This window comes from Lissotriton helveticus, chromosome 5_1, assembly GCF_964261635.1.
Source record: "Lissotriton helveticus chromosome 5_1, aLisHel1.1, whole genome shotgun sequence".
Classification (NCBI taxonomy): Eukaryota; Metazoa; Chordata; class Amphibia; order Caudata; family Salamandridae; genus Lissotriton; species Lissotriton helveticus.
Genome location: NC_136065.1, coordinates 1,921,500,923 through 1,921,573,011, shown reverse-complemented (window position 1 = coordinate 1,921,573,011; position 72,089 = coordinate 1,921,500,923). Strand labels below are relative to the sequence as shown.

At 44.6% G+C, this 72,089-nt stretch overlaps 10 non-coding genes across 10 annotated transcripts; all 10 read right to left on the bottom strand.

Moving 5' to 3' along the window:
* Positions 1–18,688: 18,688 nt before the first annotated feature.
* On the bottom strand, positions 18,689–18,775 carry TRNASTOP-UCA (transfer RNA opal suppressor (anticodon UCA)). The gene has a single exon. It is a non-coding gene; the product is annotated as a tRNA-Sec (tRNA).
* A 13,520-nt stretch (positions 18,776–32,295) lies between these two features.
* Positions 32,296–32,382, bottom strand: TRNASTOP-UCA (transfer RNA opal suppressor (anticodon UCA)). The gene has a single exon. It is a non-coding gene; the product is annotated as a tRNA-Sec (tRNA).
* A 3,159-nt stretch (positions 32,383–35,541) lies between these two features.
* On the bottom strand, positions 35,542–35,628 carry TRNASTOP-UCA (transfer RNA opal suppressor (anticodon UCA)). Its single transcript has one exon. It is a non-coding gene; the product is annotated as a tRNA-Sec (tRNA).
* Positions 35,629–38,715: 3,087 nt separating this feature from the next.
* Positions 38,716–38,802, bottom strand: TRNASTOP-UCA (transfer RNA opal suppressor (anticodon UCA)). The gene has a single exon. It is a non-coding gene; the product is annotated as a tRNA-Sec (tRNA).
* Positions 38,803–41,959: 3,157 nt separating this feature from the next.
* TRNASTOP-UCA (transfer RNA opal suppressor (anticodon UCA)) lies at positions 41,960–42,046 on the bottom strand. The gene has a single exon. It is a non-coding gene; the product is annotated as a tRNA-Sec (tRNA).
* Positions 42,047–45,135: 3,089 nt separating this feature from the next.
* TRNASTOP-UCA (transfer RNA opal suppressor (anticodon UCA)) lies at positions 45,136–45,222 on the bottom strand. The gene has a single exon. It is a non-coding gene; the product is annotated as a tRNA-Sec (tRNA).
* An 8,246-nt stretch (positions 45,223–53,468) lies between these two features.
* TRNASTOP-UCA (transfer RNA opal suppressor (anticodon UCA)) lies at positions 53,469–53,555 on the bottom strand. Its single transcript has one exon. It is a non-coding gene; the product is annotated as a tRNA-Sec (tRNA).
* An 8,542-nt stretch (positions 53,556–62,097) lies between these two features.
* On the bottom strand, positions 62,098–62,184 carry TRNASTOP-UCA (transfer RNA opal suppressor (anticodon UCA)). Its single transcript has one exon. It is a non-coding gene; the product is annotated as a tRNA-Sec (tRNA).
* A 2,872-nt stretch (positions 62,185–65,056) lies between these two features.
* On the bottom strand, positions 65,057–65,143 carry TRNASTOP-UCA (transfer RNA opal suppressor (anticodon UCA)). Its single transcript has one exon. It is a non-coding gene; the product is annotated as a tRNA-Sec (tRNA).
* Positions 65,144–68,015: 2,872 nt separating this feature from the next.
* TRNASTOP-UCA (transfer RNA opal suppressor (anticodon UCA)) lies at positions 68,016–68,102 on the bottom strand. The gene has a single exon. It is a non-coding gene; the product is annotated as a tRNA-Sec (tRNA).
* Between the last annotated feature and the right edge of the window lie 3,987 nt (positions 68,103–72,089).

The following is a 72,089-nucleotide window of genomic DNA, read 5'->3' as shown; positions in this document are numbered from 1 at the left end:
CCTGGTTCGGACGACGGGTGTTTATTGGCACAGTTCTACTGCTCATTTATTTGTTTCAGCGAACTTTTTTGGACTTCGGGGTCCAGAGCTACAGACTGTCGCAGTTTTCTGGCCTGCTCCATGGTGACGCCCCGCGCTATCTTGTCTCGCTTGCCGTCCAGTAAGTGAACAACAACGGACTGCCAGACTTGCGTGGGCTGGCGACCGCTTTCGGTTTCGGTTCCTGTCCGGAGCTCAACCTGACTTTGTCGGCTCCGTGGACGGCCGGACGCTCCTACACCCTTGGTCTCTCCGCTCCTACTGCCGATCTGTAGCGGCTTCCAGATCTGAGACTGGCACCACCTTCGCCCTTTTGGTCCTACATTTGCCACCGCAGTCACCATTTTTACCCGTCAACAGGCGACCCGTACGGGTCCAGGATCCAAGATGGCCACCAAGCCTGAGGGTGGGAAGCGCGGGCCTAAACCGGGTGTTCGAGGGAGTGCTCTGCAAACGAACATTATGGACCGGTACACTCTAGCTAAGGGATCGCCGGGAGCAGCAGCTAAACCCTCGACGACAATGCCGGAGGACTCATCGATTGAGGACGAGCCCTCGCTGCGAGATCTCATGGGCGCCATCACCGGTATGAAGGCCAAATTGGGGCAACAATATGAGGCCTTGACTCTCAAACTGGATACGGTGTCGATTGATGTCAATCTGGTCAGGGCGGACTTGGCGAAGACAAACGAAAAGGTCAAATCCCTGGATCTTAAGACCTCTAGCCTGGTCACAGACGTCTCTGACTTACAGGCTGAAGTCGGGAATCTGAGGAAAGCCAATGATTATTACTCTGGGCGCCTAGAGGACTATGAAAGCCGTGCCAGGCGCAATAACATCCGCCTGATTGGGGTCCCGGAATCATCGACTGCTGCCTCGACGGACCTATTGGTGGAAGACCTGGTGCTGAATCACTTGGCGCCCAAGGGTCTCAGCAAGTTTTTCGCTGTCGAACGTGCACATAGGATCCCCGGCGGCACACCTAAATCGGGTGCTAACCCTCGACCCATCATTGCGAGGATCTTTCATTTCCGGGACAGAGACGCTATCCTGCAGGCTTCGCCGCAGTCTGGTCCCATTGCCTTTGAGAACTCTACTGTCAGCTTCTATCCGGACTTTACACAACAGGTCCAGAAACAGAGGCTGGGGTTTCAAGGGGTCAAGAAGAGACTCCGGGAAAGGTCTATGAAGTATGCCATGCTCTTTCCGGCCCGTTTGCGGGTGGTACATAGGGATCGTACTTTTTTCTTTGACCATCCTGGGGTCGTGAGTGACTGGCTTGACACGCTGCCTACGGATCATGAACCTTTTGAGGACTCTGGCAAGTCGGATCGGGCGGAAGGTGGCCCGACGGAGCAGGAGTAGCTGTTGACTTTGACCCCGTACCCTTCCCGTTGGCTTTGAACTGTGCTATGCTGTGTTCTTAATGTTTGCAAGTAATAGTCTTTTTGGGGGTGGGTGGGGGGGTGAACGGGTCCTTTCTCCTCCTGGGTTTTCTTTTCGTAGATTAGTTGGGTGGTTGGGCGACAGGCACACTGCAAGTTTATGGGGCTCTTTGGTCTTCAGCAGGGGTGCGGGGTGGGGGGTATAGTCGTTTTGACATTGTTGGGGGAACTGGGTTGTTTGTTTGAATTTTATTGTTACTTGCAAGGCGAAGGAAAGGCACACTCCTGTTTTTTGCAGTTGCTCTGGGTGTGGGGCGGGGAAGGGGCTGAACACGGGGATGGGGGGTAGGGGACTTCGGTTATTGTGTTGGAACGTGAACGGGTTGGGGGATGGGATTAAGAGGAGGGTGGTGTTGCAATTGCTGAAACGTTTGACTCCAGATGTTGTCTTACTACAGGAGACTCATTTGCTCGGCAACAAGTGCTACGCTTTGAATAGGCGTGGTTATCGCCTTGTGGCGCACTCGGGTTTCACTTCGGGCTCTAGGGGGGCGGGCATTCTGGTTCGGACCTCCCTCCCCATGGCCATTGATGATGTCATACTGGATGATAAGGGACGATACGCCGCCATTGTGGGGCGCTGGGAGGGGAAGGTTCTTATTCTGATTTCTGTGTACGTGCCCCCGGGCCTCCAGGCCACCACATTTGCTGATCTGAGTGGACTTATCCTGGGTCTCCCCGAGGGTCTGCTTTTGGTTGGGGGTGACTTTAATGCGGTGGTCTCGGGGATGCGTGATCGTCACCCTCCCAGGGAACTGCCGAAGGCCCAGACTTGGTTGAGTGACTTCCTGGAGACGCTGGGGCTCACTGATTGCTGGCGGTTGCTTCACCCGGGACAGTTGCAATATACCTATCATTCTGGTGCTCATGGTAGTCTCTCGAGGTTAGATCACGAATTACTGCCCTCGGCCCATGCATCCCTCATACGGGAAGTTAAACATCTGGCACGGGGTATCTCGGACCATTCTCCGCTTTGGCTGGTGGTTGATGCACGGCAGGGTTCGGCGGGCCGAGTGGCTCCGATCAACCCCTGGTATTTGAAGGACCCCAGGGTCAGGGATGAGCTGGTTAAAGCACACGATTGTTATTTTGAGGAAAATGTGGGCTCTGTTTCCTCCCCTAGTTTACTTTGGGAAGCTTACAAGACGGTCATTCGTGGCCAGGCCCTCTCATTGATTGGTAGCGTGAAGTTGGCCAACCGTGCTGAGATGGTTCGACTTGAGGGGGATGTCACGGCCCTGGAGGAGTGCTTGGAATCTGGGGTTACCGCTGAGGGGTTACATCTACTGGAGTTGAAACAACATGAATACAGAGCTCTGGTCACTGAAGCTGCTAAGGAAATTGGAAGGGAACAGCAGGGACGCCTGTATGATGTGGGTGATAAGGTTGGGAAACTGCTTGCTTGGTTGGATAAGAGGGAGAATGCAAGTCGTGTCGTCCCTGTGATTGTTGCGGAGAATGGAGAGTGTTGTACTGTAGTGTAGCTCCTATTTTCCCAATAGGCTCTGCGCATTGGAATAGTACCTACAGCAGTAAAGGCCTAGACCAGACGTTAACTAGGTCTACTACTGTCGATACTAGACTTAATTTTTGGGTTTGCCAGCTAAGCTCAGAGTTCGCTAGAAACTTTCTCGAATGTTCAAGGAAGGAATTAACTCCCCTGATTAGACAAGAAGGGATTTAGTTTCCGACAACCATAGAACATGACAACTTTGCTCTCCCCTAATCAAGAGTCAATCTCAAGAGTCGTGTGAGCACAAGGCAATTATTTTACTCAGTCAGTACGTGCATTCTTAGTCTCATCAGAATGTAGAGAAAAGGAAGAGACGGGCGTGTTCAATAAAAAGGTGTTATTTATTGATCAGTCTCTTTTCTCGTACAAGAGAAATGGATCGATATTATTGCAATACTTATAGTTAAGTAAAGTGCATACATTAGAAGCAATAGTATAAAATAATACTGTAAAAACATTGATATGGTTTCTGAGCCATATGATGTTTTAAAATGATTAAAATATATTTACATACACATATACATTTGACTAAACGTACTCAACTGGTGTTTCTAAATACGCCTACCCCGTGTACCTGACCTAAGTCTAATGCGTGGGCGGGAATAGAAAGTTACAGTTTAAGTTAAGTTTGTTTTTGCCAAGTGAATAACTAAAGAATTCTCTAGGAGGGGTTATTCAGTTCTGTACCTGGAATTTAGGATGGATGAGGAATGGTATCTCTTTCTCTGCTCTCGATATTCCAGGCTGCCTGCGAGGGCTGCCCAGAAGCGCCGGTGCTGGGTCTCTCGGTTTGAGATAGCAGCGCGTCTCTCAGCGCGTCAGGAAGGCGGGGCTGCTGCCTGCGGGGTCTGCTTCTGCTCTCGGCTTCGGCAAGTATGGCTGCTCCGTCTTGTCACCACGCGTGTGTTTGCATAGGGCAAGGTCGGCAATATTTATACCTTAAAGGTGCCGAGATTGACGTAAGGATGGACATAGGTACGTCAATAAAGATGTCATACGACTTGCTCGTTAGCACATTCTTTACTAAAGTTCTCTGTGAAATCAAAACAATGGCCGCACGGATTTTCCAGGTTGTCATAGGTTTGATTTGTTATGAGAACGTCGTATGCCTTATCAGGGGCTGGAGGAATGTCGCTTGTCTAATTAGATCTCAAGCGTTATGACCTAATCAGATAACACGTTCCTGTGCCGTAGTGTGACTGCGTCAGATAACGGTATCTGCATCATGGGGGTTTTCTTGCCTCATGGGCTGACTGTTAGTTAACTTGATAGTTAGTTTAACCAGAATAGGGTCAGGAATAGGGGGACTGATTCAGAACCTATAGAAATACACGACACCCACTCCACGGTAACTATGGTCATATCTACTAATCTATGCATAGTATAACATAGTACAACATACTATAGAGTATAGTGTATACCTTACCACCCCAAAATACATAAATGCATTTCGAAATTTTCAAATATACTGAAAAATTGCAGTCATATATATTGTATGCACTTAAGCTATGAATTAAATGCAAAAGTAAACACGCATTGTTATGCATTATTGCTTTTTGGTATATGAGAAATACACATGAAATGGCTCTTAATATAGCTATACAGAAAGGAAAGTCGAGACCATTTCATCACATAATAAAATTCTTGTGAACATACCAGCGGGCAGCTAAAGTCTATATAAAGTATCTAAAAATAGAAATCTTAGTTCTCTAGGAATAGTTTCTTACTTTAAGCAGAAGATCAGTGTCCCGGGAAAAAATATGTAGAAAAATATTTTAAGGGGCTTGCTGAAAAAAATTGCTGTCCGTGAACTGGATGGTAATTGTTCATGTGACTTTATTTTTAAAGTTGAAGGCCGAATTCAGGGAACGCCGTGTGCGAGTTTACTCAAAAGTCTCTATTTCTGTTCTGGAGAGAACATCATATCATTCAGGCTTTCGAAAAAACTGTCAACAGCTTCATGGGAAAGTTCCACTAAGTCGGAAATAGGGGTAACCATGCATTCATGCGCATGATTGTCTCCATTGACATTCTGATTTGCATTGCTGACAGAAGGTCTTACCTGTTCGATGCTGCTTTCATCTTGAACTTCACTACTCTTCAATCGTAGTGGTGAAGATTCCAGGAATGCCGTCATCAGAATTGGCAGCCTTTGAGGGCAGCACAGTGCGTGAACCTTGGTAGGAACCAACAGTGTATCTGCATCCACCGGCGCATCCGATTGTAGCGTCAGACAGGTGTCTAACACGCATTCTTCTCCGCATAGCAGACACCTTAGTACAGGTAAAACACACCTTTGCCACATTGGTCGAAATGATAGAAACCAAGTCATGTTTAGGTCTCTAAGCCGGGAGAGTCCCAGGATTTTTGATATCCGGTCCCGGTATCCAATGGCTAGGATCGTATCTTCCATTGTCGCGAGAGTTTGATCTGTGACATGGGTTGCCATAACGAAAAATTAGGACTAGGAATAGGATTCCTGCAATTAGTCCCAGGATCAGGGGAAGTCCGCCAAAAATCGAATGGACGAAATCTGGAAAAATACCCAGTATGGCTTTGAATGGTGTTAATGCCATCGAAAATACTGTCTTAAATACCTTTGAGACCCCAGTGGTATCAGAAATATTTAAGATTTCGCTCAGGATTTCCGCGAAATGTACGGGGGAATTGGTTGATAGTAATGTATGTCCTTGCGACTTGTAGATCATACGTTTCTTTTGATGACGTGAGCCTTGTAGGCGTCTGAAGAAGCACTGTTTTCATTCTGCTTAAAGTATCTATTCGAATAGAAGTAATTTTCAAACCGGGCCATGCCCTTGCCTCCCTGTCTGGAAAGGAGCTGGGGAACAAAGAACGTCCACAGCACTTGACCTTCGCCGTTGTAGTGACTAGATAAGGAGTCCCGGGCATAAGACTACAACATCTGCGGTCTACAATAAGAATGTAACTCCCATTATAGAGTCTTTGAAAGAATGGTTCTATTTCAGTTGCAGGTGCGCCTTGCTGGTGACATGAAAGGTTGTATGAATTCCCTTCACAGGCTCCATGCAAACTAATTCCGTTACACAGAAGCGTGCCGCTTAGTGACATAGCACAATTGTTGCCACTAAGAAACACTTTCTGTCCTTTATTACTGACACATGCATGTGAATAGGGCAGGTTCCAAGTTGTTTTAAGGTACCCCTTTCCCAATTTCTCGTACATGCCAGCCTGTATATATTTTTGGCAGTATTGAAACCTGAAGGTTGAGATTGGAATATTTATGATTCCGTGTATTATCCATTCACTGACAGGTCGTTCTGACATTGTCATTGGTAATCTTTCTAGTTTTTCAATGCTCAAGATTGTATAATCAGCACCCTTCTGCGCCATACCGATTTGTCTATCAGTAAGGTTAAAGATTTGGAATAGTGACGTTGTGTTGATTAAACGCCAAGGCACATAGCCTGAACGCAGATTTTGTAACGTCCAGCCAAGCTGTACAATAGAGCGCAATTGTGACTGACCATGTTGTAATAACAGTAAGTCTTGCGATAATATATCGATTGCTGAAGACACAATGCTGTCCAATGAAAATATTCTGGAGGACAGAGTCATTAACCCATTGTCCACTACAGAAAGTGATTTTTCCAAATTAATACGGTCAATTTCCCGTATTCTCTCTGCTGTTTCAATTTGAGTAACCTTCCAGGCCTCATTGTATGCTGCATATACAGAGGCTGCTATGAAACGCTTTTGACGCTGTTTGCGTGGTCCCAGTATGAAATCACGCAAGTCAGCACCATCAGTAAGTAAAGTTAGGTGTTGCTTAATTTCAGGCAGTGTGGAAGTTTGTAGCCATTGAAGGCATAATTTGCCCACACTGTAGGTTGTTATTATCCCTGGGTGATGTCTTTGAGGATATCTAGGGTCTGGCCTAGTCATTTTGAAACCCTGTGTTTTATTCAGGAATCTATCTTGACAGTTATTTGTATCTGCGGGCCAGATCAACCATGTTTCCAATCAGGATGTGTTCTGTTTTGGTTAAGTATATGCCTTACGTCTATCTCTTCATCTGTATCAGAGTTATTGCTAAACATTGTTGGCTTTGGAATAGACAGGTTATTTAAATCTTTGATTTTGGCTAAGCCAAGACAGGTGGTTTGTTGAACAGTGTCATTTAAAAATATCATTTGTTCTGGGATCATGCAGGCTCTAAACAAAGCTTCTATACCCTGTACTTGCCATTCTTTTGTACCCCAAACACTTTTCAAATCAACATTTTTGTCCCAATAATCAAATCCAAAAGTATTCATTTTTTCAAAGAATGAATCTGAATATATCAATTTTGTGTTGGTTATCATGGTTTTCATCCCTGTCTTGTTTGACAATTTGTAATAAAATGTTTCAGCATTAGTTATGTTAAAACCTGAAAAATATGAATATTTGTCATAAACGGTTCTAGAGCTCCCTTTTGGAGGTGTAGCACAATGTTCCCATTGATTATAATTTAAAACATTTCTAGGTTGTGCAGATTTATGCAAGAAATGGTTACCATAATGGTTATAGCAATACATACTATCATAATTTGTAGAACCTTGCAAATAATCATGTTTTGTAAATTTAGCAGACATTACTAAGTCAGACATCATATTGTTTATACTTTCAAAGTCCCAATCATCAGCAAATGAGTTTGGTTTTGCAAAGTCACTCAAGGAGATCTTGATTTGGTGTGGATATTTCAGGATCTCGACCGGACCATAAATTTCATAGTCAGTGTTGTCCCAGGCTACCCCACCAGGTATTGGAATTGCTGTGAAGTTGGCTGAAGAAAGTTCTGAAGAAAGTTCTCGTTTCTCGACGTGTGAAGATGTGTGTGGTTTGAGGACCAAGTTGATGTTCTGACTTGCTGTGTCCATTTTAGCATATTTTCCCTCAATGAAGCGTCCCAAGGTAAATACCATGATGAGCCAAAGTATGAGGATAAATGCACCAAAACCCACCCAAAATTCAATCCATGGAGAAACCAGATATGTTTCTTTCAGTTGTTTCAAAAGTTCCTTAGCTTTGTCTTTAAAGGATTTTGATGATGGCTGTGTCTTTGGTTCACTGAAACCTTCAGAGGAATCATCGAAGTTGATGAAGTAACCGGATGCAGTTCTGTCAATTGTTCCAATTGGTTCAGGATTTTTGTTTCTTGCATTTTCACTTGGTACTTCATTATAGATTGGTGTGTCTCTGCTAAATGTTTTTATTTGGGTTTTCAGAGGTCTGAGTTCTATTGCATTGTTGCATAGTCCTTGTTGTTCTTCTGTAGGCGTTTCGAATGTGATGAGCCTCTTCGTTAGGACCTCTGAACTGGTAGCAAACCTTGGTGTTCTGCTACTTATTGGGAGTCCACTTGGCCTACTGTTTGTTATCGGCCACATGTTGTGGTTTTACCAGGTCGATGGATACAACTCGGTTCTCCTTTTTTCCAGCAAGTGGCGGTAGTACAACTGATCTTGTCCCGTTGACAGACAAGACAGGAACTGCTTTTCTGTAAGAAGGCCCAAATTCCTTCTTTACCGCGATCTTCTCCCTGACTAGATCCCCGACTTTTGGAATCCAGACAGGTCTTGCTGGGACAGGTGGTGATTCTTCAGTGGTTGTTGGCTGTTGTTTCAACTGTATGTTGCTCAGGTCTTTTCTTGTTTTGTTTAAGTCCTGCAAAATAGCCAAACGGTCTTTGACATCAAAGGTTTTTTCTATTACCACTGAAGTCTGACTATCAAGGTCAGAGATCAACATCCTTGTTCCGAATAATAATTCGTACGGACTGAATCCCTTCAGAGAATTTCTTGGCAAGTTATTTAGACTACGTTGGACACTTATTAGATGTTTGACCCACCCAGCTCCCGAACCTAATGTCCTTTCTATTATAGATTGCTTTCTGCCTTGGTTTTTTCTTTACACCATCCCATACCCTCAGGAAGGAAGTGAGAAGATTCCCGCTGGGCTGTGCTCATTTGGCCATTCTTTCCCCCCCCCAGGCTGGATTGCCTGAGTGAGAAAAAAAAAAATGGTCGAACGTAGCATGCTCTTAGCGTATATGCCATTTAGACTCGCAAATCTTGTATAACAGTCCGGACGTCAGCCGAGTGCTGTGGATCTACATTATAAGTGGAACTAGCCTGTGTATGTTAATCGCAAGCCATTCTTTTTGTTGGTAATATTATCTGCCTTGATACGACGAGGTATTAAACTGCTTCTCTCCCCACTGCGATCTCTGTTGCAGTTTGGGCAGTTTTTTACAAACATGGTGTAGTGCAGGCTCATGCCTGGCCACCAGTACCGTGATTGTAATTCTTCCAGAGAATCTTTTAATTTAAGGTGTCTGAGACCCTCGCCCATGTGTGCGTCTGCGATTAACAAGTGTCTCCTGTCCATGTTTGGAATCACTCTATCCCCCACTCCAGGGATTCGAGCAAAAGGGACGGAGTTTGCATCGATTATGTATGTATAATTGAGTGGATAGTTGATCAGTAACGCTGAGCAGTCGCCTTTTGATGACGTTTTCACCGCCAGCAATGTTTCACCGTCAATGTATTTTAATGTACGCTTTTTTCGATCTACGGGAGCCGGTTTACTGGCTGCCGCTGCGGCTGTTTCAGCCAATGAATTCCCTACAACGTGAACGCCATCACGCTGATGACTCAGTGAGTGAGTCACGTGAGTCTTTGGTAGTTCTTTTTTCAAAAGAGCTACTTGTTCCCAGAGAAGTCTCTGCTTTATTGGTGCATCTGTGTCATCTTTGTAACCGTTCTGAATCCATGTCTGCAAATCCTTGTTATATGCTTTGACGCAGAAATATGAATCTGACACTATAAGTGTCGGGAATTCGCGATCCGCATTATCTAGCGCCATTTTCAAAGCTATTATTTCAGTTTGTATTTCTGAATTAGTTTCTACTGAGTGTGATTTTGTTAATAGAGGTTTTAGTTTACCTCCGCGCCACACTTCTTTTGTAATCTCACATGTGGGATTGTATGCATGTTCTCCCCAAACGGAGGGTTGAGCATGTCCGTCTGTATAGATTACACAGGCGTAATGTCGTAGAGGCAGAATGTCGATTGGCAGAGGATACGTCTTTTCATATTTTAGATTTTTTAATTCTTCTAGTTCTGGATCAAAGGAGTAGTTTACTTTGTCCGTTGTGATTGAATTCACCCATTGTATCCATTCCGGATTCAATGTTGTTGTTGGTAAATTACACGGTGTTGTTAGTGCTTCAAAGGCTGATTCTGCTGTTCTGACTGTGATATGTCTACCGTCAGCTATGTCTTTTTCTCTAGCTATTGCGGTTTGAACTGCTTGAACAATTTTTCCTTTGTTGCTGAATCTCTGTTCAGCTTTTGTGTACAAGTGTGATTTGAATGCAATTGGTACCTTTTCTCCCTCATTAGAGGTCAGGTATGTGAATCCGCATCTCCCTGGGATGACTCGGATCACAAGGTTGCGTGTATTATCACGGGTTTCTAATTTTGTCTAAATTAGCATGTCTGTTTGTAAGGATCTCAAAATTTCTGTGTGTGTTTGAGTCCAACTGGATCTTTTAAAGTCTGGTTTAATTAGATCGTAAAGGGGTTTGACCCTTTCTGCGTAATTTGCAATGTATGTTCTTCCGAAATTTAGGAAGCCTAGAATTGACTGTAGGTTTTTTAGTGTTTTAGGAGCTTGGATTACGGCACATTTCTCTAGGAAATTGTCTGCCAGGCTTTTACCTTCACTTGATAACTCATATCCTAAGAATAGGACCGTCAGATGGGCAATTCTGGACTTTTTGAAGTTGAATTTGTAACCCTCTGCAGCGAAACCAAGTATTATGGTGTTCACTCTTTTCAAGTGAGTCTCCAAGTCATCATCTGTTAAGTAAATGTCATCGACATAAGATAATGCTTCATCATCATATAGTTGTAGTAATTCTGTTACTCTCGCTGAGAATACCCCCGGGCTGTTCTTGTACCCCTGGGCTAACCGACAGAATTGTTTTGAGTGCCATTTACTGAGAATGCAGTTAAATATCTGCTCTCTGGTGCTATGTTTTGACAAAAGAATCCATTGGAGATGTCCAAGGTTGTTTTGTATTTTTTGCGCACTATGTTATTCATTAGTGCAGCACTGTGTGAGTTTTGCACTGCAAATGTTTTGCAACATGTGTTAAGGTGTCGGTAATCCAAAACTAGACGATATGAGTTGTCTGGTTTGGCGACCGGAAACAAAGGATTGTTCATTTGTGAGGTGCAAGTTTCAATCACCCCCTGGTATTCTAGCTGATCTAGTATTTCATTTACTTGTTTTTTAGCTTCTTGCTTAATTGGGTACTGCCTTTGTGCAGTTGGTTGTGATTTTAACTGGATTTTGTGAGGAGGAGAATCCTCATCCCATCCTACATGATTTTTATATAAAGCAGGTGCTAAGGCCACTGCCCACTTTCTAGCAAGTGTATATTTTTTATGAATCGGGATTTGATTCGAGAAGGCAGGCATAATTACTTCTTCGCCATGAGGGCACTCCCTGACAAACTCTGGTGGCCAGTCTTTTTCAGCTAGAAGGATGTCATAACCCTTGGAGAGGTTATCCCAAAATAGTCCCCTTATTTTCCTAGTCTTATCTCCCTCTATACGTAATGTTATCTCGTATATTTTGTGGGGCTTGCTAACTCTGGTATCTGCAGTTTCCACTTGAAGGTATTCATTCGTGTCCACTGTCTCCAGATGATTCATAAGGACTTTGCGAGCTATGCTCACCTCTGCTGCGCTGTCTAGCATTGTCTGAGCCCACTCTCCGTTTTTCAGTTGTGTCCTCAGTATTCTCGGCATTGTTAACTACCTTGATACTGGCTACCTTCTTTTTTGGAAATTGTAATTTCTTTTTCAGTTGAGCAGGTTCCTTGTCTTTGGACTTGGCGTGCTCTTCTGATCGTCCTCTTCTTTCCGATTTCTGCGAGGAATTCTGAAAAGATTGAGAGGGACGTGTATCAATGTCTTGATATCTATCAGGTTTTTTAATATTATCCCTATTTCTAAGGTTATATCTATTCCCAGAGGGTTCACTCTGGGGTGATCTTTGTCTCGGGTTTGGAGATTTCTCTCTTCGCCTAGGAGACCTTCCTCTGGACTGGAATTTCTTTTCTTTAGGATTGGCTAGTTTGTTTCCATCCCAGTTCTTTTTTGGTGAATTATTATTATTGTTAAAAAACATTTTTTCTGGACTTGTAGTCAGTTGCGGTTTTACTGGTATTCCACCTAGACTATCTCTGCCTAGTTCTTCATAGGATTTTTCTATGATTCTGGCAATTTCAGCTGGTTGGTCTGCTATATCTGTCTCTTTTAACCTCTGGCGGATCGCCACGTTTGCTGCTTCACCTTTTATGTTGGCTAATAATATAGCCGAGACCTGCTTGAAGTCTTTTAGTAATTTCATACCAAGAGTTAAAGCTGGTTCTGGACCGTATTCATCTTGAATTTGTTTTAGCACATCTGGTATTACCGAAATGGATGGAACACCGTGCGTTTTTGTGTAGATGGAAGCAAAGACTGTACCCCAAGTGTCACAGTCCTCAATGTGTGGTGCGATTCCCATTGGGAGACATATAGTCAGAATCCTGTGTTTTTCTAGCGGGGTGGTGTCAGGAAACACCGCCTCTATTTGGGTAATTTTCTGTGCCAACCAGAATGGTATTTGTTCCCGTTTAGCTGGAACTTTACCTAGGCAGGATTGGATGTTCTGTGGTGTAATTTTATTTGTGTTCCCCTGGTGAGGGGTCAGCTGTGGAAGTTTAATCGCTGGCTGAATTGTTGAAGTCCGCATTACATACTGAACTAATTGTCTGTGAATTTTTAGTAATTGTTTTAGCTGTGTTAACAGCTCTGCTGCAGGCATTCTTTCGATGTCTGGATGTGGTGTGTATCCGGCTAGGACCGGCCACGTTGCTCCTGGTCTTCCTAAAGGACCGAGCCTTGTAATGTGATTGTTATGTTTTAGGGCGCCATCAAATAAGAGCAAATGCTCTTGGAATTTGAGTGGTACTTCCACCTCCTCGAAAGGAGTGTACTCATTAGGAGGTTCCTCTACTTTGTAATAGTGGAAGTACTTTGTTACAGCATTTGCTGCTGGAAAATGTATCCATGTATAGTATACCTCTGTCTGCCGATATTCATGTGCCTCAATTACGAATATGACTGTGCCACCTCTAGGTGTCAGTCCATTTTCTATAAGTTTTAAGGTTATAGATCTCCTTTTGGCGACCTGGATGAGTATTATATCCGGGTCTGCTGTTTGCATGGTAGCATCAGCATCTGCTATTTCAGTAGCTAATCTAATTGCCTCTCTTTCATCATCACTCTCTGCCATTTTACAGAAAGGATGGTATTATGTTTGTTTGCAGATCAGGTTTCTTATGGAAACAGAGATTAGATGCACAATATTTTGGAACACTGTTTATCCTTCAACGTTGACTAGACCAAGAACCATACATAGGAGTTCCCTCCTGCGAGGTTTTGGAGGATATTATAACCTTTCACCCACTCCAGACGTCTTTGGAGTATTTGGGAAAAGGGGTCTGAGTGAGAAAGCACGACTGAGTTACTCTAAATGTCTTACGTTAGTTTTATCGCCCTTTTCAAACGCGTTGGGCGCCATGTAGTGTAGCTCCTATTTTCCCAATAGGCTCTGCGCATTGGAATAGTACCTACAGCAGTAAAGGCCTAGACCAGACGTTAACTAGGTCTACTACTGTCGATACTAGACTTAATTTTTGGGTTTGCCAGCTAAGCTCAGAGTTCGCTAGAAACTTTCTCGAATGTTCAAGGAAGGAATTAACTCCCCTGATTAGACAAGAAGGGATTTAGTTTCGGACAACCATAGAACATGACAACTTTGCTCTCCCCTAATCAAGAGTCAATCTCAAGAGTCGTGTGAGCACAAGGCAATTATTTTACTCAGTCAGTACGTGCATTCTTAGTCTCATCAGAATGTAGAGAAAAGGAAGAGACGGGCGTGTTCAATAAAAAGGTGTTATTTATTGATCAGTCTCTTTTCTCGTACAAGAGAAATGGATCGATATTATTGCAATACTTATAGTTAAGTAAAGTGCATACATTAGAAGCAATAGTATAAAATAATACTGTAAAAACATTGATATGGTTTCTGAGCCATATGATGTTTTAAAATGATTAAAATATATTTACATACACATATACATTTGACTAAACGTACTCAACTGGTGTTTCTAAATACGCCTACCCCGTGTACCTGACCTAAGTCTAATGCGTGGGCGGGAATAGAAAGTTACAGTTTAAGTTAAGTTTGTTTTTGCCAAGTGAATAACTAAAGAATTCTCTAGGAGGGGTTATTCAGTTCTGTACCTGGAATTTAGGATGGATGAGGAATGGTATCTCTTTCTCTGCTCTCGATATTCCAGGCTGCCTGCGAGGGCTGCCCAGAAGCGCCGGTGCTGGGTCTCTCGGTTTGAGATAGCAGCGCGTCTCTCAGCGCGTCAGGAAGGCGGGGCTGCTGCCTGCGGGGTCTGCTTCTGCTCTCGGCTTCGGCAAGTATGGCTGCTCCGTCTTGTCACCACGCGTGTGTTTGCATAGGGCAAGGTCGGCAATATTTATACCTTAAAGGTGCCGAGATTGACGTAAGGATGGACATAGGTACGTCAATAAAGATGTCATACGACTTGCTCGTTAGCACATTCTTTACTAAAGTTCTCTGTGAAATCAAAACAATGGCCGCACGGATTTTCCAGGTTGTCATAGGTTTGATTTGTTATGAGAACGTCGTATGCCTTATCAGGGGCTGGAGGAATGTCGCTTGTCTAATTAGATCTCAAGCGTTATGACCTAATCAGATAACACGTTCCTGTGCCGTAGTGTGACTGCGTCAGATAACAGTATCTGCATCATGGGGGTTTTCTAGCCTCATGGGCTGACTGTTAGTTAACTTGATAGTTAGTTTAACCAGAATAGGGTCAGGAATAGGGGGACTGATTCAGAACCTATAGAAATACACGACAGTACAGACCCTGTTGATATTGTTGCATGTTTTGCCGATTATTTCCGCGAGGTGTACTCCCAGGTGTCTGATCGATCAGAGCAGGACTCCCGCCTGCTATTGCGTGATATTGCACTTCCCCGATTGTCTGACATTGATAGAGATGCTCTGGATGCTCCACCTACTGTGGACGAGATTGCCGCTGCGATCCGGCAAGGCCTCGGGCCCTAATGGGCTCCCCATTGAGCTATATAAACTGCGCCCGGATTCGCTAGCTCCTCATCTGCGCTCTATGTTTCTTGAGTCTTTGGAGGTGGGTTTTCTCCCGCCAGACCAGAGACTGGCCACTATTGTTGTCATCCACAAGGATGGTAAACCTCGGGATCGCTGTGCCTCTTTTCGACCCATTTCGTTGATTAATGCGGAACCTAAAATCTTGGCCAGGCTGCTGGCCACACGTTTGGCGACCGTTATTGGGGACCTGGTTCACCCTGATCAATCCGGCTTTATACCGCATCATAACACGGCGCTTAACCTCCGAAGGTTGCATGGCGTCCTGGCACGGGCCGAGACGCTGCGTGAGCCCGCCATCTTGGCGTCCTTAGACGCTACGATGGCGTTTGATACAATAGAATGGCCGTATTTGTGGGCGGTTCTTGCTAAGTTTGGTTTCGGTTCGGAGTTCGTTCGGTGGGTCAAATTGCTTTACGCCGGTCCCATTCCTCAGGTGGTGGTCAATGGTCGGGTGTCTGCGCCCTTTGCACTGAGCAGAGGGACGCGACAGGGCTGTCCCCTGTCCCCCTTGTTGTTTGCTCTCGCCTTGGAACCGCTGGCGGCCTGGTTGAGGTGGGAACCGTCCCTGAAGGGCATTAGATGGAATTCGGAGTTTGAGGACCGTGTATCTCTCTACGCTGATGATATTCTGCTTTATCTTACATCACCCCGTAAATCCCTCATTGTGCTGTTTGATGTCTTAACGTCCTTCCGCAAAAACTCGGGTCTTGTCATCAACTGGTCGAAGTCCTGTGTATACGTCCTGTCGGGTGCCGCCCCCCTTCTGCCAAGTGGTTGTCCTATCGCGATTGTGAAAGATGGATTTAAATACCTAGGCATTTTTATCACGCTGAGCCCTGCACTGCGGTTTGACCGTAATTTACTGCCCCCTCTTCAGCGCCTTCGGGCACATGTGGTCGCCTGGGGGAAACTTCCTCTCTCTCCCCTGGGTAGAGCTGCATTGTTTAAGATGATGTCACTGCCCCGCTTCCTCTACGCATTGCAAAACACACTTGACGTTGTCCCGGCTACATACTTCCGTGAGGTTGAGAGTTTACAGAGACGACTGGTGTGGTGGGGTAGGCCCCGGATCGCCATTGCTAAATTGTCGCTCCCGTGGTACGACGGTGGAATTGCTTTGCCTGATATCCGTCGCTATTATTGGGCGTCTCAACTCGGGGCAATAAATCATTGCATGTATGGCCCTTTGCCGAATCCGGCCTTCGAGATGGACAAATGGTTGTTACCGGGGGGCGACTACAATAGAGCCCTCTACTCGAAACTCACCCCTCGCAACGTGACGGGCCCCACTAGGACGGCTGTCCAGGTGTGGCGACATGCTTCCATGGCGCTTGGGTGGACTGATAAATTGACTCGTGCCACCCCCCTGTACGCGTCTGATAGACTTGGCTCACTTTGGCAGTCCCGGGGGTTTGATAGGTGGGACTTGATTGGTATCAGCAGGATTGATGATGTTTGGACTAAGGGGAGAATGAAGACGTTTGAGGAATTGAAAACCGAGTACGCTTTGAGCGATCGCGAATTTTTTCGCTATGCGCAGGTCCGCCACGCGGTGCTCTCGGTCTTCCCTTCGGGTGTGGAGATTCCGGAGTCATCCCCGCTTGAGGACAGGGTACTGGACGGACATGTTCCTGATAGTACGATTTCGCTTATTTATAAAAAATTAATCAACTCCAGGTCTGATCTCCTGTTTCTCCTTAGAGAGGTCTGGACTGGTGATGGGCTGGAGCTGGACGATGAGGACTGGCAGGCGGCGATCTCCTCCCCTAAAGAGGTGGCCATCCAGGCGCGCCTTAGATTTGTGCAACTTAAAATCCTGCATAGAGTGTATGTCACTGGTCCCCGTTTGGTACACATGGGCTTTTCTGTGGATGGTTTGTGTCGGCGTGGATGCGGTCTCCTGGGCACCTTTTTACATATCATCTGGGAGTGCCCTGAGATAGTGCGATTCTGGACCCGTGTGCACGAGGTGATGAGTGAGGTTACGGGGGTGCAATCGATGCCGGAAGCTAGGAGATGCCTGCTGAACGTATGGGAACCGAATGATTACTCCGTGTCGCAGCTTCGGTGGGTGACCTTGGGCAATATGATTGCCAAAAGAGACATTGCGCAACTGTGGGGCGCTCAGGGCCCGCCCGGGATTCGGAAATGGAAACAAAACATGGACTGGTGCAGGTTCAGAGAAAAAACTGTATATATTTCTCGAGGTACCCCCCGAAAATGGGGGAAGATATGGACTCAGTGGAACACTTACCGTGGCGATATATGTGCCCCTCCTCTTCCTGACCCAGATGTTGCACCTACGTCCCCGTAACCTGAGGGTTCCTCCACATACTATTGTATACTGGTTGCAATTTGTTTCTTCTGACCCCCCCCCCTGTGAGACTCTTTCTCGATAGAACAAACGCTCATTGGATTGTCCTTCCCGCTCCGACACCATGTACTGCAACGTTGTGTATACTGATGTCTCTTTTTCTTCACTCCTTGCAAGTTGTTTGTGTTTGTGTTATAAAATCAATAAAAAGTTTTCAAAAAAAAAAAATCAGGTTATGCTGCAACATATTTTTTGCTCTGCTGGATCACTCCAGATGAGAGGACGTGATAAGGATGTTAGATTTTTTGTTGTACAAAAGGACTTTTTAATCCTAGTTTCCAAATGTGATGGAATGGTATAACCCTGAGGATATCGCTTTATGTCGTTGTGCCTCAGGGTCCATTATCTGGCCCCAAAAATGGGATAGCCTAGAGGCAAACTCATTTTGCATGCTTCATTTTACATATGCATTCATGTATTTATTTATTCATTTGTTTATATTGGGTGCACAGAAAGACTGTGAGACTCCAAGATCTGTGAGCAAAGTCTGCAACAAAGAAGTAAAGTGCCCACAAAAAGCCTACTCCGTGGACTGAGGATGGGGTTCAGTGGTCCTTCCTCAGTACCGGGGGCATCTACAGGAGCAGATAGATGACCATTTACTTTGATATTGTCTAATGTGATACCCTCATTCCATTCATGAAAATCAGTGCCTTCATTTCATTAGTATCAGACACTATCTCTTCCCAGTCTCTCAGATTATTAATGTCAGATTCTCCAATCTACACTGTGTTTAATGCATACCCTTCCTTTCATGACTTGCTGGGGTGCCCAGATGAATCGCCCCTCAGAGCGCTGGCTACTATTTAACAAGTAATTCTCTTGGTTACTCTTTGATCTTAAATGGTGCCGTGGCCTTGAAAACAAAGAAGAAAACACGTGTCGGCAGGGCTGCTTAAAATGTAGTTACCAAATATTGTCTGCTACAAGTTGTGAACATGAACAGAATTGACAAAAAAACATGTATTAGTTACCCTGACAATGGGCAGCCCATCACAAAAGCTGCCTTGCCCAGAAGGTGGAATTGAACCACTCTGTCACTAGACAGTTACAGGTTTGAAGCCTGCACCCCAGACCACTGAGGTTCATCCGGGCAAAGAAACAGTGTAGCAAAACAGGTATATATATCACAAGAATACATACTCTTTTACAGGTAGGGTGTGAGCCAAAATGTGTAATTTGCCTAGCTATCAATGTCCACTATTTATTGAAGTTCTGGGCTCAGCTCTATTTTTGATTTGTCTTTATTTTCATGCACTGTTTCAGTCAAAAGTTCAGAATATGAACCTTTTGATTGTATGCAAAACAGACACAGGCTTTCTGGGTAAACGAGACTTTCTTATAATGTGGACAAAGTTCAGATAAATCATTGCTAATGTCAGCGTTAACAACAATAGAAGAGGAAAGGCCGTGCTGATTTGAGTTTACAGAACACAGAATAAACAGACATTCTTAAAGCCTTATTCTGTTCTCTCACTCTCTCTGACTCCTTGAACGGAAAGAGCAAGACACCACAAAATGATTGTGTAAAGGAAAGCCAAAACACCACAATATGACTTGAGTAAAGGAAAGCCAAGACACCACAACATGACTTGTGTAAAGGAAAGCCAACACACCACAACATGACTTGAGTAAAGGAAAGCCAAGACATCGCAACATGACTTGTGTAAAGGAAAGCCAAAACACCACAACATGGGGGCGTGGCTAGCAGCCGACGATGGCGGCCGCGGCTTAGGGAGGCTCCCGGGAACAATCCGTGACAACTATCCTCATCCTCACTGGCTGTGTGGGGCGGACCGGACCCGGAGTCCGTGCGGCAATCATTGCTGAAATTTCGGGAGCGGCGGAGGCCTGAATGGGTACTGCATCGCTGGCCGGAGACCGAGGAGGAGCTGGGCCTACCTTCGGAAGTGCAGCCACGGAGCAACAGTATGTCCGCAGCCAGCCGGAAGTGACCTGGCGATGGGTGATGAGTGACAGGAAGTGCCGGCTTGCTGGGCGCGTCACTCCGAAAATCCACGGAGCTCCCTCCGGTGACCCAGGTACACGGGCGCACCCCAGTATAGCCCTTTAATGATTTCCGGCCCGCATGACCCACCCGGAGGCGTAGAGGGCACCGCGCACACTGGACTCAGCGCCGCCATTATCCCGCTGCACCCGCGAAGTACACCAGGTCCCAGCAGCGGCCATCTGCGCATCACGGGGACCGCTGCATGCGGGAGACTGCAGCGTTTGCGGACCTATCCACAAGGGCGCCGGGTGGCGCTCACTTACCACGCCATCGGAAGGGCGGGGGACCGGACAGCGCTCACATCAAGGGGGCACTGGGGTGAGGCATACCACAGAGGCATAGCCCGGTGTTGGCCACAATTTGCAGCACGCCACCAAATTACCCAACGGGCCCATTACAGGGGTGTGGATTCAGCATAGACTCAGCAACCGGCCTGTGCATAGCGCCTGAAGGAGCACCCCACTACTGTGAACTTGCGGGGAGACGTCCCCCTCCCTCACTGTGAGTCTACCTACACGCCTCATCGCGGCCGACCACCGGAGCACGTGGGGACGGCCCAGCCCAATCCAGACACGGCCAACTGCGCCTTTTGGCAGTTTCGCTACAGCCTGCACCATGTCACACAGGGGCCCTAAAAACAACTCAACCCAAGCTAAGTTGGACAAATTTGCGTATGAGAGGCAGTCACCGCCCCAGGAACAGCGCAAGAATGCCGGAAAAGTGGTGGAGACCGACGGGGCAAAAAAGGCCACGCTTGATGATGTCCTGGCGGCGTTGGCCCAGGTGCAGGCAACGGTGGGTGCCACGGCGACTGAAGTCACCTTAATAAGGGCGGATCTCCAAAAAATGAATGAGAGGGTCAAGCAGGTCGAAGTGGTTACTAAATCGCTGGTCGAGGATGTGTCCGAACTACAAACGGCAATGGAGCGGTTACAAACTGATAACAAGCTGCTCAGGGACGAACTGGATGACCAGGAAGGTCGCTCCCGGCGCAACAATGTCCGAATTATAGGTGTGCCGGAATCGGAAGACACGGGGGCGCTGGACCTCTACGTGGAGGACTTGGTCAAGAATCGGCTTCAGCCCAAGGAACTCTCGAACTTCTTCTCGGTCGAAAGGGCTCACCGCATTCCGGGGGGAAAACCCAAGACGGGAGGCACGCCGCGACCGATATTGGCTAGACTGTTCAATTTCCGAGATCGTGACGCCATTTTACAGGCTGCGAGAGTGGCGCCGGCTATTCAAATCCAGAACTCGAAGATTGCTTTCTTCCCGGACTACACGGCAGAGGTGTCCAGAAAGAGGAGAACGTTCTTAGAAGTGAAAAAGACCCTGAGAGAAAAGGAACTGCCGTACTCCATGATATTCCCGGCTAAGCTACGAGTGATTGCGGACAAAAAAGTGTGGTTTTTCGATTCCCCGGAAGCAGCCCGGGACTGGCTGGAGGGTTGGCATACCGTTGGACGACAGCGCAGAACGCACAGACCGGATCAAGACCGTGGAGGAGGCAGCAGAACCGGCTCACAAACGTCTGGTCGGGTGGAGGGAGCGGAACGCTCTCCCTCCTGAGGATTTGAAGGGGGAGGCGGGGACGAATGACTCCTACCCCGGACTCTGCATTGCTGAAAGTCGCTGATTTCCAATTTGACTTGTTATTTCAACTGCTGCACGTGGACTCTGGCATGGCCGCCCCGACAGCCTACAGGGAGGCCGCCTACCCGGGGAGACGCTCTCCCCCCTACACGCAAGTACTCTGGTTGTGGGATGGGAAAGGCACTCTGTTCAGTTGGGGTGGCGGGCAGTTCAAAGTCCGTTAGGCAGGGGGGCAGGGAGGGGGGGTTGGTTGTGTAATGTTCTTGTTGGGAATGTACGCAAACGGTCGGGGTCAATGTTTCAATTCCTGTGTGAGTCAGTGCACGTTGATGGGGATGGACAGCGATAATATGCCCCCGTGATGTCCCTTGGTTCTCCGCTATGCAACGGCATAGCCACTAGATCAGTTCCGCTTCTCAGCCGATGCATCATGGGCCCTGTAGTCACCAATGGCTGACACATCTGTCCCGGCAGTGGAGGTAGCGCCCACCGACTCACACTGCCCTCCCCTGCGTTTGATGTCCTGGAATGTGAGGGGCTTGGGAGACAAGGTTAAGCGGGGGTTGGTATTGACTGCAATAAAGCGGCAGCGGCCTACCGTAGCCCTGCTGCAAGAGACTCACCTGGTAGGGGGGGCTACAAAGGCCTTGGACAGACGCGGTTACAAAATGTGGGTCCACTCCGAGTTCACATCCGGTTCCAGGGGGTCCGGCATTCTGGTACAGAAAAACTCACGATTCATGCCTTTATCGACTAAGACTGATGACCAAGGCTGCTTCGCGGCCTTGCATGGACAGTGGGAGGGGAAGCTCTTTAACGTAGTGTCAGTGTATATTCCACCAGCATTACAGTCGGTCCACCTCCCAAAACTAGGGGAATTCCTTTTGACTCTCCCCGAGGGTGAGATCATTCTGGGGGGGGATTTTAATGCGGTCATGGACACGCACCTTGATAAACACCCCGCACCGGCTCCGCAGGGGGGGGCTCTTACCTCCAGCGATTTACTGCGGCTATGGGACTGACTGATGTCTGGAGACACTTGCACCCCAGCACGAAGCAATACACTTTCCACTCTGCGGTGCATGGTAGCCTCTCCCGCATTGACTACTTCTTGTCGCTGGGTGAGGGCCTCCGGCATATAGATGCAATGGTAATTCACCCTCGAGGGATTTCAGACCACTCGCCGCTCACACTGACACTTTCCTCACAGACAAGTGCGCGCAAACGCATTTACCCCATTCGTGCAGCCTACTTCAAAGTCCCACAGGTTCGCAAGGCTCTTAAAAACTCAACGAAGCAATATTTCCATGAAAACGTGCACTCAGTGCGCTCCCCAGAAACACTCTGGGAAGCCTATAAAACGGTCCTACGGGGGCAAGCCATTAACACCATTACGGGGCATAGGAGGCAGCTGTCCCAGGAACTGGCCGGTCTGGAGGTGGCATTGCAGGAACGGACCGAGGCTCACGAACAACACCCCTCTCCCTCCAGCCTTCACGCACTCACCCTCCAACAGCAGCTATATAATGCTCACTTGCGCCTGCTAGTAAAAGGACACTTAGCCGACACTCAAAACAGAATTTATGAGGTGGGGGACAAAGCAGGGAAAATGCTGGCGTGGCTTGATAAGCGGGAGGGCAATTCAAGGGGGATCCAACGTCTGAAAGACGAGAGAGGGGAGGCGCATACTGATCCAAGGCGTATCACAGAATTACTGGCGGCCCATTTTGAGCGAGTATACACCCCGGAGTGTGTGATCACAGCTGAGAGGGCCAGAGCCCTCCTAGCTCCGATCGAGGTCCAAACATTGTCACCGGAGGCATCAAGTGAGTTAGAGGTGGACATCACTGCCGATGAAATCCAATTGGCGATTAAGGCTCTAAACCCGGGTAAGGCAATGGGACCGAATGGCATACCCATTGAATGGTACCAAGCGATGCCTGAGACCCTCAGTGTACATCTATTAGGAATGTTTAGGGATTGTTTAGAGAAGGGTTCCCTCCCGCCGGACCAACGAACGGCGACCATCGTAACTATCCCCAAGCCAGGCAAACCGCCGGAGGAGTGTTCCTCTTATCGACCCATCTCCTTGCTAAATGCCGAAGTGAAGATACTGGCTAAACTCCTAGCGCAAAGGGTCCTGCCCCATCTGTCGTCGATTATACATCCGGACCAGTCCGGATTTATGCCACACAGAAACACAGCGTTGAATCTGCGGCGGCTGCACGGTATACTGGCTAGAGCGGACACCATCAACGCACCGGCAGTAATTTTGTCACTTGACGCCAAAATGGCTTTTGACTTGGTGGAATGGGAGTACCTTTTTGAAACGTTGAAACGCTTGGGGTTCGGACCTCGCTTTATTGCGTGGGTCAAACTATTGTACACCGACCCGGTGGCGCACGTGGTGGCTAACAGCCATATTTCACGCACGTTCCCGTTGGGGAGGGGCACGCGGCAGGGGTGCCCTTTGTCGCCCCTGCTGTTTGCGATCTCTTTGGAGCCTCTTGCGACCCTTATAAGGACCTCACCCCTCCTCAAGGGAATAACATGGAATGGGGGCTGGGAAGACCGTCTGTCATTGTACGCAGACGCTATGTTGCTTTATCTAACTGACCCCGAGGGCGGGGTGCCGGCTGTGCTACACATTTGCGACACGTATGGCAGTGTTTCCGGCTATACGTTGAACTAGACCAAATCAGAACTGTACGTTTTGCAGGGTCCGGCCCCGAATCTAGCCGGCACGTGCCCGCTGAAGTTGGCGGGCTCATCATTTAAATATCTAGGCATCCATATCACCAAGGACCCGACGGAATTTGTAGATAAAAATCTGAAACCTCACCTGGACAGGCTGAAACGAGATGTTATGTTCTGGTCCGGCCTTCCGTTGACGCTCCTGGGCAGGGCGGCACTTTACAAGATGATGGCGCTGCCACGTTTTCTGTACGTCCTCGAAAATACACCCTATCCCGTGGCCCCTACGTTCTTCCAGAAAGTGGCAGCTCTAGTTTCCAACCTTCTATGGGGGAACCTCCCTGCACGCGTGGCACAATCCAAGCTGCACAGAGATTGGTATGACGGGGGTATTGCGCTACCAAACCTAAGACTGTATTACTGGGCTGCACACCTTAAGCCAATCAACCACTGGATTCACGCTCCACAAACCGAACCGGCCTTCCAGTCAGATAGGGCACAATTGGGCACAAATAGTCTGTTGGGTCCGTTATATGACCACCGCAAGGTACGGGCCTTAGTGGGCCCCACTAAATTAACAGTTCAATTGTGGCACACGGCAACGGCGGCACTGGGCTGGAAAGGGAAGATCACTAAGATGACTCCGCTGTGGGATTCTCGGGCACTGGGCAATATGAGGAATACTAAGGGTTTTGCTCACTGGGATACGATAGGCACGGTGGGTGATCTGTGGGAGAGGAATGCTGTGATGACCTTTGCCCGGCTTAAAGAAATATATGATCTGGGTGACAGGGAGCTTTATAGGTACATCCAAATTCAACACACATTGCTCACAGCCCTGCCCCCCGACACACCTCTGCCTGAGTCCTCGCCTCTGGAGGATCGCCTCCTCACCGACTACATGTTAGAAAGGGCGACGTCACTCACTTACCGCAAATTGCTCAATAACTCCCCGTATCCGACTCTCCAACTAAAGGGGAAATGGGAGGGGGACATCGGCGACATGGACGAACATGAATGGAATGAAGCACTTGGGTCCCCTAAGGAAGTGGGCATTTCAGTGCGCTTGCGACTAGTGCAATTCAAGATCCTACACAGGGCTTATTATACGAGGACCATGCTACACCACATACATAGGACGTCCCATCCATACTGCCTTCGTGGGTGTGGGGAGGAAGGCGCGTTTTTTCACACCATATGGGAGTGTCCCAAAATCCAGGAATACTGGAAGCAAATACTCCGCACAATCTCACAAACATTAGACCGATCCCTGCTGCCTGACCCACGGAGGTGTTTACTAAATATATGGGAGCCTACTGACCTTTCCAGATATGAACAGCTTTGGGTCACGGTGGGGTTAATGGTAGCAAAGCGTGATATAGCGCAGCGATGGGGTGCGGCAGACCTACCGACCAAGTCCCAATGGTGTCTGCATATGGATAAAGTGATGGTGACCGAGAGAGCGGTATATTCCAGCCGAGCCTGCCCAGGGAAATGGAATAAGGTTTGGTTGAAATGGAATGGGTACAGGGGGGACATTTGTGATCCCTTGTTGGAAGATGATCAGGATGACTCTGACGAGGAGGGTGAAGAGGGGTGAAGCTAGGTGAGGTGGTTTGGCGGGAGGAAGACCAAGGCCGCTACACGCGATCTTCCCTTTGAGCTGCTGAATGAGGGACAGAGGGTGGACGTAAGTACAACATGGGCGGGGGCATTCGAACACTGGGGTACGAGATGGGAGTAGGCCTCTCCCAAGGGGCACTTGCAATTTGAACTGCATTGTTTCATGTCAGACCGTAATGTCATTCCTAATGTTTTAAGTTTAGAGTTTGTTGTTTTTCAAAAATAAGGAAAAAAGAAAAAAACCATCAAAATCACCTTGAATGTTGACAATGATATCTCAAATGCACTTTTACTTTGCAGTACGCTCTATTGGACAATTGCAGAAACTGTTGCTTTACTTACCACATTGCAAAGCTGCACCGTGATTGACGGACACGTATTAGCGGCCGGCCCGCAGGGTTGTAGGCCTTCCGCTGTGTAATATGCAAAGTGCAATAAAGGTTTTGAAAAAAACAACAAAAAAAAACAACACCACAACATGACTTGAGTAAAGGAAAGCCAAGAAACCATAACATGACTTGTGTAAAGGAAAGCCAAAAGACTACAATATGACTTGAGTAAAGGAAAGCCAAGACACCACAACATGACTTGTGTAAAGGAAATCCAAAACACCACAACATGACTTGGGTAAAGGAAAGCCAAGACATCGCAACATGACTTGTGTAAAGGAAAGCCCAAGGCACCACAACATGAATTGTGTAAAAGAAAGCGAAGACACCACAACATGAATTTTGTAAACGAAAGCCAAGACACCACAACATGAATTGTGTAAAAGGAAGATCAAGAAAACACAACATGGCTCATGTAAAGGAAAGCCAAGACACCACAACATGAATTGTGTAAAGGAAAGTCCAAGATACCACAACATAACTCATGGAAAGCTGAAGACACCACAACATGGCTCGTGTAAATGAAAAGTCCCAGACAACAAAACATGACTCATGTAAAGGAAAGGCCAAGACACCACACCATGACTTGTGTTAAGGAAAGTCCAAGACAACACAACATGAATGCTGTAAAGGAAAGATCAAGACCCCATAACATGACTTGTGTAAAGGATAGTTCAAGACAAGACAACATAACTTGTGTAAAGGAAAGCCAAGACACCACAGCATGACTTGTGTAAAGTAAAGTCAAGACACCACAACATGACTAGTGTAAAGGAAAGCCAAGACACCACAACGTGACTCATGAAAAGGCAAGCCAAGGCACCACAACATGACTTGTGTAAAGGAAATATCAAATGACAAAGTTCGGTATTGCACTCAAATTCTGGAAGAAACCAATAAAAAATTGGACGAATACACAAAAGAAATTAATGACAGAAAACTAAGGAAGTTCAAGAGAGACACTACAGATTATCGACTAGGAGAGGTCTATTCTTGGGCTGAGATTTACGCAAAAAGGCGACAACAGAAACCAAACGCGTCAACTGATGACACATCATCTGAGGATTCACATCAAAAACGGTATACATATGACCGAAGACCTAGAGCAGGTCCCACAACAGAACCAACCAACCAAAACGCTGAGACACAAGCGAGTACAAGTACTACAGGTCAAGCTCAACGGAAAGATTTTTTAGAGGCAGGCCAAGCACCTCAAACAGAACCAGGAGGAGCAAAAAAACAAGTAGAACGAAAAGCGATAGCTCAAAACACCAGGAGCCAAGTCCTGAAAATTTAGTCATTAATATATCCAGCCAACCATTAACACAACAAGAAGTCAGCACATTACAAAAAGGAACATCATACGTCCCAACGTACCATTCAAACTTCCTAGAAACTAAAGTCAGCTTATACAAATTTCTAAGATCTTTGAGACTAAGGCATTTTTTTGACAATGTCATTGAACCAGCTATTAATCCACCGAGAGAAAATACACTATTAGGCCTAAGAAGTAAAAGTAAATACATGGCTCCAGTGAGCCATAAGGTATTAGATGCATTCGAAAAAGTAGTCATTGCTGAAATTGAAGAAACATTTAAACAACCAACAACAAAACAGTCTAACATGACTATCCGAGAAAGAAACATCCTAAAGAAATTAGCGAACAATTCCCAAATTACTATTAGACAAGCAGACAAGGGCGGAGCGCTTGTTATTATGGACACCAGCTATTACCTATCTAAAGTAGAAGAGCACGTCCAAGATTCAAACACTTACACTATCATGACTATGGATCCAACTAGAGAATTCATGAAGATTTTGAAAAACATAATTGAGAATGCAATCAGCAAAGGAACCATCGGTCAAAAAGAAAAAGAATATCTCATTACAGACAACCCTTGTGTCCCCTACATATATATGACTCCTAAAGTTCATAAGGATCTGCACCACCCTCCTCTGAGACCAATAGTATCTACTATAGGGTCGATACATGAACCTATTGGAAAGTATATAGATAAACATCTACAGAACATCGTCCAGAACACAACAACCTATTTGAAGGATACAACACATTTTTTAAATATATTGGAAGAACGGAAAAGTGACTTCACGAAAGAGATGATTATGGCAAGTATAGACGTAAAGTCTTTATACACGTCAATCCCTCATGACCAAGGCATAACTGCAGTTGAAAGTCTACTTATGCAGGAAGACAAAACAGAAGATCTCAAAATATTTATAATGGAGTTGCTACACTTTACGCTGTTCCACAGCTACTTCAAATGGGAAGACAAATTTTATATACAAGCTTCTGGAACTTCCATGGGCAATTGTGCCGCGCCCACCTACGCGAACATTTTTATGTACAAATTTGAGGAGCAACATATACTGGAGAATGAAACATGGAAGAAGAACCTAATAGTATATAAAAGATACATCGACGATATTTTTGTCCTATGGAGAGGTACTGAGACTACATTAAAGGAAGCCATAGACAAATTGAACACAATAGAGACAAGAATACAATTCACGAGCATCATGAGTAACAAAGAACTGTCATTCCTGGACGTGTTGTTAACTAACAGAGATGGTGAAATTACAACAAGTGTCTACACCAAAGATACGGACAGAAATAACTTATTACATTATAACAGCTTTCACCAGCCCTCACTCAAACATCACTTGCCATTCTCACAAATTCTAAGGATAAAACGGATAGCATCAACAGATGAATTATACCTTAAACATAAACAGGAGACACTACAAAAGTTTAAAAAGAGGGGATATCCTGATCCCATTTTGGAATTAGCAGCCAATCGAGCAGACAAATTACAGCGCCAACACTTACTAAGATCAGCAACCAAACTTGATGAAAAAAGAAGTGTATTTGTGTCAAAATTTTCCACGAAAAGCACTAAAATCAAAAAGATTATTCGTAACCATTGGCCATTACTAGCACTAGAAGAAGACTTCAAAGGAATTTTTTCCGCACCTCCAATTTTCGCATATGAGAGAACTAAGAATCTCAAAGAACTATTAAATCAATCAAAGAAGCAAGAAGCCGTGAAATACAATGGAACACTACCTTGCCACAATTGCGGAAACTGTTCTGCGATCATCAAGGGTAACGTTATCAACCACCCAACCAAAGGCACTCCCATACAGTTGAAAGTATCTGGAACATGCAACACAGAGAATGTGATATACTTATTGCGATGCCCGTGTGGACTTTCCTATGTGGGAAAAACTCAAAGGAAAATAAAAACCCGCATAATAGAGCATAAAAGTAATATACGCTTGAAAAATGTAAAATCCACAGTGGCTACCCATTTCAACCAAGCAAATCACAATGTGAGTCAACTCAAATTTTGTATATTAGAGACCGTGAAAATCATTCCGGGAAGAGACAATAATAACCAGTTACTGAGGAGAGAAGCCTTTTGGATTAATTTCTTGTGTACCATACAGCCAAAAGGGCTCAATGAAAGATTGGATCTTAATTGCTTCTTATAGACAATTACAAACATTTTTGATACAATGATTTTTTGATATGTACAGACATTTCCGATATGTAAAATGATGACGGTTATATATTGTAAGTGCACATCGTAATTCTGATAATGTAGTTTTCATTACATATGTAATAACCTTTTAGCAACTTATATACATGCTACTCGTTGTTGATACATCGACATAAAGCACGCCCGAAATTTTAGGGAATTGATGGTAAACATGAACGCAGACGCGGTCACGTGATCGGAACTAGGTCATAGAGGTGCACATGGAGACAGGGCTAGAGCGACGCACGCCAGAGTAGCGAGGGGAGAGAGGCAACAAGACACATCGGGTAAGAGCAGCGCTTTGAAATATGAAACTCCCAAATGCGCTATGCATTTGTGTTAAGACACGGAGAATTTAACTTTATGCCGGTTTATTATTTTACAGAGTGCGAACAACCATGTGAAAAAGAAGGCTTGTGAGTAATTCCAGTGCAAGTAAGGGCTATAAGGTGTAGTTCCGATCACTAAAATGAGTTGGGTCACAGACATACAAGGGCTAAAATATGTGGCTATACGGGTTGCGATACGAACGAACAGTCGATCATGGGCTATAAGGTATAGAACAGCGCACATCGTCAAGAATCATAGAACATGCATGTAATGTGAATATTGTATAACCTAGGAAATGCTTAGAACTTATGGGTAAAAACAAACTCGAGTACTTATTTTATGTGTTATAATTTCAGATTTAACAAATCCCCTGAAGAAGAGCGTTATGCTTGAAATGCATTGGGATGACAAATGAATATGTAAACATGTATGAATGAAATACAATTTCGATAAAAAAGAAAAAGAAAACTCGCTACAAAAGAATGTTCAAATAAACTTTATGAACTGACATTTACACGATTGGAGTAATCATGTTTAAAAAGTAAAAAGGAGTGCAAAGTAGGAGGGTGTCCTGTAGACACAGAACACGCATGTCCAGTGTTGTGTAAAGGAAAGCCATGGCACCACAACATGACTCGTGTAAAGGAAAGCCAAGACACCAAAAAATGTCTTGTGTAAAGGAAAGTAGAAGACACCACAACATGACTTGTGTAAAGGAAAGCCAAGACACCACAACATGACTCATGGAAAGGAAAGTCCAAGACACCACAACATGACTCATGGAAAGGAAATTCTAAGACACCTCAAAACGACTTGTGGAAAGAAAAGCCCAAGACACCACAACATGACTTGTGTAAAGGAAAGTCCAAGACACCACAACCCCGACATGTGCTAATTGTAAAGACAAGTGAAGCTGAGGTGTAGGTGTATTTATTAATAAATCTAAACATTTCTTGACATACCCGTTTCTACATCAGTCATCAGTTTTAGGTTTGCTGTATTTGAATTTTCTTGGAGGATTTGTAGTAGTTCCTCCTGGTAACCATTCCTCTTGGCTGTTCCTCTCGAAGCCTTCTCGCCCTAGGCAGAATTACTTGCAGAGACCATAGGCTGACCTTTATGTAAATGGTCAGCTATGTAAGGAAGAGTTACCTGGTGATTTCATGGTATCAAACATGCAACACTCTTGTCCTGTATTTTATTTAAATAACCTAATACATTCTGGGAATTGTAGTTCCGAGTCACTTCAATTGTAGTAAGACACCTGCGAACACTAGTGCTTTGTAAATGAAAAGTGTGGGACTTAAACATTGCATTTTTGGTGACCTGGATTACTCTGATAAAACTGTCAGTCACTCGGCAGTGGTGTGAACTCGGGGGTGCAGGTGCAACGGACTAGGAACAGGCCACGTGCTGATGTGGGAACAAGGTTGAGGATGCTGAGCAGAGCGCCTCTATGCAGTGACAGCCGGGCTCTGTGACCTCTGATTGAACTTGGGGGGAAAGGGGAAAAGGGTGGCACCCCCGCAGTGGAGGAGGGCAGAGGCAGTCATAAGATTTAAAATACTCTATTAATCAGGTTATGCTGCAACATATTCTTTGCTCTGCTGGATCACTCCAGATGAGAGGACGTGATAAGGATGTTAGATTTTTTGTTGTACAAAAGGACTTTTTAATCCTAGTTTCCAAATGTGATGGAATGGTATAACCCTGAGGATATCGCTTTATGTCGTTTTGCCTCAGGGTCCATTATCTGGCCCCAAAAATGGGATAGCCTAGAGGCAAACTCATTTTGCATGCTTCATTTTATATATGCATTCAAGTATTTATTTATTCATTTGTTTATATTGGGTGCACAGAAAGACTGTGAGACTCCAAGATCTGTGAGCAAAGTCTGCAACAAAGAAGTAAAGTGCCCACAAAAAGCCTACTCCGTGGACTGAGGATGGGGATCAGTGGTCCTTCCTCAGTACCGGGGGCATCTACGGGAGCAGATAGATGACCATTTACTTTGATATTGTCTAATGTGATACCCTCATTCCATTCATGAAAATCAGTGCCTTCATTTCATTAGTATCGGACACTATCTCTTCCCAGTCTCTCAGATTATTAATGTCAGATTCTCCAATCTACACTGTGTTCAATGCATACCCTTCCTTTCATGACTTGCTGGGGTGCCCAGATGAATCGCCCCTCAGAGCGCTGGCTACTATTTAACAAGTAATTCTCTTGGTTCCTCTTTGATCTTAAATGGTGCCGTGGCCTTGAAAACAAAGAAGAAAACACGTGTCGGCAGGGCTGCTTAAAATGTAGTTACCAAATATTGTCTGCTACAAGTTGTGAACATGAACAGAATTGACAAAAAAACATGTATTAGTTACCCTGACAATTGGCAGCCCATCACAAAAGCTGCCTCGCCCAGAAGGTGGAATTGAACCACTCTGTCACTAGACAGCTACAGGTTTGAAGCCTGCACCCCAGACCACTGAGGTTCATCCGGGGAAAGAAACAGTGTAGCAAAACAGGTATATATATCACAAGAATACATACTCTTTTACAGGTAGGGTGTGAGCCAAAATGTGTAATTCGCCTAGCTATCAATGTCCACTATTTATTGAAGTTCTGGGCTCAGCTCTATTTTTGATTTGTCTTTATTTTCATGCACTGTTTCAGTCAAAAGTTCAGAATATTAACCTTTTGATTGTATGCAAAACAGACACAGGCTTTCTGGGTAAACGAGACTTTCTTATAATGTGGACAAAGTTCAGATAAATCATTGCTAATGTCAGCGTTAACAACAATAGAAGAGGAAAGGCCGTGCTGATTTGATTTTACAGAACACAGAATAAACAGACATTCTTAAAGCCTTATTCTGTTCTCTCACTCTCTCTGACTCCTTGAACGGAAAGAGCAAGACACCACAAAATGACTGTGTAAAGGAAAGCCAAAACACCACAATATGACTTGAGTAAAGGAAAGCCAAGACACCACAACATGACTTGTGTAAAGGAAAGCCAAAACACCACAACATGACTTGAGTAAAGGAAAGCCAAGACATCGCAACATGACTTGTGTAAAGGAAAGCCAAAACACCACAACATGACTTGAGTAAAGGAAAGCCAAGACACCATAACATGACTTGTGTAAAGGAAAGCCAAAAGACTACAATATGACTTGAGTAAAGGAAAGCCAAGGCACCACAACATGACTTGTGTAAAGGAAATCCAAAACACCACAACATGACTTGGGTAAAGGAAAGCCAAGACATCGCAACATGACTTGTGTAAAGGAAAGCCCAAGGCACCACAACATGTATTGTGTAAAAGAAAGCCAAGACACCACAACATGAATTTTGTAAACGAAAGCCAAGACACCACAACATGAATTGTGTAAAAGGAAGATCAAGAAAACACAACATGGCTCATGTAAAGGAAAGCCAAGACACCACAACATGAATTGTGTAAAGGAAAGTCCAAGATACCACAACATAACTCATGGAAAACTGAAGACACCACAACATGGCTCGTGTAAATGAAAAGTCCCAGACAACAAAACATGACTCATGTAAAGGAAAGGCCAAGACACCACACCATGACTTGTGTTAAGGAAAGTCCAAGACAACACAACATGAATGCTGTAAAGGAAAGATCAAGACCCCATAACATGACTTGTGTAAAGGATAGTTCAAGACAAGACAACATAACTTGTGTAAAGGAAAGCCAAGACACCACAACATGACTTGTGTAAAGTAAAGTCAAGACACCACAACATGACTAGTGTAAAGGAAAGCCAAGACACCAAAACGTGACTCATGAAAAGGCAAGCCAAGGCACCACAACATGACTTGTGTACAGGAAAGCCATGGTACCACAACATGACTCGTGTAAAGGAAAGCCAAGACACCAAAAAATGTCTTGTGTAAAGGAAAGTAGAAGACACCACAACATGACTTGTGTAAAGGAAAGCCAAGACACCACAACATGACTCATGGAAAGGAAAGTCCAAGACACCACAACATGACTCATGGAAAGGAAATTCTAAGACACCTCAAAACGACTTGTGGAAAGAAAAGCCCAAGACACCACAACATGACTTGTGTAAAGGAAAGTCCAAGACACAACAACCCCGACATGTGCTAATTGTAAAGACAAAGGAAGCTGAGGTGTAGGTGTATTTATTAATAAATCTAAACGTTTCTTGACATACCCGTTTCTACATCAGTCATCAGTTTTAGGTTTGCTGTATTTGCCTTTTCTTGGAGGATTTGTAGTAGTTCCTCCTGGTAACCGTTCCTCTTTGGCTGTTCCTCTCGAAGCCTTCTCGCCCTAGGCAGAATTACTTGCAGAGACCATAGGCTGACCTTTATGTAAATGGTCAGCTATGTAAGGAAGAGTTACCTGGTGATTTCATGGTATCAAACATGCAACACTCTTGTCCTGTATTTTATTTAAATAACCTAATACATTCTGGGAATTGTAGTTGCGAGTCACTTCAATTGTAGTAAGACACCTGCGAACACTAGTGCTTTGTAAATGAAAAGTGTGGGACTTAAACATTGCATTCTTGGTGACCTGGATTACTCTGATAAAACTGTCAGTCACTCGGCAGTGGTGTGAACTCGGGGGTGCAGGTGCAACGGACTAGGAACAGGCCACGTGCTGATGTGGGAACAAGGTTGAGGATGCTGAGCAGAGCGCCTCTATGCAGTGACAGCCGGGCTCTGTGACCTCTGATTGAACTCGGGGGGGAAAGGGGAAAAGGGTGGCACCCCCGCAGTGGAGGAGGGCAGAGGCGGTCATACGATTTAAAACACTCTATTAAGCAGGTTATGCTGCAACATATTTTTTGCTCTGCTGGATCACTCCAGATGAGAGGACGTGATAAGGATGTTAGATTTTTTGTTGTACAAAAGGACTTTTTAATCCTAGTTTCCAAATGTGATGGAATGGTATAACCCCGAGGATATCGCTTAATGTCGTTGTGCCTCAGGGTCCATTATCTGGCCCCAAAAAATGGGATAGCCTAGAGGCAAACTCATTTTGCATGCTTCATTTTACATATGCATTCATGTATTTATTTATTCATTTGTTTTTATTGGGTGCACAGAAAGACTGTGAGACTCCAAGATCTGTGAGCAAAGTCTGCAACAAAGAAGTAAAGTGCCCACAAAAAGCCTACTCCGTGGACTGAGGATGGGGTTCAGTGGTCCTTCCTCAGTACCGGGGGCATCTACGGGAGCAGATAGATGACCATTTACTTTGATATTGTCTAATGTGATACACTCATTCCATTCATGAAAATCAGTGCCTTCATTTCATTAGTATCGGACACTATCTCTTCCCAGTCTCTCAGATTATTAATGTCAGATTCTCCAATCTACACTGTGTTTAATGCATACCCTTCCTTTCATGACTTGCTGGGGTGCCCAGATGAATCGCCCCTCAGAGCGCTGGCTACTATTTAACAAGTAATTCTCTTGGTTACTCTTTGATCTTAAATGGTGCCGTGGCCTTGAAAACAAAGAAGAAAACACGTGTCGGCAGGGCTGCTTAAAATGTAGTTACCAAATATTGTCTGCTACAAGTTGTGAACATGAACAGAATTGACAAAAAACATGTATTAGTTACCCTGACAATGGGCAGCCCATCACAAAAGCTGCCTCGCCCAGAAAGTGGAATTGAACCACTCTGTCAGTAGACAGCTACAGGTTTGAAGACTGCACCCCAGACCACTGAGGTTCATCCGGGCAAAGAAACAGTGTAGCAAAACAGGTATATATATCACAAGAATACATACTCTTTTACAGGTAGGGTGTGAGCCAAAATGTGTAATCCGCCTAGCTATCAATGTCCACTATTTATTGAAGTTCTGGGCTCAGCTCTATTTTTGATTTGTCTTTATTTTCATGCACTGTTTCAGTCAAAAGTTCAGAATATGAACCTTTTGATTGTATGCAAAACAGACACAGGCTTTCTGGGTAAACAAGACTTTCTTATAATGTGGACAAAGTTCAGATAAATCATTGCTAATGTCAGCGTTAACAACAATAGAAGAGGAAAGGCCGTGCTCATTTGAGTTTACAGAACACAGAATAAACAGACATTCTTAAAGCCTTATTCTGTTTTCTCACTCTCTCTGACTCCTTGAACGGAAAGAGCAAGACACCACAAAAAGATTGTGTAAAGGAAAGCCAAAACACCACAACATGACTTGAGTAACGGAAAGCCAAGACATCGCAACATGACTTGTGTAAAGGAAAGCCATAACACCACAAGATGACTTGAGTAAAGGAAAGCCAAGACACCATAACATGACTTGTGTAAAGGAAAGCCAAAAGACTACAATATGACTTGAGTAAAGGAAAGCCAAGACACCACAACATGACTTGTGTAAAGGAAATCCAAAACACCACAACATGACTTGGGTAAAGGAAAGCCAAGACATCGCAACATGACTTGTGTAAAGGAAAGCCCAAGGCACCACAACATGAATTGTGTAAAAGAAAGCCAAGACACCACAACATGAATTTTGTAAACGAAAGCCAAGACACCACAACATGAATTGTGTAAAAGGAAGATCAAGAAAACACAACATGGCTCATGTAAAGGAAAGCCAAGACACCACAACATGAATTGTGTAAAGGAAAGTCCAAGATACCACAACATAACTCATGGAAAGCTGAAGACACCACAACATGGCTCGTGTAAATGAAAAGTCCCAGACAACAAAACATGACTCATGTAAAGGAAAGGCCAAGACACCACACCATGACTTGTGTTAAGGAAAGTCCAAGACAACACAACATGAATGCTGTAAAGGAAAGATCAAGACCCCATAACATGACTTGCGTAAAGGATAGTTCAAGACAAGACAACATAACTTGTGTAAAGGAAAGCCAAGACACCACAACATGACTTGTGTAAAGTAAAGTCAAGACACCACAACATGACTAGTGTAAAGGAAAGCCAAGACACCACAACGTGACTCATTAAAAGGCAAACCAAGGCACCACAACATGACTTGTGTAAAGGAAAGCCATGGCACCACAACATGACTCGTGTAAAGGAAAGCCAAGACACCAAAAAATGTCTTGTGTAAAGGAAAGTAGAAGACACCACAGCATGACTTGTGTAAAGGAAAGCCAAGACACCACAACATGACTCATGGAAAGGAAAGTCCAAGACACCACAACATGACTCATGGAAAGGAAATTCTAAGACACCTCAAAACGACTTGTGGAAAGAAAAGCCCAAGACACCACAACATGACTTGTGTAAAGGAAAGTCCAAGTCACCACAACCCCGACATGTGCTAATTGTAAAGACAAGTGAAGCTGAGGTGTAGGTGTATTTATTAATAAATCTAAACGTTTCTTGACATACCCGTTTCTACATCAGTCATCAGTTTTAGGTTTGCTGTATTTGCCTTTTCTTGGAGGATTTGTAGTAGTTCCTCCTGGTAACCATTCCTCTTGGCTGTTCCTCTCGAAGCCTTCTCGCCCTAGGCAGAATTACTTGCAGAGACCATAGGCTGACCTTTATGTAAATGGTCAGCTATGTAAGGAAGAGTTACCTGGTAATTTCATGGTATCAAACATGCAACACTCTTGTCCTGTATTTTATTTAAATAACCTAATACATTCTGGGAATTGTAGTTCCGAGTCACTTCAATTGTAGTAAAACACCTGCGAACACTAGTGCTTTGTAAATGAAAAGTGTGGGACTTAAACATTGCATTCTTGGTGACCTGGATTACTCTGATAAAACTGTCAGTCATTTGGCAGTGGTGTGAACTCGGGGGTGCAGGTGCAACGGACTAGGAACAGGCCACGTGCTGATGTGGGAACAAGGTTGAGGATGCTGAGCAGAGCGCCTCTATGCAGTGACAGCCGGGCTCTGTGGCCTCTGATTGAACTCGGGGGGAAAGGGGAAAAGGGTGGCACCCCCGCAGTGGAGGAGGGCAGAGGCGGTCATACGATTTAAAACACTCTATTAATCAGGTTATGCTGCAACATATTTTTTGCTCTGCTGGATCACTCCAGATGAGAGGACGTGATAAGGATGTTAGATTTTTTGTTGTACAAAAGGACTTTTTAATCCTAGTTTCCAAATGTGATGGAATGGTATAACCCTGAGGATATCGCTTTATGTCGTTGTGCCTCAGGGTCCATTATCTGGCCCCAAAAATGGGATAGCCTAGAGGCAAACTCATTTTGCATGCTTCATTTTACATATGCATTCATGTATTTATTTATTCATTTGTTTATATTGGGTGCACAGAAAGACTGTGAGACTCCAAGATCTGTGAGCAAAGTCTGCAACAAAGAAGTAAAGTGCCCACAAAAAGCCTGCTCCGTGGACTGAGGATGGGGTTCAGTGGTCCTTCCTCAGTACCGGGGGCATCTACGGGAGCAGATAGATGACCATTTACTTTGATATTGTCTAATGTGATACCCTCATTCCATTCATGAAAATCAGTGCCTTCATTTCATTAGTATCGGACACTATCTCTTCCCAGTCTCTCAGATTATTAATGTCAGATTCTCCAATCTACACTGTGTTTAATGCATACCCTTCCTTTCATGACTTGCTGGGGTGCCCAGATGAATCGCCCCTCAGAGCGCTGGCTACTATTTAACAAGTAATTCTCTTGGTTACTCTTTGATCTTAAATGGTGCCGTGGCCTTGAAAACAAAGAAGAAAACACGGGTCGGCAGGGCTGCTTAAAATGTAGTTACCAAATATTGTCTGCTACAAGTTGTGACCATGAACAGAATTGACAAAAACACATGTATTAGTTACCCTGACAATGGGCAGCCCATCACAAAAGCTGCCTCGCCCAGAAGGTGGAATTGAACCACTCTGTCACTAGACAGTTACAGGTTTGAAGCCTGCACCCCAGACCACTGAGGTTCATCCGGGCAAAGAAACAGTGTAGCAAAACAGGTATATATATCACAAGAATACATACTCTTTTACAGGTAGGGTGTGAGCCAAAATGTGTAATCCGCCTAGCTATCAATGTCCACTATTTATTGAAGTTCTGGGCTCAGCTCTATTTTTGATTTGTCTTTATTTTCATGCACTGTTTCAGTCAAAAGTTCAGAATATGAACCTTTTGATTGTATGCAAAACAGACACAGGCTTTCTGGGTAAACAAGACTTTCTTATAATGTGGACAAAGTTCAGATAAATCATTGCTAATGTCAGCGTTAACAACAATAGAAGAGGAAAGGCCGTGCTCATTTGAGTTTACAGAACACAGAATAAACAGACATTCTTAAAGCCTTATTCTGTTCTCTCACTCTCTCTGACTCCTTGAACGGAAAGAGCAAGACACCACAAAAAGATTGTGTAAAGGAAAGCCAAAACACCACAATATGACTTGAGTAAAGGAAAGCCAAGACACCACAACATGACTTGTGTAAAGGAAAGCCAAAACACCACAACATGACTTGAGTAACGGAAAGCCAAGACATCGCAACATGACTTGTGTAAAGGAAAGCCATAACACCACAAGATGACTTGAGTAAAGGAAAGCCAAGACACCATAACATGACTTGTGTAAAGGAAAGCCAAAAGACTACAATATGACTTGAGTAAAGGAAAGCCAAGACACCACAACATGACTTGTGTAAAGGAAATCCAAAACACCACAACATGACTTGGGTAAAGGAAAGCCAAGACATCGCAACATGACTTGTGTAAAGGAAAGCCCAAGGCACCACAACATGAATTGTGTAAAAGAAAGCCAAGACACCACAACATGAATTTTGTAAACGAAAGCCAAGACACCACAACATGAATTGTGTAAAAGGAAGATCAAGAAAACACAACATGGCTCATGTAAAGGAAAGCCAAGACACCACAACATGAATTGTGTAAAGGAAAGTCCAAGATACCACAACATAACTCATGGAAAGCTGAAGACACCACAACATGGCTCGTGTAAATGAAAAGTCCCAGACAACAAAACATGACTCATGTAAAGGAAAGGCCAAGACACCACACCATGACTTGTGTTAAGGAAAGTCCAAGACAACACAACATGAATGCTGTAAAGGAAAGATCAAGACCCCATAACATGACTTGCGTAAAGGATAGTTCAAGACAAGACAACATAACTTGTGTAAAGGAAAGCCAAGACACCACAACATGACTTGTGTAAAGTAAAGTCAAGACACCACAACATGACTAGTGTAAAGGAAAGCCAAGACACCACAACGTGACTCATTAAAAGGCAAACCAAGGCACCACAACATGACTTGTGTAAAGGAAAGCCATGGCACCACAACATGACTCGTGTAAAGGAAAGCCAAGACACCAAAAAATGTCTTGTGTAAAGGAAAGTAGAAGACACCACAGCATGACTTGTGTAAAGGAAAGCCAAGACACCACAACATGACTCATGGAAAGGAAAGTCCAAGACACCACAACATGACTCATGGAAAGGAAATTCTAAGACACCTCAAAACGACTTGTGGAAAGAAAAGCCCAAGACACCACAACATGACTTGTGTAAAGGAAAGTCCAAGTCACCACAACCCCGACATGTGCTAATTGTAAAGACAAGTGAAGCTGAGGTGTAGGTGTATTTATTAATAAATCTAAACGTTTCTTGACATACCCGTTTCTACATCAGTCATCAGTTTTAGGTTTGCTGTATTTGCCTTTTCTTGGAGGATTTGTAGTAGTTCCTCCTGGTAACCATTCCTCTTGGCTGTTCCTCTCGAAGCCTTCTCGCCCTAGGCAGAATTACTTGCAGAGACCATAGGCTGACCTTTATGTAAATGGTCAGCTATGTAAGGAAGAGTTACCTGGTAATTTCATGGTATCAAACATGCAACACTCTTGTCCTGTATTTTATTTAAATAACCTAATACATTCTGGGAATTGTAGTTCCGAGTCACTTCAATTGTAGTAAAACACCTGCGAACACTAGTGCTTTGTAAATGAAAAGTGTGGGACTTAAACATTGCATTCTTGGTGACCTGGATTACTCTGATAAAACTGTCAGTCATTTGGCAGTGGTGTGAACTCGGGGGTGCAGGTGCAACGGACTAGGAACAGGCCACGTGCTGTTGTGGGAACAAGGTTGAGGATGCTGAGCAGAGCGCCTCTATGCAGTGACAGCCGGGCTCTGTGGCCTCTGATTGAACTCGGGGGGAAAGGGGAAAAGGGTGGCACCCCCGCAGTGGAGGAGGGCAGAGGCGGTCATACGATTTAAAACACTCTATTAATCAGGTTATGCTGCAACATATTTTTTGCTCTGCTGGATCACTCCAGATGAGAGGACGTGATAAGGATGTTAGATTTTTTGTTGTACAAAAGGACTTTTTAATCCTAGTTTCCAAATGTGATGGAATGGTATAACCCTGAGGATATCGCTTTATGTCGTTGTGCCTCAGGGTCCATTATCTGGCCCCAAAAATGGGATAGCCTAGAGGCAAACTCATTTTGCATGCTTCATTTTACATATGCATTCATGTATTTATTTATTCATTTGTTTATATTGGGTGCACAGAAAGACTGTGAGACTCCAAGATCTGTGAGCAAAGTCTGCAACAAAGAAGTAAAGTGCCCACAAAAAGCCTGCTCCGTGGACTGAGGATGGGGTTCAGTGGTCCTTCCTCAGTACCAGGGGCATCTACGGGAGCAGATAGATGACCATTTACTTTGATATTGTCTAATGTGATACCCTCATTCCATTCATGAAAATCAGTGCCTTCATTTCATTAGTATCGGACACTATCTCTTCCCAGTCTCTCAGATTATTAATGTCAGATTCTCCAATCTACACTGTGTTTAATGCATACCCTTCCTTTCATGACTTGCTGGGGTGCCCAGATGAATCGCCCCTCAGAGCGCTGGCTACTATTTAACAAGTAATTCTCTTGGTTACTCTTTGATCTTAAATGGTGCCGTGGCCTTGAAAACAAAGAAGAAAACACGGGTCGGCAGGGCTGCTTAAAATGTAGTTACCAAATATTGTCTGCTACAAGTTGTGACCATGAACAGAATTGACAAAAAAACATGTATTAGTTACCCTGACAATGGGCAGCCCATCACAAAAGCTGCCTCGCCCAGAAGGTGGAATTGAACCACTCTGTCACTAGACAGTTACAGGTTTGAAGCCTGCACCCCAGACCACTGAGGTTCATCCGGGCAAAGAAACAGTGTAGCAAAACAGGTATATATATCACAAGAATACATACTCTTTTACAGGTAGGGTGTGAGCCAAAATGTGTAATCCGCCTAGCTATCAATGTCCACTATTTATTGAAGTTCTGGGCTCAGCTCTATTTTTGATTTGTCTTTATTTTCATGCACTGTTTCAGTCAAAAGTTCAGAATATGAACCTTTTGATTGTATGCAAAACAGACACAGGCTTTCTGGGTAAACGAGACTTTCTTATAATGTGGACAAAGTTCAGATAAATCATTGCTAATGTCAGCGTTAACAACAATAGAAGAGGAAAGGCCGTGCTGATTTGAGTTTACAGAACACAGAATAAACAGACATTCTTAAAGCCTTATTCTGTTCTCTCACTCTCTCTGACTCCTTGAACGGAAAGAGCAAGACACCACAAAATGATTGTGTAAAGGAAAGCCAAAACACCACAATATGACTTGAGTAAAGGAAAGCCAAGACACCACACCATGACTTGTGTAAAGGAAAGCCAAAACACCACAACATGACTTGAGTAAAGGAAAGCCAAGACATCGCAACATGACTTGTGTAAAGGAAAGCCAAAACACCACAACATGACTTGAGTAAAGGAAAGCCAAGACACCATAACATGACTTGTGTAAAGGAAATCCAAAACACCACAACATGACTTGGGTAAAGGAAAGCCAAGACATCGCAACATGACTTGTGTAAAGGAAAGCCCAAGGCACCACAACATGAATTGTGTAAAAGAAAGCCAAGACACCACAACATGAATTTTGTAAACGAAAGCCAAGACACCACAACATGAATTGTGTAAAAGGAAGATCAAGAAAACACAACATGGCTCAAGTAAAGGAAAGCCAAGACACCACAACATGAATTGTGTAAAGGAAAGTCCAAGATACCACAACATAACTCATGGAAAGCTGAAGACACCACAACATGGCTCGTGTAAATGAAAAGTGCCAGACAACAAAACATGACTCATGTAAAGGAAAGGCCAAGACACCACACCATGACTTGTGTTAAGGAAAGTCCAAGACAACACAACATGAATGCTGTAAAGGAAAGATCAAGACCCCATAACATGACTTGTGTAAAGGATAGTTCAAGACAAGACAACATAACTTGTGTAAAGGAAAGCCAAGACACCACAACATGACTTGTGTAAAGTAAAGTCAAGACACCACAACATGACTAGTGTAAAGGAAAGCCAAGACACCACAACGTGACTCATGAAAAGGCAAGCCAAGGCACCACAACATGACTTGTGTAAAGGAAAGCCATGGCACCACAACATGACTCGTGTAAAGGAAAGCCAAGACACCAAAAAATGTCTTGTGTAAAGGAAAGTAGAAGACACCACAACATGACTTGTGTAAAGGAAAGCCAAGACACCACAACATGACTCATGGAAAGGAAAGTCCAAGACACCACAACATGACTCATGGAAAGGAAATTCTAAGACACCTCAAAACGACTTGTGGAAAGAAAAGCCCAAGACACCACAACATGACTTGTGTAAAGGAAAGTCCAAGACACCACAACCCCGACATGTGCTAATTGTAAAGACAAGTGAAGCTGAGGTGTAGGTGTATTTATTAATAAATCTAAACGTTTCTTGACATACCCGTTTCTACATCAGTCATCAGTTTTAGGTTTGCTGTATTTGCCTTTTCTTGGAGGATTTGTAGTAGTTCCTCCTGGTAACCGTTCCTCTTGGCTGTTCCTCTCGAAGCCTTCTCGCCCTTGGCAGAATTACTTGCAGAGACCATAGGCTGACCTTTATGTAAATGGTCAGCTATGTAAGGAAGAGTTACCTGGTGATTTCATGGTATCAAACATGCAACACTCTTGTCCTGTATTTTATTTAAATAACCTAATACATTCTGGGAATTGTAGTTCTGAGTCACTTCAATTGTAGTAAGACACCTGCGAACACTAGTGCTTTGTAAATGAAAAGTGTGGGACTTAAACATTGCATTCTTGGTGACTTGGATTACTCTGATAAAACTGTCAGTCACTCGGCAGTGGTGTGGACTCGGGGGTGCAGGTGCAACGGACTAGGAACAGGCCGCGTGCTGATGTGGGAACAAGGTTGAGGATGCTGAGCAGAGCGCCTCTATGCAGTGACAGCCGGGCTCTGTGACCTCTGATTGAACTCGGGGGGAAAGGGGAAAAGGGTGGCACCCCCGCAGTGGAGGAGGGCAGAGGCGGTCATAAGATTTAAAACACTCTATTAATCAGGTTATGCTGCAACATATTTTTTGCTCTGCTGGATCACTCCAGATGAGAGGACGTGATAAGGATGTTAGATTTTTTGTTGTACAAAAGGACTTTTTAATCCTAGTTTCCGAATGTGATGGAATGGTATAACCCTGAGGATATGGCTTTATGTCGTTGTGCCTCAGGGTCCATTATCTGGCCCCAAAAATGGGATAGCCTAGAGGCAAACTCATTTTGCATGCTTCATTTTACATATGCATTCATGTATTTATTTATTCATTTGTTTATATTGGGTGCACAGAAAGACTGTGAGACTAAAAGATCTGTGAGCAAAGTCTGTAACAAAGAAGTAAAGTGCCCACAAAAAGCCTACTCCGTGGACTGAGGATGGGGTTCAGTGGTCCTTCCTCAGTACCGGGGGCATCTACGGGAGCAGATAGATGACCATTTACTTTGATATTGTCAAATGTGATACCCTCATTCCATTGATAAACATCACTGCCTTCATTTCATTAGTATCGGACACTATCTTTTCCCAATCTCTCAGATTATTAATGTCAGATTCTCCAATCTACACTGTGTTTAATGCATACCCTTCCTTTCATGACTTGCTGGGGTGCCCAGATGAATCGCCCCTCAGAGCGCTGGCTACTATTTAACAAGTAATTCTCTTGGTTACTCTTTGATCTTAAATGGTGCTTCTTGGCCTTGAAAACAAAGAAGAAAACACGTGTCGGCAGGGCTGCTTAAAATGTAGTTACCAAATATTGTCTGCTACAAGTTGTGAACATGAACAGAATTGACAAACAAACATGTATCAGTTACCCTGACAATGGGCAGCCCATCACAAAAGCTGCCTTGCCCAGAAGGTGGAATTGAACCACTCTGTCACTAGACAGCTACAGGTTTGAAGCCTGCACCCCAGACCACTGAGGTTCATCCGGGCAAAGAAACAGTGTAGCAAAACAGGTATATATATCACAAGAATACATACCCTTTTACAGGTAGGGTGTGAGCCAAAATGTGTAATCCGCCTAGCTATCAATGTCCACTATTTATTGAAGTTCTGGGCTCAGCTCTTTTTTTGATTTGTCTTTATTTTCATGCACTGTTTCAGTCAAAAGTTCAGAATATGAACCTTTTGATTGTATGCAAAACAGACACAGGCTTTCTGGGTAAACGAGACTTTCTTATAATGTGGACAAAGTTCAGATAAATCATTGCTAATGTCAGCGTTAACAACAATAGAAGAGGAAAGGCCGTGCTGATTTGAGTTTACAGAACACAGAATAAACAGACATTCTTAAAGCCTTATTCTGTTCTCTCACTCTCTCTGACTCCATGAACGGAAAGAGCAAGACACCACAAAATGATTGTGTAAAAGAAAGCCAAAACACCACAATATGACTTGAGTAAAGGAAAGCCAAGACACCACAACATGACTTGTGTAAAGGAAAGCCAAAGCACCACAACATGACTTGAGTAAAGGAAAGCCAAGACATCGCAACATGACTTGTGTAAAGGAAAGCCAAAACACAACAACATGACTTGAGTAAAGGAAAGCCAAGACACCATAACATGACTTGTGTGAAGGAAAGCCAAAAGACTACAATATGACTTGAGTAAAGGAAAGCCAAGACACCACAACATGACTTGTGTAAAGGAAATCCAAAACACCACAACATGACATGGGTAAAGGAAAGCCAAGACATCGCAACATGACTTGTGTAAAGGAAAGCCCAAGGCACCACAACATGAATTGTGTAAAAGAAAGCCAAGACACCACAACATGAATTTTGTAAACGAAAGCCAAGACACCACAACATGAATTGTGTAAAAGGAAGATCAAGAAAACACAACATGGCTCATGTAAAGGAAAGCCAAGACACCACAACATGAATTGTGTAAAGGAAAGTCCAAGATACCACAACATAACTCATGGAAAGCTGAAGACATCACAACATGGCTCGTGTAAATGAAAAGTCCCAGACAACAAAACATGACTCATGTAAAGGAAAGGCCAAGACACCACACCATGACTTGTGTTAAGGAAAGTCCAAGACAACACAACATGAATGCTGTAAAGGAAAGATCAAGACCCCATAACATGACTTGTGTAAAGGATAGTTCAAGACAAGACAACATAACTTGTGTAAAGGAAAGCCAAGACACCACAACATGACTTGTGTAAAGTAAAGTCAAGACACCACAACATGACTAGTGTAAAGGAAAGCCAAGACACCACAACGTGACTCATGAAAAGGCAAGCCAAGGCACCACAACATGACTTGTGTAAAGGAAAGCCATGGCACCACAACATGACTCGTGTAAAGGAAAGCCAAGACACCAAAAAATGTGTTGTGTAAAGGAAAGTAGAAGACACCACAACATGACTTGTGTAAAGGAAAGCCAAGACACCACAACATGACTCATGGAAAGGAAAGTCCAAGACACCACAACATGACTCATGGAAAGGAAATTCTAATTTGCATATAGCCATGTCTGAACTGGGGTGGCTGAGTGAACTAAAGAATGGTGATGGATTAAACCCAGATCAGTTGACTGGGGGTGAGGGTTTGATTTGTTCAAACGCTCCGTCCATCATCCCCTTTTGTATCGCTTTGTTCGCCCTAAGTGTGGCAGGGTATGCTCAGACGTGAGTCCCTTGTTCACTTGGCCACTGGATTCAAGATAGCCTGGCTGATGAGGATTATGAATCCGAAACCGGTCCCAGGATGCTTGTTTCCGGTCCAGGGAAGACATGGCTTGGCAGTTCGGGCTGTACTGTTCCCATGAGGCACAGGGTCAGACTGGTTTGCATACAGCCGTGTCTGAACTGGGGTGGCTGAGTGAACTAAAGAATGGTGATGGATTAAACCCAGATCAGCTGACTGGGGGTGAGGGTTTGATTTGTTCAAACTCTCCGTCCATCATCCCCTTTTGTATCGCTTTGTTCGCCCTAAGTGTGGCAGGGTATGCTCAGACGTGAGTCCCTTGTTCATTTGGCCACTGGATTCAAGATAGCCTGGCTGATGAGGATTATGAATCCGAAACCGGTCCCAGGATGCTTGTTTCCGGTCCAGGGAAGACATGGCTTGGCAGTTCGGGCTGTACTGTTCCCATGAGGCACAGTGTCAGACTGATTTGCATATAGCCATGTCTGAACTGGGGTGGCTGAGTGAACTAAAGAATGGTGATGGATTAAACCCAGATCAGTTGACTGGGGGTGAGGGTTTGATTTGTTCAAACGCTCCGTCCATCATCCCCTTTTGTATCGCTTTGTTCGCCCTAAGTGTGGCAGGGCATGCTCAGACGTGAATCCCTTGTTCACTTGGCCACTGGATGCAAGATAGCCTGGCTGATGAGGATTATGAATCCGAAACCGGTCCCAGGATGCTTGTTTCCGGTCCAGGGAAGACATGGCTTGGCAGTTCGGGCTGTACTGTTCCCATGAGGCACAGGGTCAGACTGATTTGCATATAGCCATGTCTGAACTGGGGTGGCTGAGTGAACTAAAGAATGGTGATGGATTAAACCCAGATCAGTTGACTGGGGGTGAGGGTTTGATTTGTTCAAATGCTCCGTCCATCATCCCCTTTTGTATCGCTTTGTTCGCCCTTTGTGTGGCAGGGTATGCTCAGACGTGAGTCACTTGTTCACTTGGCCACTGGATTCAAGATAGCCTGGCTGATGAGGTCTATGAATCCGAAACCGGTCCCAGGATGCTTGTTTCCGGTCCAGGGAAGACATGGCTTGGCAGTTCGGGCTGTACTGTTCCCATGAGGCACAGGGTCAGACTGATTTGCATATAGCCATGTCTGAACTGGGGTGGCTGAGTGAACTAAAGAATGGTGATGGATTAAACCCAGATCAGTTGACTTGGGGTGAGGGTTTGATTTGTTCAAACGCTCCGTCCATCATCCCCTTTTGTATCGCTTTGTTCGCCCTAAGTGTGGCAGGGTATGCTCAGACGTGAGTCCCTTGTTCACTTGGCCACTGGATTCAAGATAGCCTGGCTGATGGGGATTATGAATCCGAAACCGGTCCCAGGATGCTTGTTTCCGGTCCAGGGAAGACATGGCTTGGCAGTTCGGGCTGTACTGTTCCCATGAGGCACAGGGTCAGACTGATTTGCATATAGCCATGTCTGAACTGGGGTGGCTGAGTGAACTAAATAATGGTGATGGATTAAACCCAGATCAGTTGACTGGGGGTGAGGGTTTGATTTGTTCACACGCTCCGTCCATCATCCCCTTTTGTATCGCTTTGTTCGCCCTAAGTGTGGCAGGGTATGCTCAGACGTGAGTCCCTTGTTCACTTGGCCACTGGATTCAAGATAGCCTGGCTGATGAGGATTATGAATCCGAAACCGGTCCCAGGATGCTTGTTTCCGGTCCAGGGAAGACATGGCTTGGCAGTTTGGGCTGTACTGTTGCCATGAGGCACAGGGTCAGACTGATTTGTATATAGCCATGTCTGAACTGGGGTGGCTGAGTGAACTAAAGAATGGTGATGGATTAAACCCAGATCAGTTGACTGGGGGTGAGTGTTTGATTTGTTCAAACGCTCCGTCCATCATCCCCTTTTGTATTGCTTTGTTCGCCCTAAGTGTGGCAGGGTATGCTCAGACGTGAGTCCCTTGTTCACTTGGCCACTGGATTCAAGATAGCCTGGCTGATGAGGATTATGAATCCGAAACCGGTCACAGGATGCTTGTTTCCGGTCCAGGGAAGACATGGCTTGGCAGTTCGGGCTGGACTGTTCCCAGGAGGCACAAGGTCAGACTGATTTGCATATAGCCATGTCTGAACTGGGGTGGCTGAGTGAACTAAAGAATGCTGATGGATTAAACCCAGAGCAGTTGACTGGGGGTGAGTGCTTGATTTGCTCAAACGCTCCATCCATCATCCCCTTTTGTATTGCTTTGTTTGCCCTAAGTGTGGCAGGGTATGCTCAGACGTGAGTCCCTTGTTTACTTGGCCACTGGATTCAAGATAACCTGGCTGATGAGGATTATGAATCCGAAACCGGTCCCAGGATGCTTGTTTCCGGTCCAGGGAAGACATGGCTTGGCAGTTCGGGCTGGACTGTACCCGGGAGGCACAGGGTCAGATTGATTTGCATATAGCCATGTCTGAACTGGGGTGGCTGAGTGAACTAAAGAATGGTGATGGATTAAACCCAGATCAATTGATTGGGGGTGAGTGTTTGATTTGTTCAAACTCTCCATCCATCATCCGCTTTTGTATTGCTTTGTTCGCCCTAAGTGTGGCAGGGTATGCTCAGACGTGAGTCCCTTGTTCACTTGGCCACTGGATTCAAGATAGCCTGGCTGATGAGGATTATGAATCCGAAACCGGTCCCAGTATGCTTGTTTCCGGTCCAGGGAAGACATGGCTTGGCAGTTCGGGCTGGACTGTTCCCAGGAGGCACAGGGTCAGACTGATTTGCATATAGCCATGTCTGAACTGGGGTGGCTGAGTGAACTAAAGAATGGTGATGGATTAAACCCAGATCAGTTGACTGGGGGTGAGTGTTTGATTTGTTCAAACACTCCGTCCATCATCCCCTTTTGTATTGCTTTGTTCGCCCTAAGTGTGGCAGGGCATGTTCAGACGTGAGTCCCTTGTTCACTTGGCCACTGGATTCAAGATAGCCTGGCTGATGAGGATTATGAATCCGAAACCGGTCCCAGGATGCTTGTTTCCGGTCCAGGGAAGACATGGCTTGGCAGTTCGGGCTGGACTGTTCCCAGGAGGCAAAGGGTCAGACTGATTTGCATATAGCCATGTCTGAACTAGGGTGGCTGAGTGAACTAAAGAATGGTGATGGATTAAACCCAGATCAGTTGACTGGGGGTGAGTGTTTGATTTGTTCAATCGCTCCGTCCATCATCCCCTTTTGTATTGCTTTGTTCGCCCTAAGTGTGGCAGGGTGTGCTCAGACGTGAGTCCCTTGTTCACTTGGCCACTGGATTCAAGATAACCTGGCTGATGAGGATTATGAATCCGAAACCTTTCCCAGAATGCTTGTTTCCGGTCCAGGGAAGACATGGCTTGTCAGTTCGGGCTGGACTATTCTCAGGAGGCACAGAGTCAGACTGATTTGCATATAGCCATGTCTGAACTGGGGTGGCTGAGTGAACTAAAGAATGGTGATGGATTAAACCAAGATCAGTTGACTGGGGGTGAGTGTTTGATTTGTTCAAACGCTCCGTCCATCATCCCCCTTTGTATTGCTTTGTTCGCCCTACGTGTGGCAGGGTATGCTCAGACGTGAGTCCCTTGTTCACTTGTCCACTGGATTCAAGATAGCCTGGCTGATGAGGATTATGAATCCGAAACCGGTCCCAGGATGCTTGTTTCCGGTCCAGGGAAGACATGGCTTGGCAGTTCGGTCTGGACTGTTCCCACGAGGCACAGGGTCAGACTGATTTGCATATAGCCACGTCTGAACTGGGGTGGCTGAGTGAACTAAAGAATGGTGATGGATTAAACCCAGATCAGTTGACTGGGGGTGAGTGTTTGATTTGTTCAAATGCTCCATCCATCATCCCCTTTTGTATTGCTTTGAGTAAAGGAAAGCCAAGACACCACAACATGACTTGTGTAAAGGAAAGCCAGAACACCACAACATGACTTGTGTAAAGGAAAGCCAAAACACCACACCATTACTTGTGTAAAGGAAAGCCAAGACACCACAACATTACTTGTGTAAAGGAAAGCCAAGACACCACAACATTACTTGTGTAAAGGAAAGCCAAAACACTACAAAATGAGTTGAGTAAAGGAAAGCCAAGACACCACAACATGACTTGTGTAAAGGAAAGCCAAAACACCACAACATGACTTGAGTAAAGGAAAGCCCAAGGCACCACAACATGAATTGTGTAAAAGAAAGCCAAGACACCACAACATGAATTGTGTAAACGAAAGCCGAGACACCACAACATGACTTGTGTAAAGGAAAGCCAAAACACTACAACATGACTTGAGTAAAGGAAAGCCAAGACACCACAACATGACTTGTGTAAAGGAAAGCCAAAACACCACAACATGACTCATGTAAAGGAAAGCCAAGACACCACAACATGAATTGTGTAAAGGAAAGTCCAAGATACCACAACATAACTCATGGAAAGCTGAAGACACCACAACATGGCTCCTGTAAATGAAAAGTCCAAGACAACAAAACATGACTCGTGTAAAGGAAAGGCCAAGACACCACACCATGACTTGTGGTAAGGAAAGTCCAAGACAACACAACATGAATGCTGTAAAGGAAAGACCAAGACCCCATAACATGACTTGTGTAAAGGATAGTTCAAGACAACACAACATGACTTGTGTAAAGGAAAGCCAAGACACCACAACATGACTTGTGTAAAGGAAAGTCAAGACACCACAACATGACTAGTGTAAAAGAAAGCCAAGACACCACAACGTGACTCATGAAAAGGCAAGCCAAGGCACCACAACATGACTTGTGTAAAGGAAAGCCATTGCACCACAACATGACTCGTGTAAAGGAAAGCCAAGACACCACAAAAATGTCTTGTGTAAAGGAAAGTAGAAGACACCACAACATGACTTGTGTAAAGAAAAGCCCAAGACACCACAACATGACCTCTGTAAAGGAAAGTCCAAGACACCACATCCCCGACATGTGCTAATTGTAAAGACAAGTGAAGCTGAGGTGTAGGTGTATTTATTAATAAATCTAAACGTTTCTTGACATACCCGTTTCTACATCAGTCATCAGTTTTAGGTTTGCTGTATTTGCCTTTTCTTGGAGGATTTGTAGTAGTTCCTCCTGGTAACCGTTCCTCTTGGCTGTGCCTCTCGAAGCCTTCTCGCCCTAGGCAGAATTACTTGCAGAGACCATAGGCTGACCTTTATGTAAGTGGTCAGCTATGTAAGGAAGAGTTACCTGGTGATTTCATGGTATCAAACATGCAACACTCTTGTCCTGTATTTTATTTGAATAACCTAATACATTCTGGGAATTGTAGTTCAGAGTCACTTCAATTGTAGTAAGACACCTGCGAACACTAGTGCTTTGTAAATGAAAAGTGTGGGACTTAAACATTGCATTCTTGGTGACCTGGATTACTCTGATAAAACTGTCAGTCACTCGGCAGTGGTATGAACTGGGGGGTGCAGGTGCAACGGACTAGGAACAGGCCACGTGCTGATGTGGGAACAAGGTTGAGGATGCTGAGCAGAGCGCCTCTATGCAGTGACAGCCGGGCTCTGTGACCTCTGATTGAACTTGGGGGGAAAGGGGAAAAGGGTGGCACCCCAGCAGTGGAGGAGGGCAGAGGCGGTCAGAAGATTTAAAACACTCTATTAATCAGGTTATGCTGCAACATATTTTTTTGCTCTGCTGGATCACTCCAGATGAGAGGACAAGGTAAGGATGTTAGATTTATTGTTGTACAAAAGCACTTTTTAATCCTAGTTTCCAAATGTGATGGAATAGTATAACCGTGAGGATATCGCTTTATGTTGTTGTGCCTCAGGGTCCATTATCTGGCCCCAATAATGGGATAGCCTTGAGGCAAACTCATTTTGCATGCTTCATTATACATATGCATTCATGTATTTATGTATTCATTTGTTTATATTGGGTGCACAGAAAGACTGTGAGACTCCAAGATCTGTGAGCAAAGTCTGCAACAAAGAAGTAAAGTGCCCACTAAAAGCCTACTCCGTGGACTGAGGATGGGGTTCAGTTGTCCTTCTTCAGTACCGGTGGCATCTACGGGAGCAGATAGATGACCATTTACTTTGATATTGTCAAATGTGATACCTTCATTCCATTGATGAACATCACTGCCTTCATTTCATTAGTATCAGATACTATCTCTTCCCAATCTTTCAGATTATTAATGTCAGATTCTCCAATCTCCACTGTGTTTAATGGATACCCTTCCTTTCATGACTTGCTGGGGTGCCCAGATGAATCGCCCCTCAGAGCGCTGGCTACTATTTAACAAGTAATTCTCTCAGTTACTCTTTGATCTTAAATGGTGATGTGGCCTTGAAAACACAGAAGAAAACACGTGTCGGCAGGGCTGCTGAAAATGTAGTTACCAAATATTGTCTGCTACAAGTTGTGAACATGAACAGAACTGACAAAAAACATGTATTAGTTACCCTGACAATGGGCAGCCCATCACAAAAGCTGCCTCGCCCAGAAGGTGGAATTGAACCACTCTGTCGCTAGACAGCTACAGGTTTGAAGCCTGCACCCCAGACCACTGAGGTTCATCCGGGCAAAGAAACAGTGTAGCAAAACAGGTATATATATCACAAGAATACATACTCTTTTACAGGTAAGATGTGAGCCAAAATGTTTAATCCGCCTAGCTATCAATGTCCACTATTTATTGAAGTTCTGGGCTCAGCTCTATTTTTGATTTGTCTTTATTTTCTTGCACTGTTTTAGTCAAAAGTTCAGAATATGAACCTTTGATTGTATGCAAAACAGAGACAGGCTTTCTGGGTAAACGAGACTTGCTGCCAGACTTTCTTACAATGTGGACAAAGTTCAGATAAATCATTGCTAATGTCAGCGTTAACAACAATAGAAGAGGAAAGGCCGTGCTGATTTGAGTTTACTGAACACAAAATAATCAGACATTCTTAAAGCCTTACTCTGTTCTCTCACTCTCTCTGACTCCTTGAACAGAAAGAGCAAGACACCACAACATGATTGTGTAAAGGAAAGCCAAAACACCACAATATGACTTGAGTAAAGAAAAGCCAAGACACCACAACATGACTTCTGTAAAGGAAAGCCAAAACACCACAACATGACTTGAGTAAAGGAAAGCCAAGACATCACAACATGACTTGTGTAAAGGAAAGCCAACACACCACAACATGACTTGAGTAAAGGAAAGCCAAAACACCACAACATGACTTGAGTAAAGGAAAGCCAAGACATCGCAACATGACTTGTGTAAAGGAAAGCCCAAGGCACCACAACATGACTTGTGTAAAGGAAAGCCCAAGGCACCACAACTTGAATTGTGTAAAAGAAAGATAAGACAACACAACATGAATTGGGTAAACGAAAGCCAAGACACCACAACATGAATTGTGTAAAATGAAGATCAAGAAAACACAACATGACTCATGTAAAGGAAAGTCAAGACACCACAACATGAATTGTGTAAAGGAAAGTCCAAGATACCACAACATAACTCATGGAAAGCTGAAGACACCACAACATGGCTCGTGTAAATGAAAAGTCCAAGACAACAAAACATGACTTGTGTAAAGGAAAGGCCAAGACACCACACCATGACTTGTGGTAAGGAAAGTCCAAGACAACACAACATGAATGCTGTAAAGGAAAGATAAAGACCCCATAACATGACTTGTGTAAAGGATAGTTCAAGACAACACAACATGACTTGTGTAAAGGAAAGCCAAGACACCACAACATGACTTGTGTAAAGGATAGTTCAAGACAACACAACATGACTTGTCTAAAGGAAAGCCAAGACACCACAACATGACTTGTGTAAAGGAAAGTCAAGACACCACAACATGACTAGTTTAAAGGAAAGCCAAGACACCACAACGTGACTCATGAAAAGGCAAGCCAAGGCACCACAATATGACTTGTGTAAAGGAAAGCCATAGCACCACAACATTACTCGTGTAAAGGAAAGCCAAGACGCCACAAAATGTCTTGTGTAAAGGAAAGTAGAAGACACCACAACATGACTAGTGTAAAGGAAAGCCAAGACACCACAACGTGACTCATGAAAAGGCAAGCCAAGGCACCACAACATGACTTGTGTAAAGGAAAGCCATGGCACCACAACATGACTCGTGTAAAGGAAAGCCAAGACACCAAAAAATGTGTTGTGTAAAGGAAAGTAGAAGACACCACAACATGACTTGTGTAAAGGAAAGCCAAGACACCACAACATGACTCATGGAAAGGAAAGTCCAAGACACCACAACATGACTCATGGAAAGGAAATTCTAATTTGCATATAGCCATGTCTGAACTGGGGTGGCTGAGTGAACTAAAGAATGGTGATGGATTAAACCCAGATCAGTTGACTGGGGGTGAGGGTTTGATTTGTTCAAACGCTCCGTCCATCATCCCCTTTTGTATCGCTTTGTTCGCCCTAAGTGTGGCAGGGTATGCTCAGACGTGAGTCCCTTGTTCACTTGGCCACTGGATTCAAGATAGCCTGGCTGATGAGGATTATGAATCCGAAACCGGTCCCAGGATGCTTGTTTCCGGTCCAGGGAAGACATGGCTTGGCAGTTCGGGCTGTACTGTTCCCATGAGGCACAGGGTCAGACTGGTTTGCATACAGCCGTGTCTGAACTGGGGTGGCTGAGTGAACTAAAGAATGGTGATGGATTAAACCCAGATCAGCTGACTGGGGGTGAGGGTTTGATTTGTTCAAACTCTCCGTCCATCATCCCCTTTTGTATCGCTTTGTTCGCCCTAAGTGTGGCAGGGTATGCTCAGACGTGAGTCCCTTGTTCATTTGGCCACTGGATTCAAGATAGCCTGGCTGATGAGGATTATGAATCCGAAACCGGTCCCAGGATGCTTGTTTCCGGTCCAGGGAAGACATGGCTTGGCAGTTCGGGCTGTACTGTTCCCATGAGGCACAGTGTCAGACTGATTTGCATATAGCCATGTCTGAACTGGGGTGGCTGAGTGAACTAAAGAATGGTGATGGATTAAACCCAGATCAGTTGACTGGGGGTGAGGGTTTGATTTGTTCAAACGCTCCGTCCATCATCCCCTTTTGTATCGCTTTGTTCGCCCTAAGTGTGGCAGGGCATGCTCAGACGTGAATCCCTTGTTCACTTGGCCACTGGATGCAAGATAGCCTGGCTGATGAGGATTATGAATCCGAAACCGGTCCCAGGATGCTTGTTTCCGGTCCAGGGAAGACATGGCTTGGCAGTTCGGGCTGTACTGTTCCCATGAGGCACAGGGTCAGACTGATTTGCATATAGCCATGTCTGAACTGGGGTGGCTGAGTGAACTAAAGAATGGTGATGGATTAAACCCAGATCAGTTGACTGGGGGTGAGGGTTTGATTTGTTCAAATGCTCCGTCCATCATCCCCTTTTGTATCGCTTTGTTCGCCCTTTGTGTGGCAGGGTATGCTCAGACGTGAGTCACTTGTTCACTTGGCCACTGGATTCAAGATAGCCTGGCTGATGAGGTCTATGAATCCGAAACCGGTCCCAGGATGCTTGTTTCCGGTCCAGGGAAGACATGGCTTGGCAGTTCGGGCTGTACTGTTCCCATGAGGCACAGGGTCAGACTGATTTGCATATAGCCATGTCTGAACTGGGGTGGCTGAGTGAACTAAAGAATGGTGATGGATTAAACCCAGATCAGTTGACTTGGGGTGAGGGTTTGATTTGTTCAAACGCTCCGTCCATCATCCCCTTTTGTATCGCTTTGTTCGCCCTAAGTGTGGCAGGGTATGCTCAGACGTGAGTCCCTTGTTCACTTGGCCACTGGATTCAAGATAGCCTGGCTGATGGGGATTATGAATCCGAAACCGGTCCCAGGATGCTTGTTTCCGGTCCAGGGAAGACATGGCTTGGCAGTTCGGGCTGTACTGTTCCCATGAGGCACAGGGTCAGACTGATTTGCATATAGCCATGTCTGAACTGGGGTGGCTGAGTGAACTAAATAATGGTGATGGATTAAACCCAGATCAGTTGACTGGGGGTGAGGGTTTGATTTGTTCACACGCTCCGTCCATCATCCCCTTTTGTATCGCTTTGTTCGCCCTAAGTGTGGCAGGGTATGCTCAGACGTGAGTCCCTTGTTCACTTGGCCACTGGATTCAAGATAGCCTGGCTGATGAGGATTATGAATCCGAAACCGGTCCCAGGATGCTTGTTTCCGGTCCAGGGAAGACATGGCTTGGCAGTTTGGGCTGTACTGTTGCCATGAGGCACAGGGTCAGACTGATTTGTATATAGCCATGTCTGAACTGGGGTGGCTGAGTGAACTAAAGAATGGTGATGGATTAAACCCAGATCAGTTGACTGGGGGTGAGTGTTTGATTTGTTCAAACGCTCCGTCCATCATCCCCTTTTGTATTGCTTTGTTCGCCCTAAGTGTGGCAGGGTATGCTCAGACGTGAGTCCCTTGTTCACTTGGCCACTGGATTCAAGATAGCCTGGCTGATGAGGATTATGAATCCGAAACCGGTCACAGGATGCTTGTTTCCGGTCCAGGGAAGACATGGCTTGGCAGTTCGGGCTGGACTGTTCCCAGGAGGCACAAGGTCAGACTGATTTGCATATAGCCATGTCTGAACTGGGGTGGCTGAGTGAACTAAAGAATGGTGATGGATTAAACCCAGAGCAGTTGACTGGGGGTGAGTGCTTGATTTGCTCAAACGCTCCATCCATCATCCCCTTTTGTATTGCTTTGTTTGCCCTAAGTGTGGCAGGGTATGCTCAGACGTGAGTCCCTTGTTTACTTGGCCACTGGATTCAAGATAACCTGGCTGATGAGGATTATGAATCCGAAACCGGTCCCAGGATGCTTGTTTCCGGTCCAGGGAAGACATGGCTTGGCAGTTCGGGCTGGACTGTACCCGGGAGGCACAGGGTCAGATTGATTTGCATATAGCCATGTCTGAACTGGGGTGGCTGAGTGAACTAAAGAATGGTGATGGATTAAACCCAGATCAATTGATTGGGGGTGAGTGTTTGATTTGTTCAAACTCTCCATCCATCATCCGCTTTTGTATTGCTTTGTTCGCCCTAAGTGTGGCAGGGTATGCTCAGACGTGAGTCCCTTGTTCACTTGGCCACTGGATTCAAGATAGCCTAGCTGATGAGGATTATGAATCCGAAACCGGTCCCAGTATGCTTGTTTCCGGTCCAGGGAAGACATGGCTTGGCAGTTCGGGCTGGACTGTTCCCAGGAGGCACAGGGTCAGACTGATTTGCATATAGCCATGTCTGAACTGGGGTGGCTGAGTGAACTAAAGAATGGTGATGGATTAAACCCAGATCAGTTGACTGGGGCTGAGTGTTTGATTTGTTTAAACACTCCGTCCATCATCCCCTTTTGTATTGCTTTGTTCGCCCTAAGTGTGGCAGGGCATGTTCAGACGTGAGTCCCTTGTTCACTTGGCCACTGGATTTAAGATAGCCTGGCTGATGAGGATTATGAATCCGAAACCGGTCCCAGGATGCTTGTTTCCGGTCCAGGGAAGACATGGCTTGGCAGTTCGGGCTGGACTGTTCCCAGGAGGCAAAGGGTCAGACTGATTTGCATATAGCCATGTCTGAACTAGGGTGGCTGAGTGAACTAAAGAATTGTGATGGATTAAACCCAGATCAGTTGACTGGGGGTGAGTGTTTGATTTGTTCAATCGCTCCGTCCATCATCCCCTTTTGTATTGCTTTGTTCGCCCTAAGTGTGGCAGGGTGTACTCAGACGTGAGTCCCTTGTTCACTTGGCCACTGGATTCAAGATAACCTGGCTGATGAGGATTATGAATCCGAAACCTTTCCCAGAATGCTTGTTTCCGGTCCAGGGAAGACATGGCTTGTCAGTTCGGGCTGGACTGTTCTCAGGAGGCACAGAGTCAGACTGATTTGCATATAGCCATGTCTGAACTGGGGTGGCTGAGTGAACTAAAGAATGGTGATGGATTAAACCAAGATCAGTTGACTGGGGGTGAGTGTTTGATTTGTTCAAACGCTCCGTCCATCATCCCCCTTTGTATTGCTTTGTTCGCCCTACGTGTGGCAGGGTATGCTCAGACGTGAGTCCCTTGTTCACTTGTCCACTGGATTCAAGATAGCCTGGCTGATGAGGATTATGAATCCGAAACCGGTCCCAGGATGCTTGTTTCCGGTCCAGGGAAGACATGGCTTGGCAGTTCGGTCTGGACTGTTCCCACGAGGCACAGGGTCAGACTGATTTGCATATAGCCACGTCTGAACTGGGGTGGCTGAGTGAACTAAAGAATGGTGATGGATTAAACCCAGATCAGTTGACTTGGGGTGAGTGTTTGATTTGTTCAAATGCTCCATCCATCATCCCCTTTTGTATTGCTTTGAGTAAAGGAAAGCCAAGACACCACAACATGACTTGTGTAAAGGAAAGCCAGAACACCACAACATGACTTGTGTAAAGGAAAGCCAAAACACCACACCATTACTTGTGTAAAGGAAAGCCAAGACACCACAACATTACTTGTGTAAAGGAAAGCCAAGACACCACAACATTACTTGTGTAAAGGAAAGCCAAAACACTACAAAATGAGTTGAATAAAGGAAAGCCAAGACACCACAACATGACTTGTGTAAAGGAAAGCCAAAACACCACAACATGACTTGAGTAAAGGAAAGCCCAAGGCACCACAACATGAATTGTGTAAAAGAAAGCCAAGACACCACAACATGAATTGTGTAAACGAAAGCCGAGACACCACAACATGACTTGTGTAAAGGAAAGCCAAAACACTACAACATGACTTGAGTAAAGGAAAGCCAAGACACCACAACATGACTTGTGTAAAGGAAAGCCAAAACACCACAACATGACTCATGTAAAGGAAAGCCAAGACACCACAACATGAATTGTGTAAAGGAAAGTCCAAGATACCACAACATAACTCATGGAAAGCTGAAGACACCACAACATGGCTCCTGTAAATGAAAAGTCCAAGACAACAAAACATGACTCGTGTAAAGGAAAGGCCAAGACACCACACCATGACTTGTGGTAAGGAAAGTCCAAGACAACACAACATGAATGCTGTAAAGGAAAGACCAAGACCCCATAACATGACTTGTGTAAAGGATAGTTCAAGACAACACAACATGACTTGTGTAAAGGAAAGCCAAGACACCACAACATGACTTGTGTAAAGGAAAGTCAAGACACCACAACATGACTAGTGTAAAAGAAAGCCAAGACACCACAACGTGACTCATGAAAAGGCAAGCCAAGGCACCACAACATGACTTGTGTAAAGGAAAGCCATTGCACCACAACATGACTCGTGTAAAGGAAAGCCAAGACACCACAAAAATGTCTTGTGTAAAGGAAAGTAGAAGACACCACAACATGACTTGTGTAAAGGAAAGCCAAGACACCACAACATGACTCATGGAAAGGAAAGTCCAAGACACCACAACATGACTCATGGAAAGGAAATTCCAAGACACCTCAAAACGACTTGTGGAAAGAAAAGCCCAAGACACCACAACATGACCTGTGTAAAGGAAAGTCCAAGACACCACATCCCCGACATGTGCTAATTGTAAAGACAAGTGAAGCTGAGGTGTAGGTGTATTTATTAATAAATCTAAACGTTTCTTGACATACCCGTTTCTACATCAGTCATCAGTTTTAGGTTTGCTGTATTTGCCTTTTCTTGGAGGATTTGTAGTAGTTCCTCCTGGTAACCGTTCCTCTTGGCTGTGCCTCTCGAAGCCTTCTCGCCCTAGGCAGAATTACTTGCAGAGACCATAGGCTGACCTTTATGTAAGTGGTCAGCTATGTAAGGAAGAGTTACCTGGTGATTTCATGGTATCAAACATGCAACACTCTTGTCCTGTATTTTATTTGAATAACCTAATACATTCTGGGAATTGTAGTTCCGAGTCACTTCAATTGTAGTAAGACACCTGCGAACACTAGTGCTTTGTAAATGAAAAGTGTGGGACTTAAACATTGCATTCTTGGTGACCTGGATTACTCTGATAAAACTGTCAGTCACTCGGCAGTGGTATGAACTGGGGGGTGCAGGTGCAACGGACTAGGAACAGGCCACGTGCTGATGTGGGAACAAGGTTGAGGATGCTGAGCAGAGCGCCTCTATGCAGTGACAGCCGGGCTCTGTGACCTCTGATTGAACTTGGGGGGAAAGGGGAAAAGGGTGGCACCCCAGCAGTGGAGGAGGGCAGAGGCGGTCAGAAGATTTAAAACACTCTATTAATCAGGTTATGCTGCAACATATTTTTTTGCTCTGCTGGATCACTCCAGATGAGAGGACAAGGTAAGGATGTTAGATTTATTGTTGTACAAAAGCACTTTTTAATCCTAGTTTCCAAATGTGATGGAATAGTATAACCGTGAGGATATCGCTTTATGTTGTTGTGCCTCAGGGTCCATTATCTGGCCCCAATAATGGGATAGCCTTGAGGCAAACTCATTTTGCATGCTTCATTATACATATGCATTCATGTATTTATGTATTCATTTGTTTATATTGGGTGCACAGAAAGACTGTGAGACTCCAAGATCTGTGAGCAAAGTCTGCAACAAAGAAGTAAAGTGCCCACTAAAAGCCTACTCCGTGGACTGAGGATGGGGTTCAGTTGTCCTTCTTCAGTACCGGTGGCATCTACGGGAGCAGATAGATGACCATTTACTTTGATATTGTCAAATGTGATACCTTCATTCCATTGATGAACATCACTGCCTTCATTTCATTAGTATCAGATACTATCTCTTCCCAATCTTTCAGATTATTAATGTCAGATTCTCCAATCTCCACTGTGTTTAATGCATACCCTTCCTTTCATGACTTGCTGGGGTGCCCAGATGAATCGCCCCTCAGAGCGCTGGCTACTATTTAACAAGTAATTCTCTCAGTTACTCTTTGATCTTAAATGGTGATGTGGCCTTGAAAACACAGAAGAAAACACGTGTCGGCAGGGCTGCTGAAAATGTAGTTACCAAATATTGTCTGCTACAAGTTGTGAACATGAACAGAACTGACAAAAAACATGTATTAGTTACCCTGACAATGGGCAGGCCATCACAAAAGCTGCCTCGCCCAAAAGGTGGAATTGAACCACTCTGTCGCTAGACAGCTACAGGTTTGAAGCCTGCACCCCAGACCACTGAGGTTCATCCGGGCAAAGAAACAGTGTAGCAAAACAGGTATATATATCACAAGAATACATACTCTTTTACAGGTAAGATGTGAGCCAAAATGTTTAATCCGCCTAGCTATCAATGTCCACTATTTATTGAAGTTCTGGGCTCAGCTCTATTTTTGATTTGTCTTTATTTTCATGCACTGTTTTAGTCAAAAGTTCAGAATATGAACCTTTGATTGTATGCAAAACAGAGACAGGCTTTCTGGGTAAACGAGACTTGCTGCCAGACTTTCTTACAATGTGGACAAAGTTCAGATAAATCATTGCTAATGTCAGCGTTAACAACAATAGAAGAGGAAAGGCCGTGCTGATTTGAGTTTACTGAACACAAAATAATCAGACATTCTTAAAGCCTTACTCTGTTCTCTCACTCTCTCTGACTCCTTGAACAGAAAGAGCAAGACACCACAACATGATTGTGTAAAGGAAAGCCAAAACACCACAATATGACTTGAGTAAAGAAAAGCCAAGACACCACAACATGACTTCTGTAAAGGAAAGCCAAAACACCACAACATGACTTGAGTAAAGGAAAGCCAAGACATCACAACATGACTTGTGTAAAGGAAAGCCAACACACCACAACATGACTTGAGTAAAGGAAAGCCAAAACACCACAACATGACTTGAGTAAAGGAAAGCCAAGACATCGCAACATGACTTGTGTAAAGGAAAGCCCAAGGCACCACAACTTGAATTGTGTAAAAGAAAGATAAGACAACACAACATGAATTGGGTAAACGAAAGCCAAGACACCACAACATGAATTGTGTAAAATGAAGATCAAGAAAACACAACATGACTCATGTAAAGGAAAGTCAAGACACCACAACATGAATTGTGTAAAGGAAAGTCCAAGATACCACAACATAACTCATGGAAAGCTGAAGACACCACAACATGAATGCTGTAAAGGAAAGATAAAGACCCCATAACATGACTTGTGTAAAGGATAGTTCAAGACAACACAACATGACTTGTGTAAAGGAAAGCCAAGACACCACAACATGACTTGTGTAAAGGATAGTTCAAGACAACACAACATGACTTGTGTAAAGGAAAGCCAAGACACCACAACATGACTTGTGTAAAGGAAAGTCAAGACACCACAACATGACTAGTTTAAAGGAAAGCCAAGACACCACAACGTGACTCATGAAAAGGCAAGCCAAGGCACCACAACATGACTTGTGTAAAGGAAAGCCATAGCACCACAACATTACTCGTGTAAAGGAAAGCCAAGACGCCACAAAATGTCTTGTGTAAAGGAAAGTAGAAGACACCACAACATGACTTATGTAAAGGAAAGCCAAGACACCACAACATGACTCATGGAAAGGAAAGTCCAAGACACCACCACATGACTCATGGAAAGGAAATTCCCAGACACCTCAAAACGACTTGTGGAAAGAAAAGCCCAAGACACCACAACATGACTTGTGTAAAGGAAAGTCCAAGACACCACAACCCCGACATGTGCTAATTGTAAAGACAAGTGAAGCTGAGGTGTAGGTGTATTTATTAATAAATCTAAACGTTTCTTGACATACCCGTTTCTACATCAGGCATCAGTTTTAGGTTTGCTGTATTTGCCTTTTATTGGAGGATTTGTAGGAGTTCCTCCTGGTAACCGTTCCTCTTGGCTATGCCTCTCGAAGTATTCTCGCCCTAGGCAGAATTACTTGCAGAGACCATAGGCTGACCTTTATGTAAGTGGTCACTATGTAAGGAAGAGTTACCTGGTGATTTCATGGTATCAAACATGCAACACTCTTGTCCTGTATTTTATTTAAATAACCTAATACATTCTGGGAATTGCAGTTCCGAGTCACTTCAATTGAAGTAAGACACCTGCGAACACTAGTGCTTTGTAAATGAAAAGTGTGGGACTTAAACATTGCATTCTTGGTGACCTGGATCACTCTGATAAAACTGTCAGTCACTCGGCAGTGGTGTGAACTTGGGGGTGCAGGTGCAACGGATGAGAAGTGGAGAACGGTGGAGAAGTGTGGCTCAGGGGTTAGAGGCAGCAGACCCGGAAGCTGAGATTGGTCCTGGACCAGGGTTCAATTCCCTCCCTCGGCGGGGACTTGGGCTAAAAATTCCACGGACTCGATAATTCTCGCCCCGGTGCCTCCTCGACTCACGGGTTCACACTCTGCGACTCTGGGCAATAGCTTGCTTAATCTCCACAACGGCCCCTCGCGGCGGGATGCCTGACTTTCACCTTGTGGATACCCTGCTATCTCACAGGGGAATACCAGGAAGGGTTCCCTAAGCAAGCGCCGGGAAACCCACTGCGGGTAGCTGTGCGCTATATAAGCTCAACTACATTTACATTTACAAAGTGCCCACAAAAAGCATACTCCGTGGACTGAGGATGGGGTTCAGTGGTCCTTCCTCAGTACCGGGGGCATCTACGGGAGCAGATAGATGACCATTCACTTTGATTTTGTCAAATGTGATACCCTCATTCCATTGATAAACATCACTGCCTTCATTTCATTAGTATCGGACACTATCTCTTCCCAATCTCTCAGATTATTAATGTCAGATTCTCCAATCTACACTGTGTTTAATGCATACCCTTCCTTTCATGACTTGCTGGGGTGCCCAGATGAATCACCCCTCAGAACGCTGGCTACTATTTAACAAGTAATTCTCTCGGTTACTCTTTGATCTTAAATGGTGACATGGCCTTGAAAACACAGAAGAAAACACGTGTCGGCTGGGCTGCTGAAAATGTAGTTACCAAATATTGTCGGCTACAAGTTGTGAACATGAACAGAATTGACGAAAAAACATGTATTAGTTACCCTGACAATGGGCAGCCCATCACAAAAGCTGCCTCGCCCAGAAGGTGGAATTGAACCACTCTGTCGCTAGACAGCTACAGGTTTGAAGCCTGCACCCCAGACCACTGAGGTTCATCCGGGTAAAGAAACAATGTAGCAAAACAGGTATATATATCACAAGAATACATACTCTTTTACAGGTAGGGTGTGAGCCAAAATGTGTAATCCGCCTAGCTATCAAAGTCCACTATTTATTGAAGTTCTGGGCTCAGCTCTATTTTTGATTTGTCTTTATTTTCATGCACTGTTTTAGTCAAAAGTTCAGAATATGAACCTTTGATTGTATGCAAAACAGAGACAGGCTTTCTGGGTAAACGAGACTTGCTGCCAGACTTTCTTACAATGTGGACAAAGTTCAGATAAATCATTGCTAATGTCAGCGTTAACAACAATAGAAGAGGAAAGGCCGTGCTGATTTGAGTTTACTGAACACAAAATAATCAGACATTCTTAAAGCCTTACTCTGTTCTCTCACTCTCTCTGACTCCTTGAACAGAAAGAGCAAGACACCACAACATGATTGTGTAAAGGAAAGCCAAAACACCACAATATGACTTGAGTAAAGAAAAGCCAAGACACCACAACATGACTTCTGTAAAGGAAAGCCAAAACACCACAACATGACTTGAGTAAAGGAAAGCCAAGACATCACAACATGACTTGTGTAAAGGAAAGCCAACACACCACAACATGACTTGAGTAAAGGAAAGCCAAAACACCACAACATGACTTGAGTAAAGGAAAGCCAAGACATCGCAACATGACTTGTGTAAAGGAAAGCCCAAGGCACCACAACTTGAATTGTGTAAAAGAAAGATAAGACAACACAACATGAATTGGGTAAACGAAAGCCAAGACACCACAACATGAATTGTGTAAAATGAAGATCAAGAAAACACAACATGACTCATGTAAAGGAAAGTCAAGACACCACAACATGAATTGTGTAAAGGAAAGTCCAAGATACCACAACATAACTCATGGAAAGCTGAAGACACCACAACATGAATGCTGTAAAGGAAAGATAAAGACCCCATAACATGACTTGTGTAAAGGATAGTTCAAGACAACACAACATGACTTGTGTAAAGGAAAGCCAAGACACCACAACATGACTTGTGTAAAGGATAGTTCAAGACAACACAACATGACTTGTGTAAAGGAAAGCCAAGACACCACAACATGACTTGTGTAAAGGAAAGTCAAGACACCACAACATGACTAGTTTAAAGGAAAGCCAAGACACCACAACGTGACTCATGAAAAGGCAAGCCAAGGCACCACAACATGACTTGTGTAAAGGAAAGCCATAGCACCACAACATTACTCGTGTAAAGGAAAGCCAAGACGCCACAAAATGTCTTGTGTAAAGGAAAGTAGAAGACACCACAACATGACTTATGTAAAGGAAAGCCAAGACACCACAACATGACTCATGGAAAGGAAAGTCCAAGACACCACCACATGACTCATGGAAAGGAAATTCCAAGACACCTCAAAACGACTTGTGGAAAGAAAAGCCCAAGACACCACAACATGACTTGTGTAAAGGAAAGTCCAAGACACCACAACCCCGACATGTGCTAATTGTAAAGACAAGTGAAGCTGAGGTGTAGGTGTATTTATTAATAAATCTAAACGTTTCTTGACATACCCGTTTCTACATCAGGCATCAGTTTTAGGTTTGCTGTATTTGCCTTTTATTGGAGGATTTGTAGGAGTTCCTCCTGGTAACCGTTCCTCTTGGCTATGCCTCTCGAAGTATTCTCGCCCTAGGCAGAATTACTTGCAGAGACCATAGGCTGACCTTTATGTAAGTGGTCACTATGTAAGGAAGAGTTACCTGGTGATTTCATGGTATCAAACATGCAACACTCTTGTCCTGTATTTTATTTAAATAACCTAATACATTCTGGGAATTGCAGTTCCGAGTCACTTCAATTGAAGTAAGACACCTGCGAACACTAGTGCTTTGTAAATGAAAAGTGTGGGACTTAAACATTGCATTCTTGGTGACCTGGATCACTCTGATAAAACTGTCAGTCACTCGGCAGTGGTGTGAACTTGGGGGTGCAGGTGCAACGGATGAGAAGTGGAGAACGGTGGAGAAGTGTGGCTCAGGGGTTAGAGGCAGCAGACCCGGAAGCTGAGATTGGTCCTGGACCAGGGTTCAATTCCCTCCCTCGGCGGGGACTTGGGCTAAAAATTCCACGGACTCGATAATTCTCGCCCCGGTGCCTCCTCGACTCACGGGTTCACACTCTGCGACTCTGGGCAATAGCTTGCTTAATCTCCACAACGGCCCCTCGCGGCGGGATGCCTGACTTTCACCTTGTGGATACCCTGCTATCTCACAGGGGAATACCAGGAAGGGTTCCCTAAGCAAGCGCCGGGAAACCCACTGCGGGTAGCTGTGCGCTATATAAGCTCAACTACATTTACATTTACAAAGTGCCCACAAAAAGCATACTCCGTGGACTGAGGATGGGGTTCAGTGGTCCTTCCTCAGTACCGGGGGCATCTACGGGAGCAGATAGATGACCATTCACTTTGATTTTGTCAAATGTGATACCCTCATTCCATTGATAAACATCACTGCCTTCATTTCATTAGTATCGGACACTATCTCTTCCCAATCTCTCAGATTATTAATGTCAGATTCTCCAATCTACACTGTGTTTAATGCATACCCTTCCTTTCATGACTTGCTGGGGTGCCCAGATGAATCACCCCTCAGAACGCTGGCTACTATTTAACAAGTAATTCTCTCGGTTACTCTTTGATCTTAAATGGTGACATGGCCTTGAAAACACAGAAGAAAACACGTGTCGGCTGGGCTGCTGAAAATGTAGTTACCAAATATTGTCGGCTACAAGTTGTGAACATGAACAGAATTGACGAAAAAACATGTATTAGTTACCCTGACAATGGGCAGCCCATCACAAAAGCTGCCTCGCCCAGAAGGTGGAATTGAACCACTCTGTCGCTAGACAGCTACAGGTTTGAAGCCTGCACCCCAGACCACTGAGGTTCATCCGGGTAAAGAAACAATGTAGCAAAACAGGTATATATATCACAAGAATACATACTCTTTTACAGGTAGGGTGTGAGCCAAAATGTGTAATCCGCCTAGCTATCAAAGTCCACTATTTATTGAAGTTCTGGGCTCAGCTCTATTTTTGATTTGTCTTTATTTTCATGCACTGTTTTAGTCAAAAGTTCAGAATATGAACCTTTGATTGTAGGCAAAACAGAGACAGGCTTTCTGGGTAAACGAGACTTGCTGCCAGACTTTCTTATCATGTGGACAAAGTTCAGATAAATCATTGCTAATGTCAGCGTTAACAACAATAGAAGAGGAAAGGCCGTGCTGATTTGAGTTTACTGAACACAAAATAAACAGACATTCTTAAAGCCTTACTCTGTTCTCTCACTCTCTCTGACTCCTTGAACGGAAAGAGCAAGACACCACAACATGATTGTGTAAAGGAAAGCCAAAACACCACAATATGACATGAGTAAAGGAAAGCCAAGACACCACAACATGACTTGTGTAAAGGAAAGCCAAAACACCACAACATGACTTGAGTAAAGGAAAGCCAAGACATCGCAACATGACTTGTGTAAAGGAAAGCCAAAACATCACAACATGACTTGAGTAAAGGAAAGCCAAGACACCACAACATGACTTGTGTAAAGGAAAGTCAAGACACCACAACATGACTAGTTTAAAGGAAAGCCAAGACACCACAACGTGACTCATGAAAAGGCAAGCCAAGGCACCACAACATGACTTGTGTAAAGGAAAGCCATAGCACCACAACATGACTCGTGTAAAGGAAAGCCAAGAAGCCACAAAATGTCTTGTGTAAAGGAAAGTAGAAGACACCACAACATGACTTATGTAAAGGAAAGCCAAGACACCACAACATGACTCATGGAAAGGAAAGTCCAAGACACCTCAAAACGACTTGTGGAAAGAAAAGCCCAAGACACCACAACATGACTTGTGTAAAGGAAAGTGCAAGACACCACAACCCCGACATGTGCTAATTGTAAAGACAAGTGAAGCTGAGGTGTAGGTGTATTTATTAATAAATCTAAACGTTTCTTGACATACCCGTTTCTACATCAGGCATCAGTTTTAGGTTTGCTGTATTTGCCTTTTATTAGAGGATTTGTAGGAGTTTCTCCTGGTAACCGTTCCTCTTGGCTATGCCTCTCGAAGTATTCTCGCCCTAGGCAGAATTACTTGCAGAGACCATAGGCTGACCTTTATGTAAGTGGTCACTATGTAAGGAAGAGTTACCTGGTGATTTCATGGTATCAAACATGCAACACTCTTGTCCTGTATTTTATTTAAATAACCTAATACATTCTGGGAATTGATGAAGCAAAGCTTCGCATTCGCGACGTGCTTTATTCATGAACCTCGCCCGTGTATAATCCAGTAATAAGTTGTATGTCTTACTAACGTTTATTCTATGTTTAAACGAGGTTCCCCGACGCTTGCCTATGTGTTTTACTAAAATGATTAACTCGAGTCTTTTTAAAATGGCCGCTGCTTGAAAGTAAGTGTCTGCGCATGCGTCAGTCACACTCACGTGTCCTGATGTGTTTGCAGATTTGGAGGGAAATAGTTGCGCATGCGTAATGCATAGCTCTGCCAGTAACGTGGTACTGCTCGTGCCACTGCTCTTGTGTACGTATACATGTAGCTAACATTTAGACTGCATAAGTATATTTTATAGTGATAAGTTGAAAGTACAAACCCTGTGATGTGTTTTCATAATGTTATTTCTATGTATTAATTTGTTCTCGCTTACTTTTCATGTACCGCGGGGAATGGGGGTCTGACTGAGCCGAATGCCATCTTGGAGGGCCTTTCTGCGCATGCTCCTCCATCTGGGGAACTGACAACCTTGGCTGGTGGAACTTGGCCAGCTGGCAGGGATGGGCAAGATGCTCCTGAGAACTGACCTGAAAACCCAGGAAAATGGAGCCATGTGTCCCTACTCTGCAACAATGTAAAATTGTCATTGTATTTCCCTGCAGTTTCTCATGGGAACCCCAATCTTGCTAGGCGGTACCCAAAGATGCAAATTAGGCATCCAAATGGTGTGTTATGATTGGTGTGTTACCCAAATCCTACCTTAGGACCAATCCAAATTGAGGGATTCTGATACTTTGCAACATTGGGGGGTGGTACACCGTCCCCAAACTGTATATCTACCCTGGGTTCACCTAGGGAAATTGTCCGACTTGTCTGGTTTAGCTGACCTGTCACTGACCCATCGTACTCAATAGGTGACTGAAGATACAGAGAGCTGCGGAGCACTCTGTCCGAAATTGACCATAGACTAAGGTTCTACTGAACCTTAAAGTACTGGCGAAGCACTTTGCTGGGAGTTCGTTGATCCAATCGGGGTCTTGATCGATATCTGCAGAGAGGGTGGAGCGCAGGCGTTGCTTCCAAACTGCGGGTGTGGTCCTGTCCTGAGCGGTCCTGTCCTGAGGGTTTGCTGTCCTGTCCTGAGGGTCCTGTCCTGATTCCTAATCTGAGGGTATCCTGTCCTGTCCTGGGTGTCCATTCTGCACCTGCTGTCCTTTGAGGGGTATCCTTCCTTGAGGGTTTCCTGTCCTTAACTGACCCGTGGCCAGGGTTTGGTTTCCACACCAGTCTAGGTAAATATTGCTCTAAACTCTTCAAACTTGCACCTTTCTATTTTTCTGTCTTTTTGCTTCAATAAAGAGACACCTTTGCACATGTTGATTTTTCCATGCTTTTTGCCGAAATTTATTGAAACATAAAGTCATTTGCATATTTCCATAACGTGTTCCTATGTTACCCTACCTTTTAGAAATCATATTTTGCATTGCAGTTTGTCATTTTCTGATATGGTCTAGAACGACCTTACTTAAACTGTCTAAAGAACTTTTACCTTAAATGCATAGCGTTTTCCTGTTGCATCTCATATTAGCATTTCCATGATTACCCTGACTTTATTTTTCTATAGTTATGTACTCTTCATTATTTTGATTATTGACTGCCTTATTCTTGTAAACTTAATGCTCAACGAAAACGAACTTTAGATAAAGCTTTTAAAACTTCCAGTTGTCCGTGGTCATTTTACAACAGTATTGTCATTTTTGAGTTGGTATTTTGCTGCCTTTCCTTTTACAGCTAGCTCCCTGATCCGTTGAGGTCATAGGTACCCATGTCGGTGGATGGTAAGTCGGGTACGCTGAGTAATAACAGTAGGGAATTCACACAAATTGGTAGCAGCCCGGGAAGTCACCCTGTCAATGAATAGTGTGAATTGAAAGTATATGGGCCCGAAGCTGGAAACAGCGAAATTATTGGCTGGGTGACCTCGCGCGCTCTATCAGTTTTTCTGGCTAGCAGAGGATGGTTAGGGACTAGTTGAAGGTTAGGCAGGATTAGTCAGACTAGTTAAGTCGGTAGCTGCTAGTATATCAATGCTGCTACAAAAGCGGCCATTCCGAGGGAACCGATCACTCTCTTGAAAGGTGTTGCTTTTTGAAAATTCATGAATTGTTTTATCATTGTTATTCTTGTTCTTATATTGTTATATGTATTAATCCATGCGTTTGTAAACCGTATCGTTCATTGTTGTCCGAACTCCCCGGGGAATTGAAAAGGCAAGTGGTGAATAGAATCCATTGTCTTGAGGTCACAGGCTTAAGGAAAAGTTAGGTGCAGGTTAGGATAACCGGGAAGCACTAACTAGGGTTTTCTGAATACGTGTGTGAATAAATGTCAGTAACGAGGTTCATTGGCAAAATTCCCATAGTGGCGTAACCTAGTAAGGGTCACATCGGAAGAGTAGCAGGTTCCTCGGAGCTTGGGTGAAAGCAGAGGGGTCCGCTGGGAAACCTTAGATTCGGATATATCCCGGAGAAGTGGATGAGTTTAGGGGAATAACAGGTTCACCGATGCTAGAGTGAAGGGTAGGCGGAAGAGATCTACCCGCAGCGCGTGAAAAGTAAATGGAAGTAGTTTACTT